Here is a 50,880-nt window from a genome sequence, read left to right as displayed (position 1 = left end):
GATGGCGGCGGCCGCCCCCCCTCACGGACCGCCGCCGCCCTTCCCGCCCCCCGCCGCCCGCGCGCGCCCCCCGCGCCCGCGATCCTGGCACTGGCCGGCGCGTTACGGGAAGCCCCGCCCCCCGCCCCCTTTCGGCAACGTCACGGCCCCCGCACGCCAATGGCGGCGCGAGTCCCGGAGGGAAGGGCGGGGGGGCGGGGGGGAGCGTGACCGGGCGTGGGGCCGCGCGTGCGGGACGGCGGCGCGATGGCGCGGCGCGGCGGGGCCGTTATTTAGGGGCTGGAGGCCGGGCCGGGGGCGCCGGGACGTGGCGGCGGCGTGGGGAGCGCCGCGGCGGCAGGTACGGGCCGGGAGGGAGGGTCGCGGCCGCAGCCGGAGCCGGTTTTCCCCTTCTCCTCGGTCCCCCTCAGCTTCCTCGCCGCCTCTGCGCCCCCCTCCCTTGAGGGGCGGCCGGCGGCGGCGGCCGCGTTGGCCCGTTCTTCCCCTCCGGGCCGTAGCCGGGCTCGGCAGGCCGGGCCGTGCGCCCGCGGGCCGGGACGCCGGGGCGGGCGGGTGGGCGCTCGGCCAGGGCTGGCTGGGAGGCAGCGGGGAAGGACGGCTGCCCTGCGCCACTCGCTTCGCGAGCCGATCCCTCGCCTTCCCCCCGGCGGCGGGGGCGTCCGGCTGCAGCCTTCCCCGGCCCGCCCCGGCGGGCTGTGAGGGGGCGCGGGTGCCGCCGCCCGCTCCCCGCCGCGGCGTCTCGCCTCCCCTCGGCCGGCGCTGGCGGAGCTGGCCCGGCGCTGGCGCTTAAAACGCAATATGGCCTCGCCCGCTGCCGGGGCCTCCTCGGTGCGGGGCCCGGGGGGCTGTCGAGCCCCTTTCCTCGCCGGTGCGCGTAGTGCCCGCTGCTGGGGCTGCCCCGTCCGCAGCCCTTCCCCTGTCCCGGCGCGGTTGTGCCGACCTGCTGGCCTGCCGCGGAGGGCAAGACCGGAGATTATCCGGGTTTTTCTGTAGCGCGTTGGTGCTTGATGCCGACAGTCTTAATAAAGGTGCTGCGGCCCTCACCGGGCTCATGTCTTTCGGGCTTTTTAACTCTCTTGATAAGCTTGGCCATGTTATCGGCAGGCGTTTTCTGGTTGAAAAGCGTTACGTCTTGTTGCCTTCAGCACAAGTGGTCTGTTCTTGTTGCCTGTAGACCAGAAGGTAGAAAACGGCTGGCCTTGAAAGAAAGGCACACTTTGCTTTACACCTGGCCTACTCCCGGAGGGATTCCCTGAGGAATTAGGGAGGAGCGGGTACAGTGAGCAACGTGGGTCGTCTGCGAACTTCTGATGTGCTCCTGAGCTGCAGTCATCCTTGCAGTGGGTCTCTGACGCTCTTCCTAAAGAAAAACGGTGTCATTATTTTCATCCTGCAGATGATGAAACTGAGGCACAAAGGAAAGCAGTTTGCCAAGTGTGCTGGCAGTGCAGAGGAGAATAAATCCCAGTCTCAGTTTTCATCCTTGTTTTAGGCTGACTAGGTGATTGCCAGCGGGTGGCTGCTTGTTACTTCTGAGGCATTTCTGAAGGAGAAACCTGGTAATGGAATTATGTGGGGTTATAGTTTTGTCATGAGTGATCTGTCCTGTCACTGAGAAGGGGGAAAAAAAAAGGGGGGGAGTCCACAACCTCAAGAGGTCAGATACTTTTGGGAGTTATGGGCTTTTTTCTTTCACCTTCTTTTCCCTTATAAAACATAACATTTATACTTTTCTTCCCAAATACTGCTACTTTCAGAGGAATAATTAGATGTAAAAGATATCTGTTGAAAGCCTGTAACTTCTGAATTCAACAAACTTAATTTGTATGTTGGTGTATCACAGTAGGAAAGTAGGAGAGGATGATGAAAATCTGAGATTACTTCCTAGAAATTAAGTATTAAAAATAGATACTTGGATCTTGTTTACATGTCTAGAAATGTGATCTCTTCAAGTACAGCCTATATATACATTTGAGGGCGGGGATACATGCACATCTGTAAGTCTGTACACAAAATGGAGATACACTGTCTCCCATGCTGCTTCTCTAGAGGATTAGTACTAGCACAGTTGTATGAAAATACATGTCTTGGACAATTTTTTTTAGAATGGTTCTTATATTAGCAAGAACTGTCTGAGTTGGAGAACCAGCATTGGTGGTTGTCAGTCTTGAAGGTTCGACTTCAAGATGAGAACATGGAATGCTAAGACATTATTTTGTATAAATTCATTTGCTTTTTAGACTAAAGCTACTTGCTAGCTGCAAAAAAAAATCTGAAGTATGTGAGAGAAAGTGATCTGCAGTTTGAGAAGGTACTAGAAAGAAGAACTTAATTCTTGCAAGCAAATATTTGGTGCCTCTGATGAGTTATTTCAGTCATTTTAATCTGCGCCCCTTTGTTTGGGTTTTTTATTCTGAGTGCTATACTAAAACCCCAGAGGTAGGGAGAAGCCTCCTTCTAGAGGCAAAGGAATGAGTAATATGGAGAAGTGACTTAGCTATTTGGTGAAAGGGATAGAGATATCCTTTGTGTAAAGGTATTTTAAATAAGAAAATTAATTTCAGAATATTCTGTGCATACAATGTTATGTAAGATTTTCAAGTGATTCTCTTGGAGGTGTTTGGGGTTTTTTGAGTCTTATAAATATTTCCAAGAAGGAAGTAAGCTTGGAGGAAGGAAGGAAGGAAGCTTGCAGATTAAATACTCCAAATTAGAAAGCAGTTACAGCTTGAGTAATCAAAATTCCTTCAGGATAGTTGTAGCTTTTAAATGGGCTTTAAGTACTACCTGGCTTGTTATAAAACCTCAAGCAGAAGCTGCTATGTGCAGTATCAGTTTTATGTACTGGTTCCTTGCCCTATCTGCCTGAGATATGTGAATCCTTATTGAGAGATTACCATTTGAAGCTGTAATCTTGGCTTTTTTTTTTTTAGGAATTTCTAGAAATCCATTTGCCAGCAACCTTTAGGCTTTCATGATTGATGTGCTGATGAGCCTTAGCCTAACACCTTCCTGTGGTGGTTGTGGTGTTATCTATACTTCCTGACTTGCAAGCTGGCTTTGCTGGCAAGAACGTGTTATTTTGGCTATAGTCTCTTAAACTGAAATTGTCATTTGTAGGTCACTTGGGCAGTAATCGTCACCTCTCTGAAATGGAGAGGTGATAACTCATCATATGACACATACCTTTATCCATTTTGGGGTAGTTCTCATAATTTATGAAATAAGATAATTTGTAAGACTTCTCTCTGCTACTCAGAATAAGTAATGATATCTGTTTTGCATGAATGCCTGACATTTCTTCAAAACTGTTATTCACACGTTAGGCATAAAACTCAATGCTGTTGCTACTTTATGCATATAGAGCTTGACTTTAGGGTCATTATTAGCTTTTCATAGGGCACTGCCTGAAGCATCAGTTTAAGGTTCAGGCATAAAGGCTTAATGCTTTCCTTTCAAAATGGTAGCAGGATATGAAGAATAATATGATTTGGAGATTAAATGGGGTGGTCTTATGGTGTACGAGGTTCATATCTTTACTGAAGTAATTGCAGCATTTTAACAGGTTTTTTTCCTCTTTAAGATAACTTATGTTCTGTGAGTTAAGGACTGTCGCCAGCAGCGGTTCTAAATTGACCATGTTGTTTTTACTGTATAGTATTTTGATGGACTTTGAGCTTTTGCGACTTTGGCAGACTTAACTATGAAAGTAATCTGACAAACTTCTAACATCAGTTTCTTTCTCTGTCTCCCTTTCCTCTTCACTTAGTAGTCCACAACAACTACATAGTAATAGATAAAATGTTGATTTGGCTTTTTTTAAAAAAAGGCTTCTGAACTGACTAGCTGCCTCAATGTTAGTTCAGTGTCAAGTTGAACTTTCACTTTAGATTCCTAGTACACTACACCAGTCTGTAAAACAGGAAGACTTCGGGCTGCGTAATCACTGAAGCTATTGGATCTTCTGTTGCCCAGACTTGCAACTTAGTCTGACTTAAAGTAGTTAATGGTGAACAATTGGTGTTCAGCAGCATTTCTTTTGAATCATGACACTATGTTTTAAAGTTTTGATATAGCTTATACGCAAGGTTTTTGCACCTGAGCATCTTTATATGCTCAGATTAGAAAACACCAGTTTCCATAGAAGTGTCTTCCTCACTCTAATCTGAAGTATGGCTCCTTGTTTTGTTAGTTATAAGCCCCACCGTATTTTTTTTTATGGCTTTCATCTGGGCAAGATGGATGGAAGTGCTTAGTGTAACTCTGGTTCTTCCTCCTAGAACTAAATTTCAATTAAGAATGTCTTGTAAAAGCTAGAGAGACTAATGTTTTAAAAAACAGCACACATTAGAAGGGATTGTAATAGCCCCTTTGTGGTTTGGAGGTGTGTAGCTTCAGTCTTCTTCAAACTGCATTGATCAGCAGGGGGAAAAAGTAAAATACATCAGACAGCCTAAAAGCAGATATATGCTGAACTGTAGCATGATTTTGACGATACAGTCACAACTGCTTGTTTACTGTAGGTGGGTGGGCTTTCCACTGAATGTTCCACTGCAGGGGATGGGATGTGAGTCTTAGTCCTCTTGCCTTTCAGGAGCTGAGTGAGGCAGAGTAAGTGCTGTAAACTGTGGAGGGTTTCTTTGCTCCCTCAAAACTGATACTAAGTTTTCCAAAGTGCAAGTAGTAGAGATTTCGACTTCAGCTTCCCATGTATAAATGGATCTGGTCGGGACAATTAAAATGTTGTATTCCAAGTCTGGAAGATAGTTGAATATAGAAATGGCAGTTATTTAAAAAGATGAAGTAATCTTACTTCTTAAGGAAAACATTCTTTAGAGCAAAATATGTGATAATGCTGTATGTTTACTTCTGTTGAGTTGGTTATTGCTTTTCAAGTGTTGGGTTTAGTGTTCCTTCAGGTGCTTCACAGTATTTATTAACCTGATGTAATAATTAGCTTAACTGACACTGCCATTATTCTAATGTGGCACCAATTGTGATACCAAATGGGAGAGAAATACTATATTGAACATTCTTTAAAAAGCTTTCCTATTTGCCTTTTTACATCTGCTTCACTCTTTCTTCTTCAGTGTGGGAGCTGTTTCTGCTGTGGTTCTGCAGCTTTTGGCAATTAGCAGGGAAGTGGAGCTGCTGCTCCTTTCCACCTAGCTTGTAGTTGCCCTCAGGGTTCTTCTGAGTTTCAGATCTTCTGCAACTCAAATTGTCCAACTTAAAAAGCTTTAAATAAATCTTCCTTAAAATAACAAATCTTAAGGTCTGTCCTTAATAGAGCACAACAAGCTTTAGGTAGCAAGCAGTATTTATGTTAGAGTAAGTCAAGACACTAAAATAGATTCGCATGTACTGGTTTTATTCAGTGTCTGAAGAACTAAATCAAAAGAGAGTACTCTTCTGAGTTTGGTTGTATTCACATTGTGATTTTATTAAAATTTGTGAGATCAATTGGGATTTTAAAATGCAGAAAGGCATGGGTGGGTAGAAACCTTGTTTTTCAGATATTGAAAGACTTTACATCCATAATGAGCAAAAATCAGTTGGTTTCATTCTTTTACTGTATGCTTGTAGTAAATATCTAAATATGTATTGCACTTAAAACTGTGTAATGGTTTTCATATCCAGCCCAGTCAGACTACTTGATTGTAACACAGAAAAAATGAATAGCTTCTTGATTTTTCAACTACATACAGCTACAGTCTGACTATATAAATAAGTCTTTTTATTTAGTTAAAAAAACAACCTCTAGTGACAAATATAAATGCTTGTTAACATAATTGTCAAGTCTTCTAATCAGCAATATTTCTAGTATAAAACTTCTATATAGGAAATTTTGGCGGGCTTTGAGTAATGAACTCACAAGTATAGATTTAAATAAAGATACTGCTGAGTAATTCTGATGGCTATTATTTTAGTCCTAACTAAACCCGACATCTATGTTGGTGAGCCCTGCAAAGACTCCACTGTAAAGGTTTGAGATTGGCTTTCGTTTAGTTGTTGGTTTCTAATTCTTGTGAATAGAGATTTTCTTTACATCATACAGTTTCTCTTGATTTGTGTAAAGAAAAAAAAGGAAAAAAAGCTTAGATGTGCTGATGCCTAAAAATGAGGTTGTAGTTTGGTATTGATACATCAGTGCTTAAATGTCTTGTCTAGTTTTATTGATCTATATGAAATGCCTTATGCCTTTCTGTCATTATTATAAACTACATGCAATCAAAGCGAAGGAGTATTTCCTGTCATAAATTGCAGTTTATTTTCCTTCTGATAATAGTAAATGTAGCTTTTAAATTTTCCTTTCTAGGGAGTACTGTGGAATTCCTTTAAACTTCTTAGCGAGTTGCCTTTTGTAGGGGTAAAACTCAGAATACCAGTTTCCAAAGAAGTTTTATCAGGTCAGTGAAAATAACACACCAGATGCAGGGTTGCTACAGGCAATCTCATCTCAAATCTTAGTAAACCTAGAAATTTGATGTTTAGTTTCTAGCTATGAGAACAATATGAAATCTGCTTCTAGAAATCAGGTTGTGGACTAAATGCCCTATTTGACTAAGCCAATGTACCTATTCCTGTAAAGATGCATAATTGTAACTGAAATAATATAACTCAGATGTTTAGTAGAGAATGGTTACTTGCTTGTAGTAATTTGGGGCTGCTTTATAACTGCAGGTTGAGAAATCCAGAAGAGACTTTGTGGTTCAAAACAACTGGAGTTGAAGCTACTCTGTGAATGCTTCAGTTTCTCTAAACTGTTTTGTAGAATTGTCAAAACAGAGAACAAGTGAACTCTGCTGCAATACAGAAATAAAGAACATGAGATATTAAAAAAACTTTCCAACTTTTGAGGAATTATGAACTCCATTGTAAGGTTTTGAAGAATTATTGTTTTTTCTATAGTAGTCAACAGTTTATATGGAAGCATTGTGCTTTGTAATTCTTAAATGTATTTTAAGTCACTTCTGTGAATGAGACACATGGTTTTGTGGTAGGTTGTTCTAAACCTTGTGCAAAGCATTTATATCAGTGCATTTGAAAGCTAGGTAAGTATGGTAACCATAATCAAATTCATAGGGTTCTGTTTTAAAACCTGAGCCACAGTGTTACACTCTCTATTCTAACTGAACTTCTCACAGAACTACCAGTGAAGTTTGTTTCCATATATGACATGAAAAACTTCAGCTGATGCATTTCTTAAATTTGTAACTAAAGAGGCTTTAAACTGCATCAGTTGTCTTAAGTAGACATTAGATTTTCATATGGCAGTGAGTAAAATGGAAACAATATGCCCATTCTTTCTCTAAAGTGAGAAGATACTGACTCTTTCAGGAAAGTAAATGTGCATAACAGAAATTGTCATAGATCGAATACAAATCTGAATTTGGCAGTGATATAAAGTGAAGAGTAATAGATTAAATTTAAGAGAAAAATCTTTCTCTTTTACAGGAATTCTGTGCAGCATGTTTTCTGGGTGGAACTGGGTGGCCTGTGGCTTATATCTGCTCTTGAATATTTGTTCTCTTGAAGGTAAGACTTCTGTGTCTCAAACACAAGAGATTTGTAGAACTTTAATCAGATGCTTGAAGCACATACTTGGTTTTTGTCTAGATAATTGTGGGATGGGGGCAGAAAGCAAGGTCTGTCAGGATAGAGAGACCTAGTCTGTGCCCTTAATACTATGGTAAAATAATGCATGTTAAACCAATACCCACTTCTGCTTCTGTTCATTACTCATCTGTGTACAGAGAGAGTGAAGAGCCACTTTGGTCAGTGGAAGGTTGCTTTGGTTCCACTGACTTCCACTGAAACCACTGGAGCTGTAGCAAACTGAAGTTTAATTTCACATGTGCCAAATGGTGTCTAAAATAAGCTACCAGTGAACTAGTGTTGTAGGCTCTGTGTTCAAGTTGGAACCATGGGCCACTGCTATTGCGTTCAGATGATCATCCTCAAGATGTTTAGTGTGGCTGTTGATTCAAGGCAGTATTTCAGTCATCTATTGCATCTTTAAAACTTGATACTTTTCTCTTTATATGCCTCTGTAGCAATAGTCACAATTCTATTGTTGTGATGAAGTTCCTTTGTAAAAAGAGTACTATCAAATGTGCAGAGTTCACTATAATTCCCAAATATGCTTATAGTATACACATTGAAGCTTTTGAAATGGACAACTCGGGTATTTAACTGTTTGCATGCAGTCCTTCTAAAACTAGTCCATGACAACAAAGGTGCATGCTTATCCCAATTTTTTTGTTGTTAACTTTCTCAACAGAAAATACCTTTTTAACTGGAAGAGTAACCTCAAGCGTATTACCTTCCTCCTTCAAAACATACTAAACATTCAATCCTTGACTCTCCCCTCTCTATAAAGGCTCCTGTTTATTAATAGAGCTTTTCTTGCTTGGTAAAATGCTTTTGCAAAGCCTAGGGAACACTACACTGCTTTTGCTGCTTAAATCTACTTGGTGGTCCATTAATGCATTTCAGTTTTATAACTGTCAAGTAACTAATTCATTTCCTGTGTAGACACATACAGCACTAGTATAATGTTAAAAATGCTGCATCAACAATATTGATTATGGAATGCTCTGTAGTTTTTAATAAAGATGCAATTCTCTTTCTTTTTAGTTTCAGGTGGACTTGTACAGTCATGTGGTCACATCATCCCGGAGTCTCCTGTATTGGCCCTTGGTTCCAATTTCACAGCATTATGTATTTTGAATGAGAGTTGTCTTGACTTTGGCAATATCTATGCTAATCAAATTATCTGGAAAATTAAAAATAGAGTGGTACCTAAAGAACAGTATCGTGAAATAAACAGAACGGTTTCCAGTGTCACATTTAATGACACTTCTTCACTAGCTACTCCTCTGACATGCAACATTTTAGCAGATGGACAGATTGAGCAGAACATTTATGGAATTACAGTTACAATAGGCTGTAAGTACCATTTTTCTTGCCTTTTATTCTGGTCTTAAGAAAATTGTTTCTGAGAAACAGGAAAGAGAATGGAAACAATAGAAGGTGTGCGTGTTTTGAGACACTTGTTTCCATTCCCTCAGTTCCTGGGTAATTATATAAAGACATTGTCAAATTACATGCCATCAAAACTGGCAAATACGCACAAAATAGTTTTCTAAAAAATAGAAAATACTTTGGAGTATTTCAGTGTTGAAATAGGAAGAAAACAGAACAACAGAAAAAAACAGAAAAATGTTGAAGCAAGAAGATTTAAATTACAGAAAGATGATGTGAATTTAACTGAAATAGATCCCAGGAAATAAACTAACTTTTCATTATTTCTTGCTTCTGTTTCAGTATTCAAGGAAATACAATAAGGTCATATGTCCTGCTTTCATAATAACACTGTGAAATTAATGTTTTCTTCATTAATGGACTGAAATATTTAGTCCATTTGTATCACTAAAGCTGAACTGAACTGCCTTAAGGGTGGAACATACTATTTGGATTACTCTACCTCTATATATAAGAAAATACTTTTAGCTAATTATAAACTCTCCTTGTTCAAACATGATAGCACTTGCATAGTTCTGAGCAAGTGCTCTTTGAGACAAGACCGAGGTCTTGAGAAAGTAGCATGAATAACTTAATATACTATTTCTTAATTAGTTGGTGGACTGCTTATAAAATAAGTTTTCAAGTGTCCTTAATATCGGAGTTTGAATGGCTGATGAATTATGTTGCCTCCTAGTGTTGGCAAAAGGTATTGCAGTTGCTGCATGGTCTGTGTACAAAAGGCTGGCTTGAGTTTACAACTTAAACTAATGTGGTTCTAGCATGAGGTACAAAATGCTTTCATAGAAAACCAATGTTTTCTATTTTGACTTCTGAGGAGCAATTTTCTTGAGTAATTTTCTTACTGGATAAGGTGTGACAGGCAAAATATATGGAAAGTTGAGGACAAGTAAATATCCTAAGGTGGTAAACTGAATGACAGTAGAGATGACATTCTACAGTAACTCACGTATGAATCTTGAGATGCATTAGTATTTAAAGCTACTGTATTTTCATACTGTCAATTAAAGAAAAATTCTGTAAACAATGAGAATAACAGGTTTGAGAAGAATACAACTATTCAGGAACAAAAACTGTGTTGCTCATAATGTAGTTCTGTTGAAAATAGCATTCTGCTTGAAAGGGAATAAGTTTCTTCAAGTATATGATACTTTTATAAACAGTGATATTCTAAAAGCTAGAAACAAACTCTTTGTATGCTATGATTTGAGTTTAAGACGGAAAAAAACAGTTCAGCTACACTCTGAAAGAGTTTCTTACACACTACTGAAGTGCACTGAAGATCCCTTACCTTTCTTGTAGGTGTTCACAGCTAAAGCATCCTTCTTCCATAGCTCAAGTAGGGGAGAATAGACCTATTATAATTGTCTTAGAGCTCAGGTTATTGGCAGAGTCAGCATATGCCAATCCAGCTGTAATACTCATTAGTGGTTTTTTCTGTGCGATTTAAAATAGATTTAGACGAGATATGGTTGATAATCAGGGTTTCTGCCTCAAAGAATGAGAAATCTTCTGTGCTGTTCCTTACTGTCAGGTGCTTGTTCCTTGTACAGCCTACTGTTTCTCAGAGCAGCTAGTTAAGCTTCTTGACTTCCATTGCTGGATGGTATCTAGCACTTTTTGCCCCCTCCTTTAGAAATAAATCTGACTATAAATATTTCAGATGTTCACTGAAGTTGCTCTAATGGGACATTTAGCATGATTCTTACTGGATTGAAATGTGTATATAGATTAATTACTGATAACTTTTTCTGTACAGTACCCCCAGAGAAGCCTAAGAACTTAAGTTGCATTGTGCATCAGGTGTCAAAACTCACATATCCTATGACTTGTACCTGGAACCCTGGAAGGCATACATTCCTGGACACTCACTTTAGGTTGAAATACAGATGGTAAGTAGCCCTTTATAGAATATCTAAATAATTCTGAAGAATATTTGTAGGCTAAACTGTACTTCCTTGAAATTCCTTGATACTGTGGAAGAGTTCTTAACTTAAATCCAGTTTTCTGAAGCATTGCTGTCTATTTTGGGGAGAAGGGAAGAGTTAAAGAAGTTCACATTTAAAGTAATTCTAAGTGAGACTTGAAATTTTGTTGCTGCACTTGTTTTGGAGTAACAGCTATTGTTTTTTTCCATTCTTCAAATACGCTATTAGTGTGGCTTGAGTACAATACACCTAATTATTAGGTGGCTCGACCCAAATTATATATTTTGTTTTTCTGTGGTGACTGTTGTGTCCCATTCTAAACAAGTAGAAGATGTTCTTGCTCATTGCAGGAGGGTCAGACTAGATGACCTTTAAAGGTCTCTTCCAACCCAAACCATTCTATGATTCTAAGGAGAGAAACAAACATATAGTGACTGGATTTTGTAGAAGTATTATCTACTCTGTACTTCCTGAGAACCATTCTGAGAATGGTGTTTCTTCACGGTTAATCCTAATGTGAAAGCTTCAGCAAAAATCTCCTGTGAAAGCAAATTAACTTAAGTAATTTTCAAACTCTTCAAATGGTCTGTTGTAGTTTAAAATGGAGCAGACAGAATTGTTGCTCTGCTCTGGAAACAGGAATGACTGCCTACAGCTTTCAATCTGCCCCGTTCCACTAAAGTGTTTTGGTAACAAGTGTAGCAGAAAGTATGGATAGATAGAAAACCTTTATGCTTTGCAAATCTCCTGATGCCTCTAGACCTATCTGCTGTTAGTGTAGCAGAAGATGGTGAACAGAAGTGATGATGGGCTGCAGCTGTAATGCTGTACTCTTGAAGTGTATGCAGGTAATACTGACTACATCTTTTAATGCGTGAATATGCTTTTAGTTACTAGCTATACTGCTTTTGATTAAATGTATCAATTCTTTATCTTTATTTTTTAAGCTGTTAGGTTTATATACAGCTTTTATAATTACAATACAATGGCTTGTGCTTTTGAAGATATGTGACTTGAAGTCAAGAGATTTTATTCTAGTTTCTATTCTAATGCAATCATGCATTTGTAGCTGAACAAGCCATTCTAATTTCTTCACCTTTTCTTCGGTTCCCTCTGCTTACAAAGATTATGGCAGAGGGGAAACATACGAGCTAAACTGATTGATCACTCTGATCTACTTAAAAAGATTCTCTAAAGGAAATCAAACTTACTGATTTATACCTTGTTTTTCCTTCTCTTTTATTTAGGCCACAAGAGAACTTTCCTGACTGTATACCAAAAGATGTAAACAATTCTTGTACGATTACTGATGTTCAGTTCTTTGTTAACCTGGAGGTCTGGGTAGAAGCAGCAAATGCTCTTGGGAAGGCTGAATCTGATCCACTTGTTCTTGATCCCATTGAGATTGGTAACTATATGCCTCTTAATAAAGATTTAGTAGTACATAACTGCTGCTTCTGTGCATATTGCTGAATTGGTATGTTAATGTTTCTTCACTATAAAATAACACTACTGAAATATTGTTGACTAGAGCTTGAACTGTGTTGGACAAAGGTAGGGAAGGTGAGATATTTGATCACAATTCAGATAGCAGGCTCTTCTTGAGTAGTCTGCTTTAGAAACTAGTTTTAAGTAGCAGCCATCTGAGTTTCTGAAAGGCTTTAATGGTAGTGTTACAGTGTAGTGTACCAACTGCTAGAGGCATGATAAAATACAGCTGTAGAGTTGACTTTAACTCCTTCTCTTCTAGTTAAACCTCTGTCTCCACACAACTTATCAGTCAACTCAGGAATACTGCCTACTGTTCTGAAGCTTTCATGGGAGAATAGGATTTCAGCAGCTGTGATGAAGCTGAAATTCAATATTCGCTATAGGATTGTTGGTGACACAAACTGGATGCAGGTAATACCACTAATGTCCCTTGTCACTCTCTTGCTGTAACCCAGCCATCTGTCAAACTGCAGAAGAAGTTCCCTCACTGCTGCAGTTCAGAGGATTCACTTTGTTGTCCTTAGGACTTATGTAGCTTCCCAAGGTAGTTTATCTGGCCTGTTTATGAAGGCTGTGATCCAGGTTTTTTTGGCACAATCTAGAGTACAGTGACCTTGGCTTTTCTTTGTGGACTGCTCTGCTGTCCTCCCCATCATATTCAAGTATGTTTATTTTGAATTTTTATTCTGTACATGCAACATCTAGAACATTAATGAACTTTCATCTTCCCATGTACATGCAAAGCTAATGATCTAAATGTCATTTAAAGCTTGGGCAAACACTGTACAGTGCTGGGATGCTTTTTTAAACTTGCTGTACCTGCACTTGGATCACAGTGACCCCATGCAGCACTACGGGCTTGGGGGCGAGTGACTGGAAAGCTGCCTCCCAGAAAAGGACCTGGGGGTGTTGGTCGACAGCCAGCTGAATGTTAGCCAGCGGTGTGCCCTGGTGGCCAAGAAGGCCAATAGCATCCGGGCTTGTATCAGAAATAGTGTGGCCAGCAGGACCAGGGAGGTGATAGTGCCCCTGTACTCGGCACTGGTGAGGCCAAACCTCGAGTACTGTGTTCAGTTTTGGGCCCCTCACTACAAGAAGGACACTGAGGTGCTGGAGCGTGGCCAGAGGAGGGCAATGAAGCTGATGAAGGGTATAGAGCACAAGTCTTACAAGGAGCAGCTGAGGGAGCTGGGGTTGTTTAGCCTGGAGAAGAGGAGGCTGAGGGGAGACCTTATTGCTCTCTACAACTACCTGAAAGGAGGTTGTAGTGAGGTGGGGGTCAGTCTCTTCTCCCAAGTAACAAGCGATAAGACAAGAAGAAACACCTCAAGTTGTGCCAGAGGAGGTTTAGATTGGATATTAGGAAAAATTTCTTCACTGAAAGCATTATCAAGCAGTGGACCAGGCTGCCTAGGGAAGTGGTTGAGTCTCCATCCCTGGAGGTATTTCAAAGACATTTAGATGTGGCACCTAGGGACAGGGTTTAGTGGTGGAGGACTTGGTAGTGTTAGGTTTGTGGTTGGACTCAATGAAAAGTCTTTTCCAACCTAAAGGATTCTGTGGTTCTATACAGTATGGTTGTCCTGCATACATGCCTTAAGCCTGATACAGTCAAGGAACTGGAAAAGAGTAAGAAATATGCCTTACCAGTAGTGCACTATAATATGTTCATGCAATCAAGAGTTGTGGGGTTTTTTCTTCTACATCAGTCCATGGACATATTTTCAGTAGCTTCTTAGTTTTGCGTTTCTTTAAGTCTTCTCTCAGAGCAGCAGTATTCCAGAAACACACTTTTCATCAAGATCGTCCTATCTTCTGTTTCAGTACAGAGGCCCAAAAATATTCTGAATTTCATGACTTGGAAGGAAGACTGCTTCTGACTTAAAGTATGGTATTTGAAGCAGGTAGCATAACACAGCTGCTTGTGGCTAATTTAGTGTATTCCTTTGGAGGAACTTTTCGAGCTTTAGATGCAGAGATTGATTATTAAGGTCACCTGTATTGATACTTTAAAGAGCACTGTCCCACACAGCTTATACTGCAACTCCAGGATCTGTTCATACATTGTCCTTTTAACTTGTCTTGCCCTTTTAACACATGCACAAGACCATTGAAATAGTAACTTTTAAAACAACTGAGCTTGCTTAGCTGTGGTAAAATTTGACTACTTTGACAGTTCTTTGCACTCAGGATTAACCTCTTGAGTGTCACGCATGTGTGTTTAATGTGCAGTCATTCCTCTTGCAGGGTTGCTCACTATAAAAACCTCTTAATTGCAAGTGGAATAACATGTGATGGAGTCAGAGTGTGTGTCTGTGTACCTACATATATCTATTATCCACATCACTTCTTACTGCATATGTACAGAAACAGATTATTTTTTGATATTCAGTGCCTAATCTAAGATAAAGGAAAGCTTATGGAAAATAAACTCACTTATTAGCAAAAGTATAAACTACTCTAAAACAAACTATTTCCAATGTCAGGTAAGAAACGCTGTTCTGTATCAGTGGAAGCAATGATCCTGGATTCTCTAGCTTTATAGGAGGCTTCTAGCACAGGTATTTTGCAATCAATAATCAAGCATATAACCTAGAAGAGTTCTAAAATGTGAGGTGGGATATTACAAGTCAGTAAGTAGAGGAATTATATGGGAAGGAAGGAGAGGTAGACAAACTAATCAAAAAAGAAAACAGAATATGAGAGATTGTCCTGATAGCTGCTATCTATTCTAGTGTATGTATTGTATTATAGCTGGTAAATATACACAACTGTGACTGATCCCTTACCAAACTATGGTTGAGAATTGAAGCTTTTGGAAATAAGAGGGGAGAAAAACTCTTCTTTGTATTGGGTGTGTATGTGGTGGGGAGCCCTCTTGGATGGGAGCTGTTGTAGCACAGAACTCAGCTTTACGATTTTTGATCAGTGCCTCTCAAATCTTTCTTCCACTTACAGGTTCCTCCTGAAGATACAGCTTCACCAAGAACTTCATTCAGTGTTCAAGGACTCAGACCCTACACAGAGTATGTCTTTTCAATTCGTTGCATGAAGGAAGATGGAGTGGGCTACTGGAGTGACTGGAGTGAAGAGAAAACTGGGGTCACCACTGAAGATAGTAAGTAATATATGAAAGTAGGTCACTGACTTTCAAAATGTGTGAGTGCTCAGCAATCTGGCAGTAGCCAACTGAAAGTGTGTATCCTCACTTGTGCTGTTTGATTGTAACATGCAACAAGGCGCTCCTGAGTTACTTCCAGTACTGACTGACTTAACCCATGCATTCCAAGGAGCATGAGAATAGCTTCCCATAAAGCTAGTCTAGAGGTGCTCCCTGAAAACAGCTAAAGTCGGAGGTAGGGAAGAAAAGCTTTCTTCACAGAAAGTTGTATTCTCAAAGTCTTTTAGAAGACAGTAGGCTTTATGCTTGTTCTTTTGTTCTGAAGGTTATTCTCTGTAACAAAAGCTGTTCTGCCTGTGTGAAAGTGGTTTTTTTTTGGCAGACAGACTGCCTTGGTTTATGAACAACTTGGTGTTTAGGAGGCCATTAGATAAAGTCATAGGTGAAGAAGTGTCAGTAAGTATGAAACAGAAGATTTTTGGTTATGTAGGGTACATAGACTTCTTCACAAACTTAGTAAAGCAATGATGTGAAATAATGTGCATGTGGGAAGTGTAGCCTCTTATGCACCAAAGCATCTAAGTAAAACTCTGTTTTACTCTTAACTTTTACCAAGGTATTCTGCATCTACAACACTTTCTTGCTTGTCAGTCACTTACAGCTGCCTTTGCACTGTCTTGTACCCACTTGTTTACAATATTCTACATACAGTAATCAAGAGTCTTGCTGTTCATCACTGATATGGTTGTCACTGTGGGAGGCATAAGAAAGAGAATGCCATCTACAAACTGCTGACTTTAAGCAAGATTGAGTCTGTGTGGATGGATAATGGTTTTATTTTGGCTATATTTAATCACAAAAAATCCCTGTTTACTTACAATTTCCCTTCTTGATGACATAATCATTGGAGTTGTCTTGTAGATCTGGACTTGTAATATCCTATCCCTTTTTAGTAGGGGTGAACACTGAATTGCTGCTGTCATGGTTTAATGAGGAAAACTTCTTACCAGCATCAGCTCTTCGGGGGCAGTATTTGGATCATGTTCAGCCTTGCACAAAAGGACTTTGCAAGCAGGATGTATACAACTTCAAAGTATAAACCGATCGCTACTTAAGATGCACAAAAGATGGCAAACCACTAGATTATGCTTTAAGTTCATAACCCTGGAAAAAAACTGCTTAAGAGCCTTGGTCAAGTGTCAGCCTTCACTGCTTTGTGGAACAAATCCTCAGCATTGCAAAGTTGCTTCCATGCACCAGCTCATCAACTTGTCTGGCCTTTTAACTCCTTGTGATGCTCCAGTCAGTCCACATGTTATGACATTGTTTCTATTGAACTGTATGTTCTGCAGGTGTGCTGCATCACCCTAGACTCATTCGTATTCCTTCAGGACTGTGGCACTGAGACTGTTACTGCACCCAGTGTCTCCTAAGATCTGTGTCCACTGCATTTCACAGCATGGTTTTTAACTTCACTGATAGCTTCCAGTTGCTCATAAACACATGCATTTCTTGAAATGTGTCATGGTTTAACCCCGGCTGGCAACTAAGCCCCACAGCCGATTGCTCACTCCCCCCCAGTGGGATGGGGGAGAGAATCAGAAGAGTAAAAGTGAGAAAACTCATGGGTTGAGATAAAGGCAGTTTAATAGGTAAAGCAAAAGCTGCACCCACAAGCAAAGCAAGGAATTCCTCCACTACTTCCCATCAGCAGGCAGGTGTTCAGCCATCCTCAGGAAAGCAGGGCTCCATCATGTGTAATGGTTACTTGGGAAAACAAACGCCACCACTCTGAACGTCTCCCCCTTCCTTCTTCCCCCAGTTTATATGCTGAGCATGACATCACATGGTATGGAACAGCCCTTTGGCCAGTCTGGGTCAGCTGTCCCAGCTATGCTCCCTCCCAGCTTCTTGTGCACCTGGTGGAGCATGGGAAGCTGAAAAGGCCTTGACTAGTGTAAACTCTACTCAGAAAGAACCAAAATATCAGTGTTATCAACATTATTCTCATGCTAAATCCAAAACACAGCACTATACCAACTACTGGGAAGAAAATTAACTCTATCCTAGCTGTAAACCAGTACAAAATGTACCGTGGCATTCAAGTAACTACAACTCACTAGGTTATGAATTTAATATACCTCACAGCTCATGGAAGTCATTGCAGTATTTCCTCACTAGAGAGGCTCTCCTGCAGGTTTGTTCTTAAGTACAGAGACTGTGCCTTCTGCTACTGAGTTGTGCCAAAACCATTAGTTGAGTATGTTTAGCATTTTCTGTTACTGATTTTTTTATTTTGTTTGGTTGTTTTGTTTTGCATCATTTCATGACTTAGCAATTGTTGCAGCAACTGTAAACTTGTACAAAATAAAGTTGCACAACACTAACTGATCAGTAACTGTTGGAACACTGACAGTAAAATCACACCCATGCATTTGTTACAGTGTGAAAAATCCCATTCTCAAATAGTGGATTCTTACATCTTCTATTAAGAGAACAAACGTACATGCTGTATATATACAAACACAGCCTAGACCTATGCATTTTGCCCTTTAATTTGCTCCCCAAATAAAAGCCCCAGGCTTTGATTTATAACTGGCCTTTCTGTGATCTGTTCTCCTTTTGTCATTCATCTGCATAGCCCACTTAGACTGAACTGGAACTAATTTAACATCTTTTATAGATGCTTGAGAGATGCTAACTCGTATCTTCTTGAATCTGAACCTCTGTTGGTGTCAGAACACCTTACATTAGTGTCTTGCTTCTTGCTAAAGGTAAAATTAACTCATTTCAGCATGCAGTAAGCTGTTGAGGAATACCTGTGCCATTAGGTGTGATACACTGCAAATGTAAATACAGTCTGCTTTCTGCTGGTAGAACGGCATTTTAACAAATAGTTGTAGCTGCCCTTCATGATGATAACAGGATAGACCCACTTTTTCTGCATTACTTGCTAATCAGTTAGCATTTTTTGCTATTGTAGCAGTAAGTTGACAGAAGAATAATTTCCTATTCTGAGTTTGCTTACAGATAACTCGGAGGTGTGGTAACCTCTTGCAAATGCCTAGATACACTTGCAAATTTATAGAATAGTGGGATAACTTAACTTGGAAAGGAGCTCATGAGGTCTGTAGTTCCCTGATCCTTTTACTACCAAGTGTTGGGCTCAGACAAGGGATTTCAGGTTGCAATTTTGGCAAAACCTGTACCAGAATTTTATTCATCAATTTTTAGGTACAGTTGCCTATTGCAAAGATTAAATGAAACAAGCAGACACTGGATACTTAAGTTACACCATTATTATTGCCTTCAATCAAATCATAAAACTGACTTTTAGATGTTGTGCTTTGTCTAAGACTGTTAGACTCATGTCCCAGAAGGTTCCACAGTTGCCTGCCTTCTGTATTCAAAAGGTTTGATGTTTGTCTCGGTAGCAAGCTACCAAGATACAGCTCTATTTACCACTGCTGTATTTGGGAAGATACACTTATATATTTCCGTGTGGTTTTGTCTAAGTGTTATGTTTCCAACTGTTAAGTACTGTAACTATCAAGTGAGGCTTCAACAGAATCCTTAAATGCAAAGGCACAAATGTACAATCATGATGCTGAAGAGTAACTCAAGCATTCTGGCAATTTTGAAATCTCTTGGCAATTGTTTTACTATCTAATCCTTATCAGGAAACATCTACTTTGTACCTCCAAATAGTAACTGTAGCCAAGGGTCTTTATATCCGGCAGAGCAGGCTTACTGCAGGGCTGTGTATATTACAATAATATGCACTGAGATTTCTGGGGATTCTAGAATTAGGAAATCGCCCTCAAAGGGATTTGATTTTAAAAGCTTGTTTGGCTTCCTCCTGAATCATCAGTAGCAGCAGCTTTGGGAATCAGTTGCTGATTTCTGACTTTAAAGAGAATTAAGCAATGTGGGGATTTCATGTCTTATTTTTCCAGGAACTTCGTTATTATCAGTTAGAAACTCTTACCTTCCAATTCTAGGGTTGTGAGGAGTGAAACTACTTTAGCTTAGTCCTGTTTCCATTTCATTTCTACTTTGATATCCTGCAAGATTGTCTTTGTTTCTCGCCTGTACTGATCCTGCCCCATATAGAGTCAAGGATTGGACCTTCTGGTTCCATTCTGGAAGGGAATCTGTTCTTCCCTCTGACTATTGCAAATACTTTGTGGTATCTGTTTAGCTTCTAAGTCAGCCTGATAATTTTTTCTTTTTTTTTTTAAATATGCTTCAGCCTTTCCTGCTTGCACTCTTCCTGGTCTCCTTTCTGTGATATCCTGTCTGTCCTTAGTGCCTTCTAAGGCACCCTCTTCTTAAGCAGTCTATTTAGTGCAGCATTTCAGTGCATGTCTTTAAACAGAGTTAAACCAATACAGGTTTCATTGTTAAAACACTACTTTGTGTGTGGAGCTTAACTGCACTGGACCAGAAATCCTTTCGTATTTATCCTAATTGAGTTCCCAGTAATGAGTTTTATTGAATTCACATGTCAGCTTATATTGGAGAAATAAGAAAAAGATTGTAGTATATAACTTACTTGTTCAAACAAAATGGAATTTATCTGTACGTAATGACATTGCTTCAGCTTTATGCAAAATTTACTTTCTCTGGGGGAGATACTGTAAAATGTTCTTTCAGTATTCTAGTCGCTTTGTTTCAACTCCCAATAACAGTGTGGTTTTGTTTTCTGTGGTTACTATCTCAGCCTAAGCAATGAGGATTTCATGACCACCCGCCTGTTTAGACTGTAGCTGGTCTGCTGTGGCGACTGGCTTTGCAAAAATACTGCTATCAATGATTAAATACCCATGTGTTATTTTAGCCTCAGAACAAAGGTATTGTAGTAGGAAATGAACATGAGGTGGGTCGTGTTGCATTCATGATCTGTATTAGGCAAAGTGTACAACTGCTTCTGTTCGATGTGAATCAAATCAGAGTACTCAAATGAGATTGTTAAGAAAGAGCTCCCTTTGCCTCAGTTCCCAATTCTCCTGATGTAAAGCATAAGAGACAAGATGCACTGTAGACTTGATACTGTTTTTTTGGAGGTGAAACAGCCAAAAACTTATAATGATTGGTATAAAAAATGCAATAAAAGAACTCCCAGAGAAAATACAGTCTAGCAAGATTATAAATGTAAATGCATTTTAAGATCATCTTTCTATTAGGGCTAAGGCCCTCACAAAGGATTGGCTACTTTTTATTGCTTTATGCCCTGTAATAGATTGATTCATTCTACTTTGAAATGAAATTTGTAGTGGAAATACCACTTGAATTTTTTACAGTACCGATGCCAGAAAGTATTGTAGTATTGTACAAAAGTACTTTGGTTCTCTTACTCTTTTTAGCATAAAGGATATAGGAAACTTGGGGAATTCTGGCAGGAGAAATTTGTCGCTTGTTAACTCTTCTGCACTTTCCTTTTTCAGGTAACTTGATATTGAAGGTTAGGGAGAGTGTGGCAGCTATAGACCACAACAAGGTTTGCAGTATACAGACACGCAGGGCTGTACCTCTGGACACAGGCTGCACCATGTAGGTTTGGTCATCTTCAGCCCGTTGCTGTAGATGCTCAGCGTGATGACTCAGTTATTTTGATACTGTACACTTAGAGTAGAACTGGTGTTTTATTTATCCCTTCAGGAAATCTTTCCATGCAGGTGTTCCACTTAATATACCAAGCATTATTTTCTTTGAGGAACTAAGGAAATACTTTTTGTATATGCTTTCATTAAAAAAAAAAAAAAAAAAAAGTAAGCATCTAATGATAGTCAAAGGATGAATTCAAACACATTAAATAAAAGTATTTCTACTATTAAGCATTGTTTCTTTCATTAGAACCATCTAAAGGACCACCCATATGGAGGATCATTGATGCATCTCGCTCACCAGCTTCCTGGACTGTGCATCTGATGTGGAAGGTAAAGTAGCATGATAAACAGCAGGAATTGAGCATTCTTTTAAAAAAATGAGTTTTTAAGTGGCAAAATTTACCTCAACAAACTTGAGTAGATAGCTGGGATAGTACAGGTTTTATTGGTACAAGAAGTGACTTTAGTACTCTTATTTGTAATAATTAGTTATGCAAAATTAAAAGTACAGATGTAAAGGCCATCAGTTAACTGACACACATCTGTGATCCAGAGTATACAGAATCCACTTTCAGATTCCTGACTTGCTGTCCCTAACCAGTCAGTGGAATTGGAAACTTTCACTTGAACAAAGTAAACCTTTGTGTTATGCCTTCTTCTGTATCCTAAAACTTTTGTAATGCTATCTGGACAGGCATACTCCAGCTGCAAAATCCATTAAGTCTAGAGACATTCCAGAGGCCAAACAGAACTGCACATTTGCATGCAGTAGGCTGCTGTGTCTAGTTGGCTGATAAGTCCAAAGCTGAGAAAGTGAATGCTATTATGGTCAGTCCCCATCTCCTGCTTTCTTTTGGTCTGTGAACTTTGTCACATTTGATCTAGCTGTCTTTTTATTATCACTTTTTCCCTATTACTAGGTGGCTTATGTGAAGTTACATGTATATTGGTATGACGTCATTTTTTCTGATGTAATTCATATGCAACAGGCCACTTCTGACATTATTTAGCTTAGAATTGGAAAACTGATGCTACTTTACAGTTTCAACAATTTTCTCTTAAGTTACCGGAAAACTAATACTGTTACACAAAAACATAGTATTTTTCTGAGTTATTAGATAACACAGAAACAAGTATTTTTCCCTGTGTAATAAAAGAAAACTACTCGGACTGTTTTGCATTCAGGTTCAACACAACTTAAGATGTGAAATTCCTTTTATGTCATTGTGTTGTAAAGTCACATAAAATGTAGGGTTTATCAACGTATGTTCTGCAGTCTTTACAGAATAGCTTTTATTAAACTACTAAGTAGGATTATGAAGAAAGAAAAAGAGGATTTAAACCAGAAGTGGTTCTGGAAGTTACTGCTTTACAGAAATAAACACAGGTTATTTGCGCTTTCCTTATATATGGGGCTATTTGATTTACATAACTTGTCTTGCTCTCAGATTTTTAAATTGTGCATCAACGACAGTAAAGGTTGTCAACGTTTGTTCAGTATCAGTGTAATCAAAGATGTGTTTCTAACAGGCATTGGAGCCATTTGAAGCCAATGGAGTAATCTTGCAGTATGAAGTGACTGTCAGAGCTAAATCGTCTCTCTTCAGTCCACCAGAGAAATACAATATTAATACCACCAACCTTACATTAAAGCTGCCAAATGGAACTTACGAAGTGACTGTGATTGCCCGTAACAGAGTCGGGGCATCCCCTCCATCAGTTTTACTTATCCCAGCAAGTAATTCAAAAGGTTAGTGTCCTAGTAATGTCTCTTTCAAATGCATCTGCATGGCTTTTGTTGTAAGAAATCTTCAGTGTTGTAAAATGATACCTTTTACATGGATGCATAATTAAAGTATGCTTGAATCTACAGTCTTATGCCTTATAGTTATGCTACCGTTTGTACACTAGGGAATGTGTGTATTTATGTACTCATAGGTTCATTTGAAGCCACGTGTGCTATTTTGCTGTTCTTTTTGGTCCATAGAGCTACTGTGCACTATATTCTCCATTGTTTCTTTTCTTAGCATGGCAGGTGTTTTTGTTTTCCTTTTAAAAAAATCAAAGGGTTGGGGAAGCAAGCATCCTTTACTTCATGTATATACCATCTCACCAGTGTTCTTCCTTCTGCTTTCTTATCTCCCACCCTGCCCTTTTCTTCTCTTGTCACAGTCTCACTCTCCCATATTTTCACTATCTTGCCTGGTTGCTTTGTCATCTGCTTCCACTGTTTCCCCTCTGTTCGTGTTCCTTTTTATTATGTTCCTTTCACTGTGCAGTAGTAGTAACTACAGGCTGGTTTCTCCTTACTTCCAGCCTCCTCTTAGACAATCCAAACACTGGCAGGACAGGAAGCAAAAAATAAGTATACGGACCAGATGCTGCTTTTAGTGTAAACATGAAGGGAGCCACAGGTTCTAAAATTATTAGATGAACTAATTAACAGTATGTTTCAAACAAGGTAGCATTGCAGCCAGAAGTACTTGGTAAGGTGCATGAGTGTGAGGATTAGAATGGGAATTTAGAAGTGTCTCACGGTTTGATTTCTCTCTGAAATAGACCTTTTCTTTTGGAGGAAACATATCATCTCTTCACTGTGCAATAAGGCTGTGAGAACAAAGAAGCTGAATCTAATTTCCAGTTTTTAAATAGCCTAATACTGATTATTTTGGATCTCTCATACAAAGATTCAGATGTAAGCTTCCCAATTGCAGAAAATGGCTTTTACATTTACTTAGGTTCTGTCAAATTGTCACCATTACAATAACCCAAAAGTATCCACATTTGACAAAATAGCTATTATTATGAATATCTAGTCAAAGAACTGTCAATATTTATCACTCTTCTGTTTTCTTTCATCACAGCTCCTGTGAAGAATGTTAGAACACTACCTAAAGATGGCAAGTTGTGGGTAGGGTGGACTGCTCCTAACAGTTATGTTCTTAAATATGTGATTGAGTGGTGCCTGGTGTCCAACAGCTCAGACTGCATCATAGAATGGCAGAACGAACCAGGAAATGTTCAAGGAACATACTTAAAAGGTATTTAGTTCATAAGTCTACAAATACCTTGTAAATCACTCTAAAAACCAAATAAGTCTTCTCAAAGAGAGGAACATCCTCACACTGACTAGAATTTTACTGTAGGACAGGAATCTAGGATAATGCTGAGGGCTTCTCTTAGTTTATCACGAATGTGGAAGTGCCTGTATTTTGTCAAATACAAAACTATCTAATCTTGCATTTTGAAATTTGTATTACGTAACAGAAAGGGTTTTATCTGCGTTTTATTTTTAGTCGTCTTGTTCTTGGAAACCATTAAAATGGTGAACAGGCTGAGTTCCTTCAAAATCAAATTCTCTGATCCCTCTTTCGGTGCAAACACTGAAACTTGATTAGCTTTACAGTTCTTTTCAGATTGCAATCAGTAGCTCAAATCAATAATTTTGGGGTTCAGTGCTGCAGACAGATAAAGGCTTTTTATTTAAAATAAATGAGAAAAAAAACGACTACTATGAAGCCTGTTTATTAAGTTTAACATTTGAATGTGAACCATTATGGTGTTCCTTTAATTAATATTCTGGAGCAGTATATCAGTGAGCTCTAGAAAAAAATAGTTAGCTGCATTAGGTACAAGTGCATTTAATAAAACAGCCAAAACCCAGAACCTTGTATCTGAAGTAAATGAGAAGGATGGCGAGGAATTTGACTGTCTGTGAAACCATACATTTTAAATTCCTTTTACTAGGTGATATAAAGCCTTTCAAGTGTTACTTGATAACTGTGTACCCTCTATATGCTGATGGTCAAGGAAGTGGACAGTCTGTGAAGGCTTATCTTCAGCAGGATCGTAAGTACAAAATAGTCCTCTTGGAGTGCATAAACTGACTTTCTTGACTAAAAATAATGAGACCTTTTATTTAATGTGGAACATAATGAAAAATGGTCCTACCCTTGATGGTCATCTGACATAATTGATCTTGTCCCTTCTATTAGCATCCATTCTGCTTATTTACAGTCTTTAGGAGTTAAGCAGATGTCTGTGGCTGACTCTTTCTCTTTTTCCAACCTTTAGCAGATAACTTGGCATGAGTTTGTTATTTTATTGGTGTAGTAATATTTCTATGCTGATTTATTTTAAATTTCAAGTATGAAGCCAAGACTAATTAACTTCAGGTGAAGATTTCATGTGATCTGCTGATTTCTGTTTTTCATATGTTTTCCCTGGAGATTTCTCTTTTAAGACATCTTTGGAGTTCCTGTGTTGTCTGAAAATAATGCTTTGCAGATGAGTTAGTCCAGCTATTCCATTGAAGTTTTTATGCAGTAGCAATTCAGTGCTCGTTAATACACTGCTTCTGTGGATGTGAGAGTGCCCAACAGAAACTAATCTTCATCTCCCATTACAGGTCCTTCAAAAGGACCAACTGTTCAGACAAAAAAAGTAGGAAAAGCTGAAGCTGTTCTGACATGGAACCATCTCACAGTAGATGAACAAAATGGATTTATCAGAAGTTACACCATATTTTACAAAACTATCGATGGAAATGAAACAGGTAACAGAAAGCAGAGAAGTGCTTTGTGCCATTGAAGTATTCCATCTGTCTCCTTCCTAATACATGTTCCCGAAAAACAAGATACAGAATCAAGTGTGGCTGACAGTTTGTTCTGATGACATAAAGCTGATGTCTGAGGCATAGCTCTCCTCCATACTGACCAGAAAAGTCCCTAATAAAGAATTCAGAACATTCAGTCTGTGTATAACAGGGTACTGAGTTTAGTTTCTGAAAGCTGATTTGCAGATACTGTGCTCCCATCTTTCTAGGTAAATACAAGACGAGATGGTGGTATAGCAAGATGAAGCTGGAGTTGACTGCATTTAACTATGATAAAGCCTTAAAAAAGGGGGGGAGATTTTTTAATCCTCCTGGAGCTCTAGATCAATGTATTACTAATGTAAAACATCTTGTTTGAAGTACATTTTAGTTCTCAGTAGTGTATATGACCTGCAGGCATAAGACAGGGAGCTAGCACTATCAGTTGTTTTTCTTTTTTAGATTTCCTTAAATTGGAAGGGCCAATTACTTACGCCTACCCTACTTCTTGTTTTTTCTAGTTAACCATGTTTTTTCTAGTTAGTAACTAGCTATTTCTAGTTAGCCATGTATTCTGCTTATTAGAAACCTTTAAGCCTCAACTTTACTACTAGTTTAGTTTGTAGCTACATTCTAGGGGGAAAAAAAAAAACAGAGGAAATTAACACATAAAATGTCATCAAGAAAGAGACAAAATTCAAACACTTGAACAGAAACAAACGAATCTTAGCATTTCTTGTACAAGTTTGTAGTCTTTCTGTGTCTGTTGTATTTTCCATATAGCCATGCATTCTGCTAAAACTGTCTTGTACATCTGAAGACATGATGTCCTAAAGCTACTGTGTTTGTGGAGATCTAATAAATTGTACAGAAAACTAGTATAAATTTTTTCCTCTCTTTAGCCGTGACAGTGGATCCTTCCAAGACAGAGTATACCCTTTCTTCTCTAACCAGTGACACGCTGTATACTGTGCGGATGATGGCATACACAGATGAAGGAGGCAGGAGTGGTCCTGATTTTACATTTACTACACAAAAATTTGGTAAGGAAGAGTGGCACAACTAATAGAAGTAGGAAGTAATGTTGCAACAGTATAGCAAGGCTCTGTGCAAGACCCGATAGGAGGGGAAGGTGATTTTATTTAAAAGAAAAAGTTTCAGTTGCATACTCACAAGGTTCGTGGTATCCAGGTAGCCTATCTAGTACTCAATCACAAAGAGGTAGTTTAGTCAGGATTTCTTCTGACTGTACAGAGGACAAGCTATCTTCTGCAGGTCTCCTGGGTTGCTCTTTTATGTTGGCAAACATGCTGGTTTTGGATGTATTTTGTGTATACTTTAGGTTATAGTATTCTTTTGCCCCAACTTTGTGCAAGTCATCAGGATTTACTGTGTCCTTGTCTTCTCTTCCGGTGTCTGATGGCTCCTACCCTGGTCCTAAAGAGTCCAAAGTCTTTGTTTTAGTCTGAAGGTAGGTTGGCCTTTATTATCCCAATGAGTGTCCTGAGAAGCTGCAGAGGTGTGCTGGGATCTTCATCTGCTAATCTAGATGCCAGTCAGCACACGCCATTCTTGCAACCCTTCCTCAGGTTTGGCATTCTCATTCATATCGCTATTAAAGTTTGCTACAGTCCTCTACAAAGACTCGTTTTGAAGAGATAAATTTATTGTATGTTCAGCTTTAGAGTGCTTCCTGTTTGTAATGGTAAGAGTAACAACATTAACTGAACTTAGTTGTGGAAAGCAGTTGTTTAGATTTAGCAGGGTTTTGGTTTGGTTTGGGGTTTTTTTTCTGTATAGTGTTGCTCTTCCCTAAACCTGTAAGATTTACTTAAGAATGCATATAACATTGGAAGGAATACATAACAATAATGCAGCCTTAAGTGTTTGCAGGCAGAGGATATTTTTGTGTACAGAATAAACTGATGGATGACTAGTGACTTCGCTTACATTATTTGTTTGACCATGATGTTGTTGGCAGCCAGCAGGCCACTGAAATACCTGGACCACAGATGAATTCACATAGATGTTACTGTCGTATCTGCCCAAACTGTAAAATTACTTGCTCTATCGGTATTACAGCTTCTAAAGCAACCTGTATTTTTTTGTTGATGCACGGCATTAGAGTGTTGGGACAGAGCTTTTCATGTTTTCACCAACAGGCTCTTTTCATATGGTGAAAAGGTTCTGCTGAAGGTGAAGCTTAAGACTGAGCACTGCGGGTGTATTCAGTTTCAGATTCTTCCCGTCCCTTTGGGAATGTATGCTGCTGCTGAGTGCCTTAAATGCCAAAATGGGCTATAACTGCTTCTCTTCATTTTCTTCAGGGAAAGGAGAAATTGAAGCCATAGTTGTACCTGTGTGTCTAGCGTTCCTGTTGATTGTGCTCCTTGGAGTTCTGTTTTGCTTCAACAAACGTGACTTGTGAGTATAAATGAAGTCTTTCCCTTACGCTTCTGATATTTCTGGGCATAATAGAAAGATGGCAATAATTCAATACAAACAAGTAAATATTCTGCAGCTAGATCACAAAAAGAAGGTAAAACACACATCCATTGATTGGTGATAAACATTTTTGTGTTTTCCTTGAGAAATTAGGGCCTCTTCTGATGCTAGTTTCTTACTGTTAACGATTAGCACACAAACTAAATGTTCCATGACTCAATCCTGCAAGGAAGTTCCTGCTTTTCTTGCTAAGAGTTGGTCAGGATTAGGTTTGTTAGGGTTTGATCAGGATATCCTGCCTGTGTTGTTTTCTTAGTCATTGTACGAGAGTGGAATGGTGGTCCCTAGTTTGTGAAGCACAGAAGATCTGTTTGCTGGCTGTATTTGAGCTATTTAATTACAGTGTTTGCAAACATCAAGCTTTACATCCAAAAATATTAGGGAGACATCTTATTTATCTACCTTGCATAACCTCAGTGAAACTGTGCCTATTTACTGTCTGCTGGGAAACATCCTGCCTCCTCCTCCCTCAACCCCAGAGCTCTTGTCTGTGGCTTTAGCTGAGAGCTTATTGCTGAAGTGTTTTCCCTGGTAAGGAGTAGCACTTCTCCCACGTCCCCAGTCAACTATCTTTTCTTTCTAATTAAAGACAGCATTTTGTGCCCTTTTCCTTCTGACCTCCCTGCTGCTCCTAAAATCAGTTCTTAATGGATGTCGGTTGAAAAGCCCATCTTGCAGTGTTCTTCAGAGTTCTACAGTGGATCTGTTGTTGGAACCTGCTTATAAAGAGCAGGATAGATGCATCAGTTTCAAAATTAGTTTTGTTGGGGGTGATTTATCTACAGAAACTTCTATTGTTAAGTAACAGTTATTACGTTCTTGAACTTCAGAGTTCAGTTACAAAAGACCAAGCAAGTTTTTCTTCAAATATTTTCACTTTATTTTTAGCTGTGAAGTTGGCTTAGATTTTGACAGCTGTGATATTCATAGTTACCTTAAAGAAGCAACAGTGTATTTTTATACTGACATGCATCATAGACTTTACCTAAGTAATTGCTCTGTAGATTATAGAGTGCTACAAATTTGAAAATCCCTCACCTTACCAGTTGTTTGTTTGCCTTATGTTGGATGGCTACATCTAATATGTGGAGGAGTTATAAGTGCAGTGCTGTGTTTTGCTAAGTAGTACAGTTTCCTACAGAGATGTGAAGAAGTGCAGGAATCATTTCTGTCTGGAAATAAATACTCTTGCAAAATTGCTGTGTAAGGGAGTGGTGTCCTGGATTATGCAGTACTTACTATCAGCATAGGAATTTGGGGTGTGCATCTTATAATTTTATTCTGTTTTTAATGCTTTACAGAATTAAAAAGCATATCTGGCCTATTGTCCCTGATCCGTCCAAGAGTAACATTGCTCAGTGGTCTCCTCAAGTTCCAGCTAAGGTAATACTCATCTTTCTGCATCCTGAATCTTCCTAGTCCACAAGGTTTCAAATAAACTAACCAGTGAGAGTCTTCTGTCTTCTAGTACACACAGGTTTCAAGGAAAAAAAAAATGGATGTTAAGTTTCATGACATTGTGATATGATATGGTTAGAAGACTTTATTGCGTCAATAGATTCAGCATTAGAACTACATGGCGCTTAGCACAAGTTCACAGCATAAAGCAGGCTTTCACATTGTGAATTATATTCTGTTTACTAGTTGGAAGGGTTAAGTCCTCATTATTTTACTCATTCATGGGAAATCAGGATTAAGTAAACAGAATTCATGGTTCCCATTCTTAAAACCCTGAAGAAAAAAACTTGTTTGCACAGTTACATCATGAACGAGAGAGAAAGCTCTAAGAATTCCTCATGGATGAGGAGATGGCAGGAAAATTTATGCCCCACGTGGGGTGAATGACATAGCAAATGCTGTTCGATAAACTGTGGCTAACTTCTATGAAGAAGTGCTGTGGTGTTGAATACATTATTGGAAGTAATGTATGTATGGCCTCAATATAGAATGTACCTGTGCTGCACAGCAAATGGTTCTATGTTTACAGCTCTTATGAGTAATTAGAATTAGAGCAAAGCTTGCACACTATGGAGCTATTCTAAAGCACACATGGTTTTAGAATAGCTGCATAATTAAGACTTTGTATTGGGAACAAAGCTAGATCCTTCATTTTGTAACACATACTTTGCAGATACTGCCTAACTTAGTAACGAGAAAACTTATATGAAGAAACTCAAAACAACTACAGAATAAAAATTCAGATATTTAATGGGTTTTTTGATTTTTAGCATAACCTTCCTCTTAGGCAACATCAATCTCTTTCTTTCAGCATAACTTTAGTTCCAAAGATCAGATGTACCCAGAAGGCAGCTTTACAGATGTAAGCGTCGTAGAAATAGAAGCTGATGACAAGAAGTCTTTTTCAGAACAAGATCTAAAACCCTTTGACTTGCTTAAAAAGGAAAAAAGTACTTCAGAAGGGCACAGCAGTGGTATTGGAGGATCCTCATGCATGTCTTCTCCTAGGCAAAGTGTTTCTGACAGTGATGAAGGTGAAACTACACAAAACACTTCAAGCACTGTACAGTATTCAACTGTAGTACTTAATGGCTACAGAGACCAAACACCTGTACAAGTCTTTTCAAGGTCTGAGTCGACTCAGCCACTGCTAGATTCAGAAGAGAGATCAGAGGATCATGCTGGAGGATGTGACAGTACAACACAGAGGCAGCAGTATTTCAAACAAAATGGTGGTCAGGATGAAACCAACACAGACAGGCCATGCTTTGAAAGAGCAAAGCAAATTACTTCTGCTAATGAGGGGGATCTTGTTGGATTTGCACAACTGCAGATCTCAGGTCAGAGTTCACAGCTGTTGGGCCTTGGGCTGGAAAAAAATACCCAGGAAGCTGCTCTACCAGATGTTTTACAGACAAGTACTGAAGGACAAACTGTGCGACCCGAAGCAGTGGAAGGAAATCCACCATCAGTTGATGAAATGCCAAAAAGTTACCTCCCACAGACTGTGAGACAAGGGGGCTATGTGCCTCAGTGAGAGAAGAGACTGGCTCTGTTTAGGCCTTCGTTAGTGCCTGTTCACACTTTCTCCTGTGTTTCTGATAAATTAAGCTAGGTATTTTTATCTGAATGCAGATAGAAATACTGAAATTAAGTGAAGAGTAATTTGACAAAGTACAACAAGGACTGTGTTTTTGTGGAAAATTTGCAGTCCAGACCTACTGGAGACTTACTTTTATGCACTACATAAAATACAATGTCTGGATAGCTGAACAAGCCTTTGTGCTACTTGGTTTTTTTGTGTCTTGTCATATCAGATTTACACGATGGAAAATGGCAAGTTTCAATTAATCTCATCAGCCAATAGACCTCCTAGAAGAAACACTTCAACTCGTGACAGTGTACAAGCCTAAAAAGCCAGCTTTAGTTGCTTGGAGCATCTTTGTGTGAAAGTAAGACTGAAGCTTAGTATTCTAATGTGGAAGAATACGTGTCATATATCTTTTGGTAGCTTGATTGACTTTCTGAATTTTGACTTGGCCCGTGTCTCGGTTTCCAGCTTACCAGACATGCAAATCATGTTCAGCCCCATTTAAAAATTGTAAAAATTAAATAGAACTTGCTATGGTGTGCAAATAAGAAAACACCATGATTGCTTGACTCTGAATGCTACTATAGTAATTGATATTCTGCCTTGCGTGCACATGAACTATATAATAATTTGGCCTAAAAATGTGCCTTGCAACTTGACGCACAGCAATTCAGTGTCATGTTCAAAAGTTTAAAAATACAGATGAAAACACAGATTAACAGTTATTTAAAGGTTTTGTACCCAAATCACTGTCTGATTATACCATACCTGTCTGGTCATATAAATTGTCTTTGTTTAATAAGTGCACCTTTGCTGTATACAGCTTGAGAGGCAAGTAACAAGCTGTAAGTTTTTACCATTTTTCTGACTGCTCAGGAGAAAGGGGATATGACTGTCTTCCTGACTGACTACAATGATTAGTGTGCTGTAACCTCACTGCTAATGCTGTGGGACCTCCTTGAAACTGAAAGCAGCAAAAAACAAAGCACTGAAGTCATTGAAGCTCTCAGAAGAAAAAACAAAACCTATACCCTGAATTTGAACATTACTGGTAGTATGTATGTATCTATTAGCAATCATGAGCCACAAATAGCACTTAGGTGGTTGTTAAGATTCCTTACTTTTTTCTTATGTCTCACTTTTCCCCTGTTCATGCAGTTTGCATTTTATTGAAGAAGATACATTTCTTGGAGACTGTCTCTACCAGGGTTTAAAGAAAAAAGAAATTACATTAAAACAAACCCCTTCTGCAGTGATAATTAGAAATTTTATGGCACTCTTGTAGGTTTGGGTTTGTTTTTTTTTTTAACCTAACTTAGTCTAGTCAGCTTTCTAATCTGACACTAATAAAGCCTTAATTCAAAACACTAAATGCTGTGTTGTGAGAATAAAACAAGGGTTTTATTTCTCCTTCAGCAAAAGAACTATGTATTTGAGACCATATGAAACCTTTTGTGCTCTAACCTCTGGTGCTGCTGTTCTGCAAAGCACTTGCTAAAGGTCCTGGAAAGGCAGGTGTCAGTATCATTTCAACTTTCCTTGTCTGCCAGCTTGCATGGAAGGACAGGTATACATGTAAATGTTCACATGTGTCTTCTGGTTTTGTTACAAAGAAATTCAATGCTACAGTAAATTCATAAGATTACCTCTTGAAGTCTGGACTATTTAAAACAGATAAAGAATGCAGAATCTTTAATAACATTTCAGTATTCCACAGTTCCTTTCTCCCAACAGTATTTTTTGTATCTAGGCACTTTTTTAAACTAAAAGGCTATGTTGCAGCTTACTGTAACTATACCTTCCTTCAAACCAGTCCGCTTCCTTTTCTCCCCATTCCACCTCAGCACCTTCAGACTCCCTCCCAGAGGGCAAGGACATAATGAAAACTGTGCTGTTGCGAGACAGCAGTGACAGTCTCTTGTTTTTTCAGAGGTTGACGGAGCATTCCTTTGTCAGAACACATTCCTCTTGGAAAATAATAGCAGTTACTTTACTGGGGATGGGTCATCTACTCTATGCAAACTTCATAGTGACTGTAGAAACCACGAGTAAAAGGGAAAGTCTCTGTTGAGCAGTGTGCGTGCTTATTAGAACTGCCCTGCAGCCACATGCATTTAATCCACCTCCTGCTCATCTCTGAAATATTGTGGGCCACAACCTGGCTACTTAGTCTGAACATTGCTTCAGAGGCCTGGATGTTTTCAAAAGTATGCTGATGATTTCTTTCCTTTTTTTTTTGATTGTTTTTTTTTTTTGTGATCCTGTGCTACTAACATTTGATAGCGTATGTCATATTTGAGAGACAACTTCAGTTATTCCTGAAGTTGCTATTTGCCTTCCTGTTGTGTAAAGGGAAGGCACTTTGTTCTCAGTGGCTGTTAATCATGGACCATTTCCAACATTAACCAAACAGCGTCAAGAGATTCTCATTTTGAAAGGTCTGTGCTAACCAGAGTTCTGGCCTGTCACTTCTGGTATCTTTCTTTCTTTGTTGTTTATGGGCCAGTGGTAATAAACTCACAGAATTGTACAAGAGTGTATCCTAGAGAGAATTCTGTCTGTCTGGCAGAATTATATTCTATCTTTCAGGCTTGTGCATTTATCTAGGGCTAAAATACTAAAGACTAAGCAGGAGATACTGATGGGTGAACAGCTTGTAGAAGCCACAGTACATATAAATAACAGGTTTACAGCTTGTCCATAAACCTATGTGCCAAACATTATATCATGCAGCGTTCAGGGTTTAACTTTATTTTGTACTTTGGATCATAACAATCTAATTGTATCAAACAGTTGCATACAGGTTTTTAGAGTGTCTGTAGTGTAATTATAGCAATCCACTGAAGTTCTCTGAACATGGCCCTAACATAGTAATTAAAGAAAAGGCTTTCCTCCCCAATAACTATGGTGCACTTTACAAAATAAAAGCATTATGAAAATAAAATCACACTTCAGTATTGACACTGTCATGTTCATCTTGATTTCCTGGACTGGAATTTTTCAGGTAGGGGTGGGAGAATAGTTGTAAAGACCTTGTTACTTTGCTGGAAGGGAAGGGAGACTAGTAGAAATATAAAGTATTTTTCCTCTTAGGATGTTTGAAACATCTCTTAAGCTCAGGATGGCTAACTGCTCTCCTGTTTACAAGAAAAGTGAATATATTTATCTGTGTAGTTCTGTTGTGGAGGTTCCGTTAGAACAGGAGGTTGTTGGGCTTGTTTCTGGGGTGTGTTGGCTTGCTTTCAGCGCAGTTAGTCAGTGAACATCCTCTCCCACCGTAGTGAAAGTCTTGGGATTGTTTCATATGCCCTACTGTAGTAAACTAAACTGAACTGCCTGTTAAGCCTTACCCTGGCAGTGCAAAGCACAGCAGAGCAAAAATTTTTCTGAACTTTGTTCTGGAATGTTTGTGACAAGCATGTGCCTATCTGTGCTACAGCAGCCTAGCAAAATGCTAATAATCAGCACTGGGAAAAACTTTGGCCCTGGGAGGAGGAGGGTTTGCATGCGAGGGCTGAGTGGAGAAGCCCCATGGCCTGCGGTGGGGTTTGCAGCTTCAGCTTTGACTGTAAATCATGAGCACTGCCAGATGGTTAAAACTTACATTAGTGTGCCTGATATGTGGGAATCACCATGCTGATTTAACTTCAGCAATTGAACTTGTTTAATTAGTGCCAGGTCCTGAATATCCAAGACCCACATCAATATATGCTGCTATGGTACGGGCTTCGCAGTGGGATCTGAAACTCCAAAGACTCTTGAATTTTTAATAGTCAGCCCCGCTCCAGGACATACACATTTTAAATTGTAATTTATGTGCATTAAATGGAACTAAGTGTACTAGTCTATTTTCCCTGAGACAGTTGTTGTAATTGAGATTGACTGTTATTTGGATACATTCCTTTAACTATGTTAAAAAGTTCTCCTGACTGATGGATTGTAAAACTTCATTAATCCCCTGTAACCTCTTGTCTCTTTGCTATGATGGATACATATAGCCATTTTAAATTCCAGGAGCTGATTTTAATGTTACTTGGAAGCAGTTTATTACAAAAACGTTGAGTCTTTTGTCATGAAACAGCCATTTGGGAATTGCAGCCAACCCCACAGTCTTCAGCTTAGCTTCTGATCCAGAAAACTGCAGTAAAGTGGAGGTATAAGTGCAAAAGTCTGGAGAAGGGTAAAATTAAGTATCCTGCATTTGACTCACAAATTCCCTTTTCTCTTCCTTAGAAGTGAAAGGATCAGTTGGGGGAAAAAAAAAAAGCAGCTAAAACGCATGTGTGTGTTTCCTTTCACTCTTGTTTCCTTTGTAGTACTTGTGCAATCTGAGCCATTCCTAAAAATGAAATCAGTGCTGACTTAATGCACAAGGATGCATTTTTAAGGCCACAAGATTTGATATAAACAACTTTAAAATCAATGACTACGGGCCAGATCTCAGCAATTGTCCACTCCCCCCGCCTCTTAATTTTAGTGCAGAGAGAGGGTGGGCAGTAGGTACCTCCCAGAATGCAGCCTTAGCCAGTACTTGTGTTTATTTGCAAAGACAACTTTGATGGGGATATATGCAATAAAGTCATTGATACTCTGCAGAAGCACACTTCTGTAACAATAGATGAAAAACACGTATGGCACAACTGTCGACAGACGGCTGGAAAGCTCCATGTCCTCCTGCTCAGACTGAAGCATCTTCTGCGCCCTGCACCGGCTGCTCTCCTCCGACGATGGCAGGCGCGGTAGATGAGCATTCTCTGCAGCGTTGAAACTGGTAACACCTCTACCGCTTTTCTTCATACCGAAGCACATTCGTTAATGGATCCAATCAACTCGCCGTGTTTTTGTAATACACCAGTCTTGTTTACAGTGTCGCATATAGCCTGACACTTTGATACAGCGATGGACTATCTAGTAACCACGTGCTTTTATTTGGGGTTAAGAAGTCTGTGGTCAAGGTTACTGGTCACCGAATGTTGCTGTGCCGATATATGCATCTAGGTAAGCGGAGGCGTGAGACAGAGGGACAGACATACTAACAAGGAAAGTGCCTTGATGCTGGATTGGATGGCTAGTGAATGTAAACATTAAGTGAAATATTACTATATACTTAACCTAAGTATGGCTGATTAAGCTACTGGTAATTTGAATGCCAGCTTTAAAGGGCTTGCATACTCCAGCCAGATGTTAAACTTGTATATTGCTGCATAAGCTGTCTATATGAAAATGTGTTTTAATACCAGTACACTATCTTCATTCTTTTGCAAGCTGCATGTTTATTGTCATATAAACTCTGCTTTCTACAATTTACCTTATGGTCAGTTTTGAATGTCTTCCTCTTTGTTACCCAACTGAGCCTGAATGTTGCATTCATCTAGTACATAATACATGAAAAGAAAACAAACCAAATTCCATACTTACCTTGTGTGCTGGGGTCAGTGTTTTTTAAGGCTGACTTAAGTGATTACCACAGAAGGAGAAGAGTCTGGGCACTGCCTCATAGGCAAGAGACGGAGAGACATTCCCAGAGACATGACCATAGTATACCAGGATGAAAGGCTGCCTAGTTGGGTGTCCTGGGCAAGTTCAGCAGCAGGTGAATGCTCTTTAGTCCTGCCTTTGTAATTGCTCCCGTAAACGGGTGTCGGCTGCGACTGGCTGACCTTGGTGGTGAGGCAGGTATGGGCGCGCATGTTACGGGCTCTGGCTGGGGAAGGGGTGGCTGCGTCTGCCTGCAGCGCTGTGCTCTGAAGATGTAGGGCTGTTGCTCCAGGCAGGCTTGCTTAGGTCTGTTGAAAATGGGAAGAAGAGTGTCCAAAAATCCAGTGCTAAGGAAAACGATGGGAGTGAGGAGCAGGGTATACTGCTGCGTTTCCAAGAAAGGAGTCACAGACCTGGCTACATCTGGCATTGCCCTTGGACTTACCTGGGTTTGGCTCCTTCATTTCTCATGGGTGGAGGACCCTCACAGGCCTTTAGTGAACTTACATCTCAGTAGTGAAAAAGCACAGCTGGATCTTCAAAGGACAGTCGCATCCGCAAAAGGCTTCAAGGGTGTCACCTGAGGACAGGCAGCTTCCCCGTCCTGGCTGAAGTTCTGATTTGTGTAGGCAGACTCAGACCCACGTAAAACGGAGGGGGGCAGGCAGGTGGGGATGAGGGTGTCACCTCCAGCACCAAAAATCGTTTCTGTTGCTGCCACAGAAGAGCCATCCCAGGCACATCATCCCAGCTAACACTTCAGTGTTAAATTAGGTGCAAACATAACACTAGACTCCTTCTCCAAAATGTTAGTTCACTGCACAGCAATTCACTTACCACTGTTTCACATAAGGCCCCTGAAGTTTCTACAGGAGCATGTGTTTTTGCATCTCCTCCTCGCCTGAGCTGGCAGCTGCTGAGCATCAGCGCAGTTGTGCTTCGCAACCAGGGCGAAGCGCGTGCAGAGGAGGAGGCAGCAGCTCTGGCTGCTGGCGCAGCAAGGTCGCTTCCTGAAGCTGGTAGCGTAAACAAAGGAAGCCAGGCTGGGCAGCGAGTGGCGGGAATGCCCTGCTTTCCGCAGGAAACGCGTCCGGGCGCAGGGTGCGCGTCAGCGCCCGAAGCCACCGGGTTCCTGGGAACAGCTCTCCATCCCCGTGGCCGGGGGCCAGCAGAGCCCGCAGAGGAGCTGGGGGTGCGCCCAGCCGCCTGCCAGCCCGGGGGCAGCCCGGGTTTGTCCAGCCAGGACGGGCGCGGGGCAGCCACACAGCACAAGAGAGGGATGCACAGGGGCCCTGCCAGCCCTGCGCACCGCGGGGTGATGTGTTTAGAGGGCTGCTGGGAGATTATGGCTTCGTTTTGACCACAGATATCCACAGTAACGTTGAACCTCTGCAAAACCATCTTATGTGTGTTTTCTAGGCATTTGTGCTGTTCATGGTAGAGCGATCCAGTGCCTTCCTGTCTTCCCAGCAGTCTCCAACTACCATGAAATAACTAGCAGAGCCAAAATATCCCTCCCACCCCCTACAAACAGCTAGGAAATTCCTGGCTCAGCCAGGGAGGCTCTGAGCCTGAGTGACCCAGCCGGGAAGTGCAGCATGAAATTCAGAGCGAGTAATCTGACTCCAGGCTCACAGGCAAAATGGAAACATAACGTGCACGAGGCATCACACTGGCTTTCCCATTACGATAACACATAAGTCACGCTGCGGGCTCGGGCACTGAGCTGGGTCAGGGCCCAGCGACAGGTTGCAGTGCAGGGACAGCTCTGCAGGAGCCATGCACCCGTATCCACCAGCGCTCAGCCGGTCCTCTGCAACTGCTGGCACAGCCCGTTATCCTGAGCAAACAGTGTCACGCAGCAGGTTCTGGGCACCAAAATCCCAAATAAAGCTCCTTAGAAAATGCTCCTCAGGGCTGCATGTGCCTAGGGTGCTGATTACCTCCAGGATGCAATTGAGCTGCAGACACATGCCAGCAAAGCTAACTGGGACCAGTGAGGGAGCACCCTGGTGCTGGGGCTATGGGACACAGCCTGGGCATCATCTGGGAACCCAGAGCGCTACAGATTGGCTGCTCTCAGCAGCACAGCGTGGCCCCACTCCTGCCCTTCCAGGTGTATTTCTGGGGGGTCCTGGGCAGCCTAGCCTAACCCCAGCACCCCAGGGCCTATCCAGCCCACCAGGGCCATGCCAGGAGATGGCAGCAACATGTCGCCTTCAACAGCCGGACAGGCTGACTGCTCCAGCCTCAGCTCCTACCCACGGTCAAATTACTCATGTATTTTTTTAATATTTCTTTCCTGGTGGTTTAGCAAGTTCCCTTGGCTTCTCTCCTGCCTCTCCCTTTGTCAGCAAAAGCTCTGACCCTTGTTTCATGCCTCCATCACCCATGATCCTGAGCAGGACACTAAATCCAGACCCATGGGCAGGCTCAGCGCCTGCGTGGTGCCAGGCAGGTCAGCGTCCCAGTGCCCTCTGGCACACGTCCCGGTCAGTCGGGGCCGCATAATAGCCGGTCCACACGAAACAGGTCCAGAGTACTGGCCCCTTGTCCCTGTGGGTTAGCTAACACACTGGGATTTGCTAATAGGAAGCCTGTTCTCATGCATTGCTACAGCGTGAATCACCACACTGCACCATCCAGATAAGTAACCACCACTGACCCTCATTTCTTACCAATATACGTTCCCATGCACTTTGGGAACAAACATGGGGCTCTTGAAGGCCATTTCTGTACCAGTCCTGTGGCAGCAACTGTTCCTGCTTGAACGGATGCAGCTTTTTCCCGTTTTGAGGAGATTCAGCACAGGAGAAAGAACACATGCAACTGCGTGTGCGCCAAAGAGCCACGGTTGCCCACCCCACCATGCACACAGCCTCTCCTCACCACCACCACAGGACTTGGTTATGGATAAGGAGAGGGGGTTATTTTGCTACTAAGACAGATTTTCCTAGATGGGGTACTGTAATAACCTTTAAAACATATTCCGACTGCCATTTATGGTGGATTACATGAAGCTTACCCTGTGTTGAGTCAGAGACACCTGAAGAGGCTCCCTCCTTCCCTCCTCATCTTCCTCTCCCAGACAGTTGGCTGCACAAGCATTTGCTGACAGCCCCAGGACAAAAGCAGATGCCTCCAGAGCCTGCTCAGGGCACAGCTCTTTCAGCAAGTCCCTCTTAAGCTCCATTTGTGGCATGCATTTTTACTCACCCATTTGCTGGATGTCTTCCTTCTTTTAGTGAAACAAGTGACAACACTCCTGTCTGTCTGTGTCAGAGAACCTTTTTGTTTTATTTAATTTATTAATATAAATTAATGCCATTTAGATAGATAGTGCATAGATACACATCTGTACATGAAAGCAAATCGAATCATTACATAAGTATGAAAAATAAAGGAACTCTATCAGCCTTTAAAATTAGCCTGAATGCAGTGCAGGAAAAAGGCCAGACTCTATGAGGGTGCACCATGTGGAGGAATTTAAATAAAAATGTCAACATAGAAACACCAAAAATAAAGAAACACTGCTAGGGCACAAACTCCTTTTAAGGCAGCAAAACTGAGACTCATCCACAAAAGCTGGAGTAAATAGAGATACCTCGCACGACATGTGTTTCTGTCCAGAGAGAAACTCAAGTTAGCTGGCCCTATGATTAAAGAAAATCAGTCCTTACAAGAGTAAACCTCAGTGGTGGGAGCGGAACAACCACAAACTGGAGACAATGCATCCAAGAATTTATCTGAGGACATGGCAACAAAAACCACTCACCACAAAGCAAGCAGGGGCACATGAGGGCTTTTCCCCACTCCTATCCCATTTTCCCATTTTCGGCTGGGATAGGGTTGATTTTTTTTTTCCTAGTAGCTGGCATAGCGCTGTGTTTTGGATTTAGCATGAGAATAATGTTGATAACACACTGATGTTTTGGTTGTTGCTGAGTAGAGTTTACACCAGTCAAGGACTTCTCAGCTTCCCATGCTCCACCCAGTGCACAAGAAGCTGGGAGGGGGCACAGCTGGGACAGCTGGCCCAGGCTGGCCAAAGGGCTGCTCCATACCGTATGGCGTCATGCCCAGTATATAAACTGGGGGGAACTGGCCAGGGGGCAGTGATCGCTGCTCAGGGATGGGCTGGGCATTGGTTGGCAGGTGGTGAGCAATTGCATTGTGCATCAGTTGCTTTGTATATTTTTTTATTATTATTATTATTATTATTATTATTATTATTATTATTATTATTATTATTATTATTATTATTATTATTATTATTTTCCCTTCCTTTCTGACCTATTAACCTTCAGCTGGGGCTGCACGGCTAGAAGGCGCGTCCCCTGGGTGGTGGATAGGGGATCCCTCTCTGGAGGGTGCACCGGATAAAATTGAAGAAGGTGCCGCGAACCAACGCAGCCTAAGGGAAGGCCACCCTGACAGAAAAACCACTGGCCCTCCAAGGCATGGGGGTTGGGCAGGAGGCCAACTACCTCCTCCCGGAAAAAAAAAAAAAAAAAAAAAAAAAAGTTGCAGAAATGACGAGCATCAACTTTCAAAAAAAAAAACAGGGATGGAGAAAATCAGTAACGAAGTGAGGAGGAGGAGATGGAACTTGACCGGTCATGTCCTGAGGAAAAAACCGACAGAAGACTGCGCTGTGGCCCTTGGGTGGACTCCAGAGGGAAGAAGAAAGCAGGGTCGCCCAAAAACGACCTGGCGTCGAATGGTGGAGGTTGAGAGGAATGGTGCAGGCTGGAACTCTTGGGAAGCGGCACGGCACGCAGCCGCAGACCGATCGAAGTGGAAGAACGATGTTCGTGCCTTGTGTGCCTCCTGGCACTGAGAGAATTCAGATTCAGATTCTGACCTATTAAACTGTCTTTATTTCAACCCTTGAATTTTACTTTTTTTTTCCCCGTTTCTTTCCCCCATACCACTGTGGGGAGGAGTGAGCAAGTGGCTGTGTGGCGCTCAGTTGCCAACCGGGGTTAAACTATGACAGTCCTTTTTGGCGCCCAATGTGGGGCTCGAAGGGTTGAGATGATGACAGATCTGACCAAAGCGTGTTAAAACAAATTTATGATAAGCGTTCATTATATTTGTTTAACAGTCTCTGGTCACAATTTTGATTCATTTGCTCTCAAGAGTTGTGCTTGCTCAGAGTTGTGTTATGTGTCATCTTGCCATATGCACTACCTGTGGTGCTGTTCATCACCTCTGGGGGCTGGATTAAAGTTACCACTTTGCTGTACTGTGTAACAACACTGGCTTACGGTATGATAAAATTATTGGTCATGAGATTGTACTCAGTGCTACCGTCAACGCCGTGCTTTGGGAACTATCTCTCAGAAACTATTAATAATTACACTTTTTACCTGTTCTCCTTGGAGAACCAATCTATGGGGGAGAAAGGGGGCGACACTTTTCCCAGCTCCTTCACCTTCCCTTTCTCCTTCAGGCTAGTTACAATAGCTCTTGAGAATATTGAATATCCTTGGGATGTTCAAACCAGCATGTTCGCTGTGTCTCCTGAATGTGGTTCAGGTCTTGTTTAGGATTAAACAACCATTTAAGAATACCATTGCTACAGGCACTGTGGCTGCTCAAACCCCGCAACAGGCACTGCAGCTGAACCAGAGATCCAGCCTGTGCAGGTATCAGTTGCCCCTACACCCAAGTAGAAATACACAAGAACATCAGCTCGTTTAGTAAGGGATGAAGATGAACCAGAGCCATCAAGAGAACAGGAGGAGGAAGAGGCAGAACCCACAAATGAGATGGTAACCACCCGATCCCTCTCCCTGAGTGAGATGCAAGATACGCGAAAAGGTTTCAGTCGTTGTCCAGGTGAGCACGTCACCTGGCTGCTCAGATGCTGGGATAACAGGGCCAGTAGCCTGGAATTAGAGGCTAGGGAAGCCAAGCAGCTGGGATCCCTTTCCAGGGAAGGGGGGCATTGACAAAGCAATTGGAAAAAGGGCAAAAGCCCTCAGCCTCTGAAGGTGACTCCTGTCAGGCATGATGGAAAGGTATTGCTTCAAGGAAGATGTTATATGTCACCCAGGCAAGTGGACCACCATGGAGAGAGGTATCCAGTACCTGAGGGAATTAGCTGTGCTAGAGGTGATTTACAATGATCTGGACAATGAGACGTTACCCAAAGATCCAGACGAAGTCCAGTGCACACGATTCATGTGGCAGAAGTTAGTATGGAGTACACCATCATCGTGTGCCAACTCATTGGCAGTAATGACCTGGAAAGACAGAGAGGGACAAATGGTAGATGAATTGGCTGGCCAGCTCCGGCAGTATGAAGAAAGTGTCCCTTTCTCCCTACAGGCCTGCATCTCAGCTGTGGAAAAACTGCTGGACATGCTAGCAGAGAAAATGTCCCAGGAGTTCCAGTGATTCGAAGAGGATATGTCCTGCTCCCCACCTGTACGGATCAGTATCTCAGCTATTAGAAGTAAGCATCCCTCTGCTCAAGAGAGAGGGTACAGTGGGTATAGACCACAGAACACCCTACAAGAAGTAACGAATGCTATGACCAGGACTAGAGGAGTCCTGCCTCCAGTCAGGTGGAGGAAAGGGACAACTGGGTTCACTGGACTGTGTGGATTCAATGGCCTGGCACATCAGACCCACAGGAGCATAAGGCTCTAGTGGACACCGGTGCAGAGTGTACCCGAATGCCATCAAGCTATGAAGGGACAGAACCCATCTGTATTTCTGGAGTGACAGGGGGATCCCAGGAGCTGACTGTATTGGAGGCTGAAGTGAGCCTAACAGGAATGAGTGGCAGAAGCACCCCATAGTGACTGGCCCAGAGGCTCTGTGCATCCTTGGGGTAGACTGCTTCAGGAGAGGGAATTTCAAGGACCCAAAACGGTACCAGTGAGGTTTTGGTATAGCTGCCTTGGAGACGGAGGAAATTACAGATGTCTACCCTGCCCAGTCTCTCGAAGGACCCTTCTGTTGCTGGGGCTGCTGAGGGCTGAAGAGCAACGGGTGTCAATCGCTACCATAACGGTGCACTGGCGGCAATATCGCAACAACAGAGAGTCCCTGGCTGAGGACTTGATTGGAGAGCCAAGGAGTGATCAGCAAGACTCGCTCACCTTTTAACAGTCCCGTATGGCCAGTGCAAAAGTCTAATGGAGAGTGGAGACTAACAACAGACTATCGTAGCCTGAAAAAAGTCACGCTGCCGCTGAGTGCTGCCATGCCAGACATGCTAGAACTTCGATATTAACTGGATTCAAAGGCAGCCAAGTGGTATGCCACAATGGCATCCCAGCTTGTATCAGGAATAGTGTGGCCAGCAGGACCAGGGAGGTGATAGTGCCCCTGTACTTGGCACTGGTGAGGCCAAACCTCGAGTACTGTGTTCAGTTTTGGGCCCCTCACTACAAGAAGGACACTGAGGTGCTGGAGGGTGTCCAGAGAAGGGCAGTGAAGCTGGTGAAGGGTCTAGAGCACAAGTCTTATGAGGAGCGGCTGAGGGAGCTGGGGTTGTTTAGCCTGGAGAAGAGGATGCTAAGGGGTGACCTTATTGCTCTCTACAACTACCTGAAAGGAGGTTGTAGCGAGGTGGGGGTCAGCCTCTTCTCCCAAGTAACGAGTGATAGGATGAGAGGAAACAGCCTCAAGCTGTGCCAGGGGAGGTTTAGATTGGATATTAGGAAAAACTTCTTCATGGAGACAGTGGTTAGGGATTGGAACAGACTGCCCAGGGAAGCGGTGCAATCACAGTCCCTGGAAGTATTCAAAAAGTGTGTGGATGTGGTGCTTAGGGACATGGTGTAGAGGTGGACCAGGCAGTTAGGTTAACAGGTTGGACTCGATGATCTCAGAGGTCCTTTCCAACCTTAACAATTCTATGATTCTATAATTGATATCACTAATGCGATATCAGTCCCTTTGGCAGCAGAGTGCAGGCCACAGTTTGCTTTCATTTGGAGGGGCATCCAGTACACCTGGAACTGACTGCCCCAAGGGTGGAAACACAGCCCCACCATTTGCCATGGACTGATGCAGACGGCATTGAACAGGGTGAAGCTCTGGAACACCTGCAATACATTGGTGACATCATCGTGTGGGGCAACACAGCAGAAGAGGTTTTTGAGAAAGGGAAGAAAATAGTTCAAATCCTTCTGAAAGCAGGTTTTGCCACAAAACAAAGTAAGGTCAAAGGACCTGCACAGAAGATCCAGTTTTTACAAATAAAATGGCAAGATGGGCGTCATCATACCCCAATGGATGCGATCAACAAAATAACAGCTATATGTCCCCACCAACTAACAAAATGGAAACACAAGCTTTCTTAGGCATTGTGGGTTTTTGGAGAATGCATATTCCAAATTACAGCCTGATTGTAAGCCCTTTTTATCAAGTGACCCAGAAGAACAATTTCAAATTGGGCCCTGAGCAACAACAAGCCTTTGAACAAATTAAACAGGAGATAATTCATGCAGTAGCCCTTGGGCCAGTCCGGGCAGGACAAGGTGTAAAAAATGTGCTCTACGCCGCAGCTGGGGAGAAAGGCCCTACCTGGAGCCTCTGGCAGAAAGCACCAGGGGAGACTCAAGGTTGACCCTTAGGGGTCTGGAGTTGGGGATACAGAGGATCCAAGGCCCACTGTACTCCAACTGAAAAAGAGATAGTGGCAGCATATGAAGGGGTTCCAGCTGCTTCGGAAGCGGTTGGTACTGAAGCACAGCTCCTCCTGGCACCCCGACTGCCGGTGCTGGGCTGGATATTCAAAGGGAGGGTCCCCTCTATACATCATGTAACTGATACTATGTGGAGTAAGTGGGTCGCAGTGATCACACAGCGGGCTTGAATAGGAAACCCCAGTTGCCCAGGAATCTTGGAAGTGATCATGGACTGGCCAGAATGCAAAGATTTCAGAATATCACCAGAGGAGGGGGTTGCACGTGCTGAAGAGGCCCCACGGCATAGTAAATTGTCAGAAAATGAAAGGCAATATGCTGTGTTCACTGATGGGTCTTGTTGTCTTGTGGGAAAGCACTGGAGGTGGAAGGCTGCTGTATGGAGTCCTGTACGACAAGTCGCAAAAACTGCTGAAGGCGGTGAATCGAGTCAGTTTGCAGAGGTGAAAGCCATCCAGCTGGCTTTGGATATTGCTGACTGAGAAAAGTGGCCAGTACTTTATCTCTATGCTGACTCATGGATGGTGGCAAATGCCCTGTGGGGGCAGTTGCAGCAATGGAAGCAGAGCAACTGGCAGCGCAGAGGTAAACCCATCTGGGCTGCCGCATTGCGGCAAGATATTACTGCTTGGATAGAGAAACTGGTTGTAAAAGTACATCATGTAGATACCCACGTACCAGAGTCAGGCCACTGAAGAACATCAGAACAACCAGCAGGTGGATCAGACTACTAAGATTCAAGTAGCTCAGGTGGATCTGGACTGGCAACATAAGGGTGAATTATTTCTAGCTCAGTGGGCCCGTGACACCTCAGGCCATCAAGGAAGAGATGCAACATATAGATGGGCTCATGATCAAGGGGTGGACTTGACCATAGATACTACTGCACAGGTTATCCATGGGTGAGATACATGTGCTGCAGCCAAGCAACCCAAGCGGTTCAAGCCTCTCTGGTATGTAGAACGATGGCTGAAACATAAATATGGAGAGGCCTGACAGATTGATTATATCACACTCCCACAGACCCGCCAAGGCAAGTGCCATGTGCTCACCATGGTGGAAGCAACCACTGGATGGCTGGAAACATATCCCGTGCCCCATGGCACCGCCCAGAACACTATCCTGGGCCTTGAAAAGCAAGTCCTATGGTGACATGGCACCCCAGAAAGAACTGAGTCAGACAATGGGACTCATTTCCAAAACAACCTCATAGACACCTGGGCCAAAGAGCATGGCATTGAGTGGGTGTATCACATCCCCTATCATGCACCAGCCTCCGGGAAAATGGACTGTTGAAGACTACACTGAGAGCAATGGGTGCTGGGACATTTAAACACTGGGATATAAGTTTAGCAAAAGCCACCTGGTTAGTCAGCACTAGGGGATCTGCCAGTCGACTTGGCCCTGCCCAATCAAAACTCTCATGTACTGTAGGAGGGGATAAAGTCCCTGTAGTGCACACAAAAAATATGCTAGGGAAGACAGCCTGGGTTATTCCTGCCTCGGGCAAAGGCAAAAGCCATTCATGGGATTGCTTTTGCTCAAGGGCTTGGGTGCACTTTTTGGGTGACGCAGGAGGATGGGGAAGTCCGATGTATACCTTAAGGGGATTTGATTTTGGTGAGAATAGCCAGTGAATTAAACTGTATGATATTAATTGCTATATAATACTGTATGTCATCACCTCTATGATGGCTATATGCCATATCAACAGTATTACAGTAAGCATCACCTAGATTAATGAAGAATGAACTTTGATGAAACCGAGCAAAGTGCAGCGATGATAGAACCAGATAAGCACAGCGATGATGGAACCAGAACTGGCTTCAGTGTGCAACAACTCAACACCACACACCATCTCTCCTGCCCTGAAGGACTGCTATGACAGATGAAGCCCAAAGTCATGGACTAATTTAACTCAATGGACTTTTTATAAGGATGGCCCATAGACTAAGGGAGTGATATCTGTGTGTATACATCAAAAGACAGGAAAAGTGATGGTGATTAATTGGAATGTATGGTGAAGTGTGGGACCTTGGCATGATGTAGGTGGTATGGAATAAGGGGTGGCTACTGCCCTGGTTTTGGCTGGGATAGAGTTAATTTTCTTCCTAGTAGCTGGTATAGTGCTGTGTTTTAGATTTAGGATGATAATAATGTTGATAACACACTGATGTTTTAGTTGTAGCTAAGTAGTGCTTACACCAGTCAAGGACTTCTCAGCTTCCCATGTCCTGCCCAGTGCACAAGAAGCTGGGAGGGGGCACAGCCAGGACAGCTGGCCCAGACTGGCCAAAGGGCTGCTCCATACCGTATGGCATCGTGCTCAGTGTATAAACCAGGGGGCAGTGACTGCTGCTTGGGAACTGGCTGGGCATCGGTCAGCGGGTGGTGAGCAATTGCATTGCACATCACTTGTTTTGTATATTCTATTATTATTATTATTATTATCATCATCATCATCATCATCATCATCATCACCATCACCATCATCATCCCTTCCTTTCTGTCCTATTAAACTGTCTTTATCTCAACCCACAAATTTTACATTTTTTTCCCCAATTCTCTCCCCCATCTCACTGGAAGGGGAAAGTGAGCGAAGAGCTGCTGGGTTAAACCACAACATGCATATTAGATGCAACATTGCCAGCTCACTTTCACTGAGAAGTGAACTACCTCGCTCCTACCTTAAACTCACATCAAGAACGTGGGCCACATCTACAGACTAGCAGACCTACTAGTAAATCCAAGGCTTAGGTAACTTTGCAGCAACTTTTTTGATAGTTTTGCATTGTGACAGTCACAGAAACCGATGGTAATTATATGTCCCTAAGAATATGGGGTGGGGGAAGTGGGAATGTGCACAGCGAGGGTGAAGAGGGATAGGGGGAAAGGATGGGGATGATCTATTCAAGATCAAGCGTCTCCTCTCCCTCGCACCCCAGTGTATCATCAGGAGACGTAGTACACAGCTTATATCCAGGATCATCCTTCACTTTATAAAGACAGTACTTACAGACAGAGAACCAGCCCTGTGTGCTGGAAGAAAGGTGAAAATTAGCAAAATCTAAACTCCTGTGTGTCCATTTTCACCCAAAGTGATTCAACACTCCCCTGCTTCCTCTTGCAGCTCAGACAGCGTGAAACCTTGTTAGGCATACCCTTCATCAGAAGCGCAAAAGCAATTAAGCCCTTCTAAAAATAAATGCAAAAGCAGAAGAGAGATGCAGTCCCTAAAGACAAGAAAGACTCAGGGCCTATTTGTGAGCCAAGCTGTAAAACTGCAAAAAAATTCCTGGAGATGAAAGCAAATGCAGGGAGTGTGTTTGAAGGAGCTGTAAGCTCATGGGAGAGAGAAGCAGACAGCAAAGGCAGCAAGCCATGAAGACAGCTGGATACAAGCATTTCTGGGCAGTATGCTAGTTATGAAAATGCTTTACATTAAAATCAAAGACACTATCCCCTGCTGTTTAATTCTTCCTGTGTTCAGAGGATTTTTGAATACATTTTATAAATAAAAACATCTGTAGCTCATAAACTATTGACACTAGCAGAAATTCCTACTCCTAAAAGGGAAAAAAACCCAAACAAACAGGAAAAGGAAACAAAAACTAAAACCCCTCCCAGCTCAAAAAAAACCCCAGTTAACTGCTTGAGTTAAAGACAGTAACAGAAATATAACCTAGTGGCCATGCCCAAACTTAGCAGACACTGAATATGAGAAGATTCATTTCAGAAGCGTGCCGTGCTCATTTGGTAGAATTAAGGTTAAGAAGGAATTTCTTGCATTCTCTTACATTAGGATATAATTTGCCATAGTATCATTTTAGAAAGCCTTTCAAGCTCTTTTTTTTTTCCAGAATAAAGTGTCGGTTTTAGTTCAGTGATATTCTGGCATCCCAGAGCATTTACCCTGATTATAATCTTATGCTCATTGTTTCTGACATCCCCCAATACTATTGTGTCATCTTTCCATGATTATGAAACACGGTACTTCTTCATCGAGCCCCATTAGATGATACACAGTTGCTCATGTAATGGTGAAAATTCTGCAGAAGTTACCCTTGGCTAGGTCAGCACTGCACTCTGAGGACAGCAATGACAGACCCAGAAAACGTAAATAAGGCTGCTTTTCTGAGAAATAAGTACTAACTTCAAAACTGCAGTTCTATTGAGTCAGACACTGAAATCTAGACAATATAAAAGTTGGCTTAGCAGGGTTTCAGCAATGATAAGGCACTTGGACCTCATCAGTGTGGGGCTGCGCAATGCCTGAAAATCAAGACAATCATCTAAGAGGTTGAGAAAAATGCTGGTAGCAGACATTCAGACTTGAAAGTGTTGACCTCATTACTCAATAGGACTAGTCAATGTTAAAACAGCACTTTGAAATATAAAACACCATATTATAGCATAGCTTCATTGAGTGCTTGAAGTGGGAAACACAAGCCCGCTCCAGGTTTAGATGGACTATTCTGTTACCGAGCATGCGCTGGGCTGCAGCAGCTCTCCCAGCATCCTCATCCCACAGCAAATGAGCAGTGGGGTAACCCTCCGTCCTCCTCCATGCTCCCAAAGCTCACATGAATAACCCAAATAACTCAGGACCCTGGGAATGGACAATATTAAGCTATAGTTGGGGCAGCTCAGGGAAGCCTGTGCCCTGAAGTACTAATCTCTCAAACTTAGATAAGTGACAGGTTTGAAACCATTCCCCCTTCCATTTGGGGAGAGCATTTTCTATAAATGCGTTGTCTTTTAAGAGCTGAAGAAAGTAGAGCATAGGAACAGGCAGCATGAAATAATCACTCTGTGTTTGCTCTCAAGTATCCTGTTTTAAATAAAGTTAGGAGAACCAATCTACACCATACATACACACATCTGTTTCTGTTCATGTTTTGATGTTCTATTAAAAAAATCTCATTTCACAAAAGAACATTAGTCAAACAACTGTTCCAGCTTTTGGATTGTCACTCTTCATGTTCTGAGTTCAAAAGACCTAGAGAAAACAATAGTTTGAATTAAATAGTGGAGTGGCAGTGAAATGATTATTTTCTCTCGGAAAAAAAGGGCGAACAAAATAATCATAGGAAAGCCCAGGAAAAGAGCAGGTAAATTAATCCAAGTTCACTAGACTAATTACATTTTTGTCAAATACTGAAAAAAAAAGTTTCTGCTAAGTAGGAAAACTGTGTAGAAAACTGAAGACATAAAGGATTGAAAAGACAGCATTTTGCTTAGAGCCTCCTTCCTAAGTTATCAGACTGGGAAGCACAACATGTACACAAGAAGGGTATAATTAGTATTTTGTAATAAGTATGCCTAATATACATTATGACTAAGAACAGTTTGTACTACAGAAAGAATGCTTAATGATTTTTTGTCGGC

The 50,880-nt window shown here is 41.6% G+C and overlaps 1 protein-coding gene across 3 annotated transcripts; it reads left to right on the top strand.

The window, feature by feature from the left end:
- Positions 1 to 239: 239 nt before the first annotated feature.
- IL6ST (interleukin 6 cytokine family signal transducer) lies at positions 240 to 36,648 on the top strand. 3 transcript variants are annotated; one of them, XM_082336174.1, is made up of 16 exons: positions 240 to 340; positions 7,459 to 7,539; positions 8,641 to 8,952; positions 10,808 to 10,940; positions 12,224 to 12,384; positions 12,727 to 12,878; positions 15,426 to 15,585; positions 21,445 to 21,527; positions 22,728 to 22,947; positions 24,062 to 24,238; positions 24,945 to 25,046; positions 25,606 to 25,752; positions 26,694 to 26,834; positions 28,119 to 28,215; positions 29,598 to 29,679; positions 30,566 to 36,648. In XM_082336174.1, the coding sequence occupies exons 2-16, from the start codon at positions 7,473 to 7,475 to the stop codon at positions 31,289 to 31,291; spliced, it is 2,760 nt and encodes a 919-aa protein (XP_082192300.1). In that variant the 5' UTR covers positions 240 to 340; positions 7,459 to 7,472; the 3' UTR covers positions 31,292 to 36,648. The 3 variants fall into 3 exon arrangements, with proteins under 3 accessions (XP_082192300.1, XP_082192302.1, XP_082192301.1); XM_082336176.1 differs by lacking the exon at positions 25,606 to 25,752; XM_082336175.1 differs by lacking the exon at positions 240 to 340 and having other exon boundaries at positions 7,480 to 7,539; positions 8,619 to 8,952.
- The last annotated feature ends 14,232 nt before the right edge of the window (positions 36,649 to 50,880 follow it).

This window comes from Platalea leucorodia (genome assembly GCF_965183815.1).
Source record: "Platalea leucorodia genome assembly, chromosome: Z".
In the NCBI taxonomy this organism is placed as follows: Eukaryota; Metazoa; Chordata; class Aves; order Pelecaniformes; family Threskiornithidae; genus Platalea; species Platalea leucorodia.
The sequence above is the reverse complement of the archived record's forward strand: the minus strand, read 5'-3'. Positions and strand labels throughout refer to the sequence as shown.

Coding starts and splice junctions, on each gene's coding strand:
- IL6ST (XM_082336174.1), top strand. CDS start 7,473: ATGTTTTCTGGGTGGAACTGGGTGGCCTGTGGCTTATATCTGCTCTTG. Junction 12,385..12,726: donor TCTTGATCCCATTGAGATTG/GTAACTATATGC, acceptor CTTCTCTTCTAG/TTAAACCTCTGTCTCCACAC. Junction 26,835..28,118: donor ATTTACTACACAAAAATTTG/GTAAGGAAGAGT, acceptor CATTTTCTTCAG/GGAAAGGAGAAATTGAAGCC.